We start from the raw sequence: 72,089 nt of genomic DNA, 5'->3' as shown, positions 1-72,089 counted from the left end.
TCTGTCAATCTATAATTTCAAATGTGTGAGTCTATAATTATCTTTAGGGTAGAATATTATAAATACATCTAAACAATCTCTATAATTATCTTTAAGGTAGAATATTATAAATACCTAAACAATCTTCTGTGTTTTGAGTCTTGAACATAAACTACTGAAATTGTGCATTTCATATGTAAAATGTCACTAGTTAGTTTGAAAAACATATCTCAATAATTTATGCAATAGAATCCCGTTTACTTAATAAAATCTTACCACATGAACGAAGCATTATGACTTGATAAAATTAAATTATTATATATATATATATATATCTAACACACACACACACTGTTTTCTAAAAAACAAACTTAAATTTTTATTTTGAGGGCGGAGGGGGGAGTGATAGGAAGTTAGTGGGTCAGGTGCATAAAAAAAATAAAAAATTGAAGTCAGCAAAATATTTTTCAAAATAGGCCTTAGATTTAAGGAAAGTCATTTGAGAAAAATGAGTTGTGATTTGGAAAACGTTTTATCCAACCAAACAAAAAAAAAATTGGAAAACATTTTCCGGCCAAACAGAACCCTACAACTTAAATAGAGACAAGGCAGAGAAAGATTCAATTATTCAAATCCAGAATAGATAAAATTAAAACCATACTCTTCACATTCATGCAGACACAACCTGCTTCATCATTCCAAACACCAACATAACAGGAAAAAAGCTATAAGAGCTGAAAGGAGTACAATGCTTCTGGTACACATACTGAGACACTGGTTGAAACGTCTGATATTAATCTCTATGAGTGCACAAAAATGACTACTCCGTCACTTAACATCTTTAGGTATCACTTCTCCATGACCAATTCTCCCACATCACCATATGCCGCAGATGAATACCATAGAGCAAAACCTTGTACATCTTATCCAACAGACATAAACCGAAAAGGAAACAGCGACAAATGCCAAATACTACATTAACCAGGGGACTCACCAACGGTCAGTCTCTGACTGGACCTATCCATTGTCAGTATGTACTGCTAAAGTCTTTTAGGATTAACTTAAAACTCGTCACTAGAACTAAAGATGAACTCAGTTATCTCGGCAACCATGAAACAGCCAAGTCATCCATTATCTCAGCATCACAGGCATCGCACAACTTCAACATGAGATTTCTGCAAGGAAAAAAATGGCTCAAATAAATATTCCACGTGTTTGCCCTACCCTTATTCTGGGTGAAAGAAAAGTGCTGGCAGCACAATAAAATTGTTTTTTTCATGACACAGCAATAAACATATTATTGCACATTGGATGATGCCTTTATTTCAGGCTTTTCCAATTTATGGGCATTTGAGAAGAAAATGTGAGGTGTCGTTAGGTTGGGACTTGGGGATTGCAATGTGGCGGGTAAAATTTTAATACGCCCCACCCTGCCCTGATTAACATTTTTTTCTATTCCTAACCCGCCCCGCTTATTTTCTGTCAATTTTTTTTCTTTTCTTTATTATGTTATTTGCTAGAACAGTACACAAATTTAACTTTTTATTATATTTTCTTAACTGTGAAGATCTAGTTCAATTATTTTCTTAGTTCTTGTTTTGTTAAAACACACAATTTTGTTAACACAGTACATAAATTCTATTTTCTTTACCAATCATTTCAATTAAATTTTATGAACTAAAACCCATTACATAATTTGGGTACTTCTTTGAAAACTATAAAGAAAGAGCGAAGATGGTACTAGACTAACAGTTAAAGCTGGGAGATTAAGAAAAAATGACAAAAAATTCAACCCGCCACCCGCTCCGCACCGCTTAATTTCTTAAAAAAATTATTCCAACCCGCCACCCGCTCCGCACCGCTTAATTTCTTAAAAAAATTATTCCAACCCGCCCCCCACATAGACTTAGACCTACCCCGCCCTGCAACTGCCTCGCCCCATTGCCATCCCTATTGGGATTAGTGGAAAGAATAATACCAAATAAAATTCAATAATGTCAAAAATATTTGGTTTTTACCTATCCCCTCCAAATAAAACATAGCATTGTTTCATACAATATTCGGTTCCAATGTTCTTTTCCGCATACTAATACCAACATAAGTTAAGCGGGAATTTATGTTAGTTTATGCAGAAGTGAACGGGTTCGGAGCAAAGTGAGGAAATGTGGTGGCTGGGAAATGAGAAAGGGATCTAACAAAGTTGAAGATTGTAATGTGTTGATGAAAGGAGCTCCCAATATGATAAGAGGTATGGCCATAGAAGAATATCTTAAAAGTCAAGAGTCATATACAAAGTGGCTTGTTTTGTTTGGTTGATGGTGAAATAAGTATATTTAACACAAGAAAATCTAATAAAGAGTGTTCCACATGCCATCATTGTGGCAAGGAACCTGAAACTATTTGTCACTACTCCTACACTGTAATGTGACTGTACAAATTCAGAATATCTACGTATGAAAGAGATTTCATGGTTAATGCCAAATCACTCTCCGGATTTACAGAAGTTGGAACAGCGGAGAAGGTTAGCCTAGGCAAAAAAGCAGATGGAAAATGATACCTACCTGTATTTGGTGGACTGTCGAGACAGAGAAATCTGAGATGCTTTGAAGAGATCAGTAGCTCAATCTAGAAAAGTAAAGGTGAAATCACTTTTGTTGTTCTATTTATATGTAAAGAAGAATTTTCTTCAGACACTGAATCTATTTTGGAGATTTTGGAGTCTTTGTAAGATTGCGTAAGATTTTGGAGTCTTTGTAAGATTGCGTAGTATATTTTAGCCTTTTTAGAAGTTTTTGATCTCCTCTTGTATAAATGGTTTACTGCATCTATTGGTGCTATAGTCTGTTGCCACCTCAAAAAAGAAGGCATTTGCCAGCTTAATCCTGATTGTCTTGTCCTAGTAAAACACCATATCAAGAATATCGAAGAGCATGTTTAACACAAAATATCTTTCTAAATCAGATGGATTGAGTGTGTGTGTGTGTCAGAAATCTCCTTACTTCTTTGGGAAGCTACAACTGATACCTAGAGCATGTTCTTTTCACTTTTTGGAGTGGCATGGATCATGATGCAAAGGAAGCATATGAGTGTTGGTGTTCATGAAGAGTTGAAAAATGAGAGTTGGAAAATCCATCATGAATATCTAGACAGATGATGCCGGCTTGTATTTTTTGGTGTATCTGGAATTAAGAGGAATAAAAGATGTTCTGATGGTATCACAACTCCTATGTCCTTAAAGCCAAGAGCCTAATGAACCTATTTACTTGCAAAATCATGCACTTGAATCTAGTTTTGAACTTATAGAAGAATTGGGTTAAGAAGAGGAATGAACATGGACTTTGAGAAGAAAGAATTGAAGCGCTCTAATCAGAAGAAACTAATATGGAAGCTATATGAGTTTTAATCAGACCAATATATAATATATAGGTGGGGTAATAAAATTTATTCATAGGTTACATCTGAACCATTCACACACTGCCATGTAAGCCACTATATTTGAGTGTAGAGAGGTCTGTTAGTTTTTAGCGTCATGTTTAAGCCCAAAGAGAACAATGGGTGGGTGATTGGGGACTGATACTCAAAAAACAAAAAATGTTTGACATTCTTGAAACAAATCCCTTAGGTCAGGGATAGGTTTGGCCCTTCACCATTTATATTATTAAGAATTCTCTCAAATCTTGTCCTGAAAAATAGCAAATATTGTGATCGTTCAGTTGGAACAACTTATTAACACATTTTGTGGATTATTTTTTCTTTTTAAATTTATGTTGTTGAAAATAAATTGGTAGTAAAACAAAGAAAAGGCAGTGTAAAAAAGAGAGATTGTAGAGCAAGGACCCATAAATATTACAGGTCAATAAACTTTGCACCATTTGAAATAATATATTCTTATTCTTATGATGCTCCAAACCCAAATCAAAAATCAAAAATCAAAATAAAAAAAATTAATATGGAAATTCCATACGACATACTCCAGCGGAATCCAACTATGTGGGGTTTATGGAGGGAAGAGTGTATGCAGACCTTACCACTATTTTCTAAATTATTTATTCAAAGATTATATGATAAAAGTCAAACAGAGTATTTGTAGGGAGACATTATCAACAGTCAAAACAAAATATTAAATAATATAGGAAATCAGAAGCAGCTACATAATGATACACATTAGCTAAACTAACATGTGTCTTTAAGGGGGGGGGGGGGGGGGGGATAATCTTGGATATCAAATTGGATTACATACATAGTAAATAATTGTGCCACTCCACTCGACTATCAATCCCCTTGAAATCCCAACACCTCTCTAGCTACCTCCATAATGCAATTCACTGGCCTATCCTGCATACTGCTTGCATCCCTACTAATCCCCCCCAAGCCCTCATGGCCAACAACTTCTCTCCAATCTCCTGAGCTTTGATAAGAGTCAAGCTACCCCATTTGATCCTCGGAAGGTCATACAAAACCCTCTTTAGTTCTCTTCCACTTTCTCTTAATCTCTCAAATCCATTATCAAGAGTTTATGTTGAGTCGTAACATACAAACACTTTTAATACCTTGCATATAAATAACAAAGGGTCGCAAAAGTTACAGATTACAAAAGTCACAATTTTCAAGAGTATGAATATGTGGCTTTTGCAATATGAAATTGAATATGCTCATCTTATGAAAATAAATAAACATGACTTAATAAGCCTATTGACTATTTTGTCCATTTCTTATCAAAAACTTGTTCTGGTTATTTTCTCCATTATGTTTAATTTTAAATAATTATTCCTTCAAAAATTAGCACTAACTTGTTAGTTCATAATCCCAACCATAAAAACCACACTGAAAAAACGTATTTACAAAATACTAAAGCAAAGAGAAGTGTCCTTTCAATAAAAGGTTTGAAAGTTTTTTTCTAGCAGACAAATTGTTTTATACAAAAAATTGTCACCAATAAAGGAGACAACTATTCAGAAAGACGTAATATAATACTCGTCCGATCCCAATTTATGTGAAGGTGTTTGACGGGGCACGGAGTTTAAAAAGGAAAGGAAGACTTTTGAAATATTACTAACTATAAAAAGGTGATGTTCTCTTTGGGACCAACTAAAAAGGAAAGAATGTTACATAAATTGGATCGGAACAAGTACAATTTTTGGTTTCCATTTAATTATTAAAATACAAAATAAATATTAGTAAAGAATTTTGGTCTTCAACTTCTAGGGTTCCTCACTTCTATAAATAGTATAAATACAAATAAAGATAAACAAATGATGTGAAAATTACAGCTAAATCATAAGCTAAAATGAACTCTAGAACAGCCTTACATTCATCATCTCTAGATATCATAACCATTTCCTCATATACTTGGCCAAAACGATCGCCATCTATACCCTCAAATTCCATTTAGATCTCCCCCAATAAAGATTTGCTGGTATCCTGGAATCCCTTGAACAGTGTGTTCATATGCCTCCCAAAATTTAGTTCTAGCTTCTGCGTCTAATCCCTTTTGGGGAGCATAGGAACTAATGGCATTGATCATAAACATATCCCCATATACTCGGGCAAAACAATCGCTATCTTTACCTACAAGTGCATTTAGATCTCCCCAATAAAGATTTGCTGGTATCCTGAAATCCCTTGAACGGTGTGTTCATATCCCTCCCAAAATTTAGTTTTCGCTTCTGCATCTAATCCCTTTTAGGGAGCATAGGAACTAATGGCATTGATTGTCTCCCTCCCCAAGAAAGACTAACACAATAATCATATCTCCAACTCGCTTTACTTCTACAACTTTATCCTGAAGGCTCAAGTATTAGTTCACAATACCTCTATTTCTTAATTTTATCTTATCTAACAATACCATAATTTATCACTCGTGTTACCAATCTCCTTGAGCCTTTTTGCCCTTTCCATTTAGTTTCCACAAAGCATGCAATATCAACTCTTCTCCTATATCTATCCTTTAATTAATTCGAGTTTCCTGTCAAAGAGACTATGTTCCAATTAATGGCCTAAATTTGACCCTCTTGAACAAACCTTTTTACCAAATTTGTCCATGATGCAGGAACCCTTTCTTATTTTGCACCACATCCAGGCACAGATATGGCAGAGCTAGCTTTGTTACCCATAACCATCAGATGTGGAAACCTTTCCATATTTTACACCACAAGGGGCTAATGTGGCAGGATTACAACTTTTTACCCACATTGTCCATAATGTCGGAACCCTTGCTCATACTCCCTCGCACCCACGAGGTGGGGTGATGAAATAAATAATAAACCCCAAGGCAAGATGCAAGTAAAAATAAAGTGGAAAATAATCAGTAATTGACACATTGAGAAGATATCAACTTATAGGACTGCACTTAAATCTGCATACAAAAAAATAAGATTCTCAGGTAGCTCATCTCAGAACTCTAACAACTGCATACCTGTACAAAAGACTCACCATTGGTGCACCATAACCGAGCAGCTAACTGATCAAAGGCAATATATAGCCTGATCTATGTGCGGAGGAATTTGCTTGATCTCTGTTCCTAGTTCTTGTTCAATTCTGTACCTGTTAGATAAGATCCCATATTATTACCAAGTACATAAACTAAATGAACTTCTATGGCAAAAGAGAGATATTATATGCATACAGGTTGAAGCGATCCTCATAAGTAATCAGGTTCACAGCTAAACCAAGATGCCCAAATCTCCCTGATCGCCCAACCTGCAAAAATATATGTAATAAGAAAATAGCACATATAGATATAGAGAGATGATTCACTGGGCAAAGATTTGTAATGTATACCCTGTGTAAATATGTCTCTGAGTTCTTCGGGAAATCAAAATTTATAACAACATTGACTGCTTGAATATCTATCCCTCTAGTAAACAGATCTGCACCCAACATAAAAGAATAAAAGGTTGCACAATCGACCAAGAAAATGAACTAAACATCACATAATATAATTACAAGAAGTTCACTTAGTTATCTATATGGGAAAAAGATGACCCAGTGTTATCAAAGGCTAAAAGCGCAGAAAAGCTCTAAGGTCCGGGGGGGCTTTGAGCTCAAAGCGCAAATAAAGTGTGTGCTTCAATGAAAAAAGGCGTAAAGGTAGAAAAGAACATCAAATATATATTTTAGTCCAAGTCTAACACTTATAAACATAAATGACAAATATATGACCAAAGAAATTGAAAAAAAATTATGATAAAGTGAAATGTCAATTAACTAGTTTCACTTCTTCATAAGAGGCTCATTGGCAAGGAAACGTTTGTCTAAGAACCTTGATGACAATATGAAGCGCACATAAATGAAGGCGAAGCGCTTAACACGTTTTGAGCTTCGCTTCAGGGCTTAAGCGTGCTTAAAGCGCGCCTTTGATAACCCTGAGATGACCCAAAGGAAATCGAGTGTGAATAATTTGTTACCGAGCCAGAATCATCATCTAAGAACAGGCAGAAGGACTAGATCATCATACAATAGTCAAATCAGAATATTTCACCAAACAGGTCAGGGTAGATTGCAGAAATTCCACATGTACATAGACAACAATATTACAGTGAATTGAAAAACACCAAGCATGATGAAGATACGAACGCAACTGCGAAGCTAAAAATGGAAGTTCCTCGCACAAACATTCTCAGTTAACTTCCCTGGAACCCACACATGTAACCCATTATACAGAGGCACCCACACATTATACAACGACCATAATTAACAATGAGCAAATTCCAACTTAGATGACAATCTGCCCCTCAAAAACCAGCAATAACAACAGAAAGGAATAGCAAGTATGAGTACTAGTAGTTTCAAGCAGATGACACGTATCATACCAGTACAAACAAGGTTCCTGCAGGCACCATTACGGAAGTCATGAAATACTCTGTTCCTATGATCTTGAAGCATCTTTGCATGGATGTAGAAGCATGAATAGCCTAATTCTGTGATCTTCTTGGCAAGCAGTTCCACACGGTTTACAGAGTTGCAAAAGATAATTGATTGGTTGATTTGAAGCTGTCAAAAGAGTTTTTTGAATTTATGAATTGCAGCAAACTTCAAAACATTCAAGCTTACTTGAGTTAGGTACTAACCTTTGAGAATAAAGTGTTAAGGCAATGAAGCTTCTGCCTTTCCTCTACGAAGGCATAAAATTGAGTTATACCCTTGAGAGTAAGTTCATCCATAAGGTTGATAACATATGGCTTCTGCAAGTATCTTTCTTTAAAGTCCTTGACTGTGACAGGGAATGTAGCTGAGAACATTAAAACTTGACGATTTGCTGGCAAGAAACGAATCAGCTGCACGATGGAAGGTTGAAACTCCGGAGAAAGAAGCTTATCAGCCTGAAGGACATAAGTATGCACACAGATAGAATTAGTAGTCACGTAAAGTGTTTTCACTCGAAACATAAAGATTACATTTTCTTTTGAACAGGTGATATATAGAAAGATACCATATGGGGAACAGTCCTTAGGTGTGTTCATTTTGAAAAGGTAATAACTTGTACATTTGAAGCATATATCATAGCCGTATGAGTTCTTTAATTTTTGGATAAAGACATATTGAACCAGCTTATGCTACATTCTCCCACATTAATTAGGAAGAAAACTTTGTATGCCAGAGATCTTATGTTGAAAAGTCTTTCTCTAAAATATTAGTAGCCGCGCATGATGAAAAGTACACAAACAATCATTTTATAAGCACGTCATTATTTTAGTCTTCTCTGTATTCTCTCAAGAAAACACAGTGCATACAGATCCGATTAAATAAATGGGTGAGATGGCTTACCTCATCCATGACAAGCATGGAACAATCTTTCAAAACACATATTCCCTTTCTCGCAAGGTCGAGTATTCTTCCAGGGGTTCCAACTAGTAAATGTACCGGTTGATAGAGTCGCATTATATCATCCTTCAAGCTGGTCCCCCCAGTGGTAACCATGACTTCAATTTTTAAGTGCTTCCCAAGTTCTTTGCAAACTTGAGATGTTTGAAGAGCCAATTCTCGCGTAGGAACAAGGATAACAACTGCATTAAGAGACAACAGACAACAGTAAAACACAAGCTAAAACTGAGTGAACCAAATCTCATTTCTATGGAAAACAATAAAGTGGATTTCTTTCGGTATACACACCAGTATAAATAACAACTTTCATGAGCCAATTCAATGTGCAACCAACTGCAATTTCAAATTGCCATCTAAATTTTATCTAAAACTCTAAAGTCATGCCAAGCCAATTTGTGAACTTCAGCTTCATCGTCAAACAAACCAGCCTGAAGTCAATAAATGCTGACCTCAACAGCGACTCGAGCTTAACTAGGTTTAACTCAAACTCTTCATAACGTAGAAGTATTTTTCAAGATTAATTCAGATGTTGGCATTTATGTAATTATGTCAAAAACAATCGTATAAAAAGAGAACTTCTGCATGTTTATTGTTACAAGCTCTGCAAGTTCCTTTACAAAGTCATTTATTGTGCCACAATGTACTAAATTTATTTTTTAGACGATGCACACAAGGTTTACACACAGCTATATAGCAATTTCAATATAAAGAAAAGAAATTAGGGGCCAAAAAGAGCTGATTGCTGGCTGAATTCATAGTAAGCAATATGACATGTACTAGAACAAATAAAGGCTTCAAAATATGACTATGAATTGCTTGTCAGAACCTTGAATGGCATTGACGTCCTGGTCAATTTTTTCCAATGCCGGAATGCAGAAGGCAGCAGTTTTCCCTGTTCCATTTTTGGCCCTCGCCAAAATATCACTCCCAGTAAGAGCAATTGGGATACTCTCTTCCTGGATTGGAGATGGTCTTTCAAAACCCTTTTCATAAATTCCCATAAGCAATTCACGCTTAAGAAAATAGTCTTCAAATTCATTTCCCTTGGTCGCTGTCACATCCTACCAGGAAAATAGACAGTATCCAAGTTAAGTCCAAAGGAGGCAAGGAAGCAAAGGTACAAATGCAGCACATGCATGCAGAACAATGAAAAATGTTTTCCTACAAATATTTTTACTATCATCATCATAGAATGAAACCAAAATTGACAAACAAACCAACCTAATGAACATGAGATTTAAAGCAAGACGTGCAGACCTAGGTTAGGTAGTACTGATTCACATTAACATAATGACCACTTGACTGTGTTAAAAAATAATCAACCTTGTCATAACAACCACCATTGTGTAGACATGGTTTGGTTGCTGCAGTACAGAGAAATTAATCTATTTATAAAATTTAACATAGCATATTACAGTGTTAGTTAGCATTATACTTCTTTAATAGAACTTGAATAAGCTATATTTATGTGGGATTGAATGTGAAATAAGAATACGAGCACTAATAATGCATGGATTAGAATAACAAAAATATCCTAGTCACTTCAAATTTGTATCTTTCCTTTACTAATAAATTAATACTCTCATTGTTAATCTTTAAACTACTAATTCATGTATAACTTGTGTCTTGGAATCAAACGGCCCCTTAGAGTTAAAAGAACATAGAAAGTTGATATTGCAGAATCTTAATCCCCAAAATATTAACTGCTACATATTACATGATATGAAGAATCCTTGCATAAGACCTCAATAAAGAGCAAAAATTGCATGACATTCGAAAAAGCAAATTTCTGACTTCCCACAACTCTACAGAAGCAACTTGTTATTGCTATTCCACTTAAAAGTTCCCATTTCCACTCTTAATCAATGTCCCGCCTCTTCGCACAGGGCACTAACAGTTTTTCGGGAACACTATTACAATGTGGAAAGATGGAGATAGTTTAGTTCAAAGACACCACGCAGAAAAAATAAGACGGCAGAAAGGAAGGAAAAAACTCATAAGTAAATTATTGAAGTGTGACTATCTCATTTAAAACTAATTTTTAGATTAGATCGTCACATAACTCATGGTATTAGAGCAGGGAGAGGTCTTAGGTTCAAGTCTCACCACCCCCATCACCACAAGGAAATTTCACATGCTTGACGCAGAGAGAAAAAAAAGAACCAAACCTGAACGTGAGTGGTAGTGTGGAACACATAATTAAGTAAAGAAAAGGTATTAGAAGTTTGAAGTTTGAAGTTTAGAGATGTGGGAAGTCAGAATTAATATATGAAAAGGATAACTAAAAAAGACTCCTAAAATGTATGATAAGGGGAATTAATCACAAATAGTCAAATATCATACAAAGAAAGAATTCCAGTAAGCTTAACATTGATTGTCCAACTAAATAGAATCAAAATTGATGACTTTTTGGGAGGTCTCAAATTAATTATGCAAACTCCACCCGGATACTTTCAAGTTTTATCTCTAACCAAAAATTCAAAACCTTTTTGTTCTCTCAGAAAAGAACTGATATATATTTTTTTTTGGAGAAGAAGAAATCTTAATATATTTTACTTTATATACTAGAACAACATCATTGATTGATGCTTTATATATTCTTTTTCTTCATCAAAAGAATGTGTTAGTTACTACTAAAAACTAAGTTGCTTGGACTCGGGTGATGGTGCCTGTCGCGGACGCAAATCCAAGGGTTGAATTCGGTAAAATCTAAAATTTAAGATCTGGGGGCACAGATCCAGGTATGGATACAGGTGTTGGAATTCGGCTAAACAATCCAAAATTATAAAATAAAAATATAGCGATATTCTAAATGTTGAAAGACCACCAACTTCTTCTTTCACGCTCTCTAGTTCTCCCCCTCAAAAAAGAAAAAGGAAGTCATTCAAGGTCATCCACCAATTCCCCTTACAGATTGCTCCTACTACCTACCAAAAGTCGGATCACAACCACTTGAATTCTTAGTTTCTCTGAGTTTGGCTTGAAAAAATAAATATTGACCAACAAGAAAAGCTAAAAAAGTAGACAAAGGGACTATAAATTTAGGTATGCCATATCTCATGTCTTAAATCTATCTTATCTTCAATCAAAATCTCAATTTCCCCAAAATTTGTCCATGGACTCGGGTCAAAGTATCCAATGTGGGCTGACCGAATCCCACACGGACCCCGGACCGGTCTCGTGTTGGCGCGGGTGCAGCGGCAAAAATGAACAGATTTTCCCTAAGCTTAAGCCATTTTAATGACAAACTATATAATATTTTGGAGAGCAATTATGACTTGAGGTCGCCCCTTTTCTTATATGCATCCTCTTGCAAGTATATCATGTTAAGATTTCAGATTCATTTGATTATATATGTTTTTTTTAATGATATATGCATTGATTTTGAATAACTAGCAGTGGAATGATACTAATAACTAATGGCAGTTAGCAATATATAATGTTGACTAATTATGGTAATTATCAATAGTGATTAGTGGATGTAATAATGATTGGCGGTGACGAATGCAAATGATGGCTAGTGGTGATATCAAATGATTTTGGTGATTGATGGTGGTGGTGGTTGTGGTGGTTGTGGGTGATGGGTAAAAGTAGATGGAGCAGCGGTGAATTGTCATCTTTGTACAAAATCTTAAATAGACATCTTAATATTATTAAGACTTTGTTATAGATCTTAATTATGCAGATTCATTTTGTGATTGTAAAATAAGAAAAACAATGCACTTAATGATTATGATTCAAACCTTGAAAACAAATAGACTTAATGATTGAGATTTGAATGATTACAACTAAGATATTTATTAAGTGCAATCAAATGAGGGTTAATCCAACATCAGTTATTTTCTACTTCTTTGTATATTGATTAAGATTATGCTTCTTCTCTTTTCTTTTTGGTTCTATAGTTAGTTGGATTTTCGAGGCAATTCTTCTTAACTTGGGTTGAACACATGTTGTGGAGCAACTCTAAAGTTATCAAGACACAATACAACTTTCGCCGAAAGAAAATTTGAAAATTTTACAATACACTATTTAATTATCAAGATCCAATGATTTCAATTAATATCCTTAGTTACAAAAACATTCTTAAATGAACACATTATATTTAAGTCAAAATATCTAATAAATTTTTTTTAAAAAAATATAATCCACTATTGAATTATCAAAGATCCAATGATTTGAATTACTATCCTTTTTTTAAAAAAAAGTGTTTTGAATACTATCCTTACGAAAAAAATTCTTACATGAACACATTATATTTAAGTCAAAATATCAAATAAATATTTTTAAAAATATATCATGTAATTTCTTATTTCTTTGTATAACTTCTATTTTACGACTCCAAAAGAGTAATACAATATTAATGTAGTAACTTTTTAAGATTTTGTTTATGAGATTGGGTAAAAGTACAATGCACATAGTTATATCTATTTTTGATATACAATATTTTTTTAAAACCATTCAAGAAAATATAATATTAATTTTCATGTTAATTGCTACTTTTTAAGAATCTTGTTCTTCTTGCGTATGTAACCTTATTGGTTGACACAAGTCACATGTGCATAGCATGTGCACTAAACTAGTTTACAAAAAAAGGTAAAGTACATTCAGTTTGAGTAATAAAAGAGAAAAAATAAAAAAAACATGATGTCTAAGAAAAACAATAAAGACTTTCGCCTTGACATGCCATCGTCAAGAGAATAAATCAAGACAAATTCAACTAATTGCATAAAGAGTTGACAAAGGCAAGTTTTACCTCTGTCCTGTATCTAGTATCCGCTGGTGGTATCTTCAACCTCGCCTTCCAGTCTTGTGAACTAAAGAAGAGGAAAATGAGATGATTTAGCTTTCTCAATTACGTTTTAAATATTTTCAACAACATAATTTATAAGATAAACAAGACTTATGAAAGACATATAACCCCAAGTGACCTTCCAAACACTACAAACCTAAGTATTATATAGTTAAACTTTGAGGGAAGATCTTTCTTAAGATATTCTAGTTGAAGCTAATAATCAGAACTATACAGCGTACGGAAGCTAAGTTCCCTCAAAAATGACGTCCCTTGGTGTAAGGCTACCCCTTTGCCCCTTAAGGCTCAGCATTAATAACTTGTATCATATGAGTGGACCGCACAAGACTCCCCCCCCCCAATCACCCTTGTTTTTTGCAGGCATCATATCAAGATTCATGACCATCTCTCTATATTTTTGTAATATAGTGACCATACGTTCTTCGATTGTCCCAGAATTCACAAGATACATAGTCATATTGGCCTTAAAATTAGGGAGTTAAGGAGGATCTGAACATTGAAATCACTTGTATTACCATGCTTTAATTTGTTGCATTTAAATAAAATTTTATGAAACAACATTCACGAAAAAGCAGTTCCAACACCATTTGAATAGCTAAAGCATTTTGTCCATGAAAACTAAAACTGACTTTTATATATTTCTAGTCTTATACCGCCCTGTCTCATCACATTTGCATCCAAAAGTGTCAACTAATGAAGTAGTCTTTAAGGCAAGAAATGTATTAACACTTAAGAACTTGCTAACTTGAGTGAAGCCATCAAACATTAACTCAATCAACATTGATCTTGGTAAATGTATGTACTTATGGACCAAGCTTATCTTAACCTAGAAATAGAATGCTCTTACGTTCATCGTAAACCCATTTACTAAGCTCAAGCCCAAAAACAAGGTTTTATGCATCACACATAAATACTATGGGCGTGTTTGGATTGGGGTTTTTTTGAGTAGCTTAAAGCTAAAAGTCATAAACTGGGAATACCCAACTTTTGGCTTTTTGCTTAGTTTTATACTTTTACAGCAGCACTTTTTGCCTTGCCGAAACAGCTCCAAATATAAAAAAAAAAAGAGCTTAAAATTCAAACGCTACTTAAAATAAGTCAATCAAAACACTCAATACGTCAGTATCCATGTCCACTATTATATATAGATCACCTTGACTTCTCCAAACACATGTTTTGGCTTTACTTGTTCTCACTTATCTAACTATATAAACACAGAAATATCTCCAAGCATGCAGTTATGAATTTCCAACAATGCAGCCTTATAAATGACTCAAACTAATCTAAAAAAAAATAATTAAGCACGACTAATTTTAATGACGACAGCCACTAAATCATTAGTTCAACTAACTTCCCGCTATTATCAACAATTTAAAAATTCAAATTCATATACTGTTTTGGTATGAACAACTTCTCTTAACTTAATTTGGTAGAAAGATATCAATCTTACACAAACTAATCTACCTACACTTGATGATAACATCCACGTGTTTCAAAGAGAAGTCAAATTCAACCTAAATTTAAACTACTCCTAACAGATATCATCCATATGTGGTAAGCGGGAGCAGGTATGCTTCCTAACTTTACACATAAAAAAGGACAGCTTGGTGAACCAAAGCTCCAGCATGGCTATGCGCAGGTCCGGAGAAGGGCTGAACCACAAGGATCTATGGTACATAGCCTTAACCTACATTCCTGGAAGAGGCTGTTTCACGGCTTGAACTGTACCAGTTGCTCCACATCTTTTTACTAACTCCACACCCTTCACATAAGTATAATGGGTAAGAGCTGTAGTACTCTGCACTGACAGGCTTAAACATCTCGAATGAATCCGAACTATAGCAAAAAAAAAAACTACCTTTGATCAACTGCTTCAGATTGTACCGTCTTTTCAACCTCATCAACCGTAGAATCAGATGCCAACTGGTTCCTTCTGAGCCATTGCTGTGCCTGTTGGTTCTGAAACTGCTGCTGCTGGTTCACCGGACCTCTCTGCACATACTGCTGTGGATTTCTCGGTTGAAAATTAGGGTTAGCGTTAGGGTACATGTTTCCGCCCCCGCGTCCGCCGCCTCCGCCGCCGCTTCCCATTCCCGGCGGTGGATATCTTCCTCTGGGATTCATAACCAATAAATAAACCGGATCTCAAAACAAAAACCCTAAAGAATAATACTAATTGGAGCAACAAAAACCGTCCACAAAAGTATTATCTGAAGCTTAAAATTCGATCTAACAAAAAAATGTACAAACAAAAAAGTTCTACCAAATTTGAAGAAATTGTATAGAATTTTTGGTAGAAATTTTAGAGAATTTTGAAGATGTTGTGAAGAAAATGTGAGAAATGATTGCAGAAACGGTGGGCCTTAGGGCGCAAAACAAATTTGTTTAAATTGCAGAGAGGTCACTTTAACTTATACCATTTTATGGAACGGGCTGAATATTTGGGTGTTTCGTGTAGGATCTATACTTTTTATATTGCAAAATAATCCTTCCTATTAAAAGTAAAAACAAATCGACCCATCTATGTCGGAAATTTCAGAGACACACTTATATTATATTTAGATCCTATTATCCCGGAACTTATTTTATAAGTAATTTTTTACCCTTTGGGCCTACATGGACTAGCTTATTGGAAAAAATCAATCAGCGTTAGACACACAAGATAGTGCTACGTAAGTCGAAAAGCGGTAGAAAATTATTAATAAGATAAGTTTAAGAGGATAATAAAACTGTGCTATAATATAAGTGTATCTCTGAAATTTTAGGCATATATTAAGAGAATACTTGAGCAATATCCCTATAAAATAATATAATCTTTTTATTATTAGTTTTTGCTAAGGTGGGGAAGGTTGTAGTAGAGAGAACATATAGTGGCTAATTTTTATTTAAAATAAAAGATTATGGTTGAACTACTACTAAATTATTACCAGTGTTTGATAACTAGTTGAGCATATTAAGTACACTTTAATTACATAAAATATAATTATAATGGCAACTTATAATAAATCAAATAAAAATGATATATATCAATAACAATACCCCACCTATTATAATTGCACTGCTTAACATTTTTAGGAATGGACTGATTGCATGAAATTCCAAAAGAAAGAGGAGGATATATTGAACTATGTTGTGAAACAATTGGTTAGTGTGGATGGTCATTGCTTTAAAAATAAAACATCTACTCATCTTTAATATTATCAATTAAGGACTCATTTTAAAAATAAATTATCTACTCATCTTTGATATTATGAATTAAGGACTCGTTTGAATATACGACATACAATTACGATTTGAAATTAGAAGTTTTTATTTAAACATGCAACTATGTATAAGTAAATGTACCTGAAAGAATAAGAAAGTTATTATCTTAATATCTTTGCATTTATTATTTCCTTTTATTTTATAATGAGAGAAGTATCGAGAATATTTTTAAATTGGGCGTGAATTATTAGTTTTATCTTTGAATTATTGACGGTCTTGAAAACATTCTTATACTTGAATAAATAAATTTAAATATACCATTGACCTTACAACATGAGAAAAATAAACCCTTAAATTATCGCTAAGTTTATAGCATCTTCAACATTCCTCCCAGCTTTTTAGTAAGAGTATATGCCCTACAAGAGTTTGAAACCACTTGTTATGCCTTGTTGCATATCAGAGGTATATCTAAGTTTAGTTAATCAAGTAGAGTGTTTTTAAGGTATCAATAGTTTGGAGACGAAACTAGTAATTTGCAGCAAGTTTAAGGATGTTTTAATCACTTCTCTTTTATAATAAAACATATTTTTGGGAGTTGTCTTAGATACTGAGATAGATATGTGATTACTTTTAAGTTAACACTTGATAAGTAAGATTAAATTATTAACACTTGAACAAAAAATATTCAAAAATAATATATACCGTTAATTTCAAGTCCTGTGCAATAACACTAAAAACCTATTTATTCCAAATGTACAAACAAGTGCACGTGGTCACACATAATAGACTGACTAAGCAGATATCAATCTCACATGGACTTGGAGTTATAGTGTATCTAATTCAACTATTATCAATTAATAACACAAATGCACCCCCCCCCCTTTCAAGTTTTAAATTTCTGCTTATAAACTACTAAAGAAAAATAAAATAATTACTACCTCTAGATTATTTATATACTACTGAGATTCGAGTATATAAATCAACAGGATATGACATATCGGGATTATAAATTTATTAGCAATCATGTTGTTAATCACTTGAATTGTATCACGATCTAATTCATAGGACTGTGCCTACACTTACTCTAACACCTAGATAGCAGAACCCTCAACACAAACTTAATTTGGGTCATGGAGAAAATAAATACAACATAACCTAATATCCTATATAAATAGGAAAACATATTTAATTGTTTTAAAACCTCCAAACTACTTACAAAAGACTACTAGCATTACCCTCAAGGAACTAGTCTAAACAAGTACAAGGGCTTCTAAGAGTATAATTTATAAAAGACTACGGTACAACTTCCACCTTAAGAAAAGAGTAATAGAAGTTGTTGGAGATCATTATGATGTTGACATTTAATTGAATCCCTGCAACCAGACTATATCAAGTGGCATAACAAGAATAGTATCGATACAAATAACATGTATTGTTAGACATCATTGATTGACTCATATCTACCACACAATATAAAGTAGACATTCAGAATAAAATATGTAATATGAAAGTTACACCACCTCAAGTCTCATCAACAAGATAGTATAGCTTTCCACCTCATTTTGTTGTTAATTTTGATGCTTTTGTAGCTTATATTTTATATCACCCTAAGGTTTCCTAAGCCTACCCGTGATATCACCTTACGACTTCCCAAGCCTACCTGTGATATCACCTTAATACTATATCAACTTAACCTTATTATCATATTAATATTCATGAATATAAAACCACTGTAATATCAAATCATAGCATAACCTTTCTATCACGTTAAAATTCATAAATACAAAACCATTCTTAATTCAATTAACAAATCTATTGCCCGTGCTCTTCATTATTAGTGCGTAAAATGGTGTTTTAGGTCAACTAGGTTATCTTAACTCAATTTTTCTTATCAAACATGTTTTACACACTAAACAACTATAACCAGCCTCAACACTTAAACTATGCACCATACCCCTGATAATTTGTCTACTTAACTATCACTTATCCAATAAATCAATCACAACATGATAAATATAAACACAATTTATAAACAACTAAAGCATCGAGTCCCCATAAATTCAACTTAATAATTAAAACAATTATGCAGAATAGCCCTTAAGAATTTAGTTGTCAATAAACACTTAATATATCTCAACCATCACAAGTAACACATATCCCGAACTTCAGTCCTCACCTTAGATTTATTGCACAACTTATAACACCATAACCACATGCCAACCACATATAAGTCACACTATCATGAAACAACGACACTAGGGTCAAAAGATGCATAACTACATGTCCCACATGATCACAATGCAAATATGGATCCTCTCACAAAATCATAATCGCATACTTAGTCCTCTCATGAAATTCAAACCCAAGATATTAGTGTCATACCAGGTGTGATATCTGATCCAATCGTATATAATCATATCAGTGGTGGTATCAAAGTCAACCATATATAACTATATTAGACGTAATATCCGAGCCAACCATATATCATATACCAATCACAAACAATTGTGCACAACCACATATCAAAATGAGCAAGACCATTTGAACGCCACAAGTCAGTATCACAAGTTCATTGCATGATATTATCTACATGATGTTATTTCATGTCTCACTATTATACATTGCAAAAAGGATACTATAAAGCAATAGACATGCATATATATACAAATTAGAAACATACAACTATGACTTACATATATACACCCATATATTAATAGCCAAAAATATTGGACTTTATTATGTGCACACATTATTCCAGGAGATATCTCCCTAATCACATGAATTGATACTCTTCATATTTATTTAGTTCCCTTAATTACCACAAATTTCATATATGACTATAACCTAACAATTTCATAAATACATAACTTTGCAATTAATACCAAATCACTCTGATAAGGAAACTCGTGATTAACAATCTAAAATTAGAAAACTGCCAATAGTCCTTATCTTTTCCCATCATAACAACCATAAACAACAACATTTAACCATCCAATTTTTGTAAATGAAGTCATATGCAAGAAAATTTTCCATTAATTTACAATATACCATGTACTAAAAAATAAATTTAACTACTCAATTACGAAAATTTAGTATACCTAAGCGTCAAGCAACTACTGCAGAAGTCTAATCGTGAACCTTGAATTTTTTTTGAAGCTTTAGCTTGTTATTGGTATAAAATAACAAATATAACACAACATTCAAAAAAATAATGGGCTTATAACCATCGTATTACAAATCAATCTTAACCCCCAAATAATATATGATCAACTTCTCCAACTTAATGATTTTCCCTTGTGGAGTCATTATCAAAATCCTCCCCCAATAGGAAGAACCAAGATTCTAAGGCTTAAAAATTCATTTACAATGGTGGGGAGTCCAATTCTTACCCTTATCGGCGAAGTTTGTGAAAAAACAAGTGCATTTAAGAACTCAAAGAACCAAAAATAGGAGTTTTAGGGTTGTTTTTGCATAAAATTTTGGTTTTATCGCTATTGAGACTTACCCCTCTGTAGAGATTTGAGCAACATATGACAAAACATATTCTGACATAACAGGCTTGACAAGGTATCTCCAACTCAACATCCCAAAAGACCCTTTTTACAACACAACTCCTTCCATTAATGACTTTACATTCCAACACTTATCTTTCATGACAAGTGCAACAACTGGACTACTTGAAATTAGTTATCAATGAAACATTGAGATTGCACGCGTCTGTGCCTTTGTTAGTATCAAGAGTAGCTAGAGAAAGATATGAACTTGGCGGATATGAGATACAGGCCAATACAAGGTTAATGGTTGATGCATGGGCAATATGCAGGGATCTGAAATACTGGGACATCGGAATTCAACACTCGATTTCAAAGGGAATAACTTTGAGTTCATACCATTTGGAGCTGGAAGGAGAGCATGTCCTGGTATTTTGTTTGGAATTGCAAATCTTGAACTTCCACTTGCTCAACTTTTGTTGCATTTTGATTAGAAGCTACCAAATGGAATTGAACCAAATAACCTTGACATGACAGAGGCTTTTGGTGAAACAGTAAGGAAGAAGACCAACATGCATGTAATTGGAATTCCTTGTAGGAATACGAGAGATTATTAGAACATGAATTTGTGTCGTTTTCTAGTCTAGAAAAAGAAGGAACTGCTATAATAACTTGTACGTGTGTTATATTTTCTTCGATCTTCTCTTTGATTGTTCTTTGTATCCGTTGTTGGACTTAGGGGCTTATCTCATTTGGGAAATTTTACTAATAAATGGGTGATCACTACCTACTGTTTCTCCCTAATGTTCTTTGCCAAATGCCTCTTGTTTTTGTACAGAAACTTCATGAAAGGCGTAGTTCGACTAATATTTCCAATCTTGCTATGTGGTTTTCAAAACTTTCAGTTTAAACAAGCTCTGGTACCAGATAACATTTAGAACATTCACATTCACCTTTAGAAGAAAAAACATTCAGAAAATGAAGTAAATCAAAGTTCCATATGTTGGATTAAGTTGTAGTCCTACAAACTGCATAATTGGACGAAGAAAACCAGTTAGCCACCAGACTTTTGATGTTTCTCCAAAGAGCTAGGGGCGGTTTCTCAGCCTCGTGTTCTTGAACACCCTTCTTTGGTCCAAAGATTGACTCTTTGAGAGAATGCTCTGCTGACAAGTATTGCATTTTTAATCTGACATTTTAAAAGAAGAAATGACGCCATCAGTGGTGCTTATTGTAAAGCTAACAAATATGCATTTAATGAAGAAAATTCTTGAAAGGTTACTTGATACCAACACTAAGACAGAAAAAAGATAGCACTTCACTCTTACTATAGGAAATGACAATTTCTAATACATGAGACTAGTATTATAAATATCCAGATTCATGTGTCCCAAGGAATGAGCGATAGGAGCTGATGAAGATCGATCAAACTGAGAGCTCATTGACGCCATTACCATGAAGAAGAGCTGTTTTATAGTGTTTCTCCACCAAATACTTGAACATCAATTTAACAATGCTGGCCATTCTTGGTCATATGCTTACCAATGTCCCAGGTCCCTCACTTTAATAGAGTGCCACCAAGCATGCCATGTGGAAATGAAATTGCCACATGGACAGTCCATATCATCACCCACCATCGAAAATCATCCAATTCAATACCCATCAGTCCGCCCCATTTAAAACATACCCCGCGAATCCCCAATTCCCTTGGATTTCACTATGCGCGTTGAGTGTATTGAGGTCGTGTGTGGTTTTAGGTGAGAAAATTGTGTATGTGAGGAATGTTCATGGAAGTTGCTGGGATATGTAAATTTGGTGGAACATTGTATTATTAAGTGTATGGAGAAATTAGAATGAAGGGTGAGAGTGTTGTTGTTGGTGTTGGAAAAAAATGGAGAGGATGATCTTGTTGTTGATCACTGGAAAACGAAAATGGGTGAAGGTCTGAGTTTGTTGTTGTTGCTAGGTTATTCTTGTTATGTTCTTGTGGAATTGTAAAATGGACTGGTTCTTGTTGGTGGTTTACCAGTGAAATTCTCTCCCCAAAAATCAAGAGTGCCTCCAGCATTTGTTGTATTGTGTGCCTTCGGTGTTGTGTATTCCCTCTGTTAGGATTGGTAGAACAGGGGGTCTGGTCTTAGTTTAACATTTGATAAAAGGTTGGTGCGGGTGTTAAACTGGGCAGACTGATGGGTATTAAATTGGGTGATTTTCCATGGTAGATGCTGATGTGGACTGGCCACGTGGCATTTTTCCACGCAGCGTGCTTAGTGGCACTCCATTAAACTGAGGGTATTTGTGAGCCAAAACAAAAACAAATGGAGGGTACTTTTAAACAGAGGGCATTTTTGCTCCATTTCAGATAGTTCAGGGGTAATCTTGGCCCTTCTCTATTTTTCTAAAAAAGTACTAGAAATTTCTGAAAGTAGCAGCAACTCAGAGTGCTGCACAACATTCATTGCTTATTCTTTTGCTTTTCAGTGAGGTTCAAATGGTCTTTTTCAATTTCTTATAAGGATGCATAAAAGGCTTCCTCGAAACCTAAGAAACCAATCAATCACATTACAACTAAAGGGATCTCCCTGATGTCTAACAATGACTTCACTAGGGTAGGGAACAAGACTCCACACTACTAAATTAATTACCCAAAACTGTAAAGCATGGGATGGGACTATTGGAAAGGATACAAATTGTCCAACAAGGCATGTTAAACATAACCATCAATTTCGTATGAAATGAGCTATATAATTGAGAAGTCTGTTAAAAGACTCAAAGGCTCTTCATTTCTACAAATTAAACAGCCAAGTAGTTCAAGCAAAAAAGAAATATGAAACTTTTTGTGGGTTCTATAAGAAACAACAAGAAAAATCTCAAACCTTGGAAATGAGTGTCGAGAACAACATAAAGTTGAGATATTATGCAGACTACATCATGTTTAGTCAACTATAATCACCCAGAAGTTTTATAGCTCCAAAGGCCAAACACAAAGTTTGGTAGCAAGTCTGCCACAAACATTAATTCTGCGCATGTTAAGAGAGGGGAGATGCTCTTCTTTGAAAATTGCGACGATTCAATGAAGACGAGAACAACTCTCTAAGAGTAGTAGGAGTAGTAGCAGCAGCAACATTGCCATGATTTACTTCATTGCTTCTATTGTCACATTGATTATCATCATCATCGTCATCATACTCTAGCATTGAAATATCTATGTGAACATCTTCTAATCCTTCATAACTTTCTCCCAATGCTTCAACATATAACATCTTTTTCTGTCCAAGCCATCAATCCCCAGGTAGAAATCTTGATCTTATTAATGCATATAATTAATAGTTAAATAATAAATATTTATCCAAATTGCTTTCTAATCCAAGCCCTACAATTAGTTTGCTTTTTTTTTTAAAAAAAAAAAAATTATTCAAAAGAGTGTTCTTTTTCTTTTTTTAAAGTCATTTGATATTTAAGATTCCAATACAAAATTTAAATTTAAATTTTAGAAATTTATATTCAAAACTTTTAATTGAAATTGAAGATCTCAATTATTTTACTATAAAAACAAATTTATCTCGTATAATATATATTTCTGATAATTCAATAATTTTTATGCGAATCTCATATTTATATTTTAAAAAAGAGTATATATTAAAAACTCATTAATAGAATATATTATTGATCTAATAGTTGAAAAGGTATTTTAAAATTTTTATTGTCGTTTTGATGATATATATGTCATGAAAACTATGAACTTCAAATCTCAAATCTATTGGTATTATACTATATAATATAATAAAAAAGACATATTTCCAAACTTTTACTTAAGTTTCCCGCTAATTGTATATACACGAGCTTGGCTTCCAGTAGAATATAAAAATTAGGGGTGGGCATTCGGTATTTCGGTTCGATTTTGTTTTTTTTCCGATTTTTTCGGTTTTCGATTTTTGTAAACTGTGCACCGAATACCGAACCGAAATATTTATGTTCCATTCGATTTTTATTATTTCGATTCGGTTTTGTTATTTCGGGTTTTTTTTAATGGGCCTTCTTAGTTGGGCTTTTAAAAATTTACAAATCTTTTTTTTTTTGATTTTCAACTTAATAGGCTAAAAATAGTTATATCAAAAAGTCTTTTACTTTTTAATTTTTTATTTTTAATTATAATATTTATTATTAAATATTAATAATTAATATAATATAAATATATATAATAATATAATATATTTCGGTAAATCGAAATACCGAATTACACAAAATCACATACCGAAAACCAAATAAAAATATCAAAAAATACAAAAACATATACCGAATATCGAATCGAAAACCGAAAAACCGAAACCAAAATACAAAAAAAAATTTGTTCGGTACGGTGTTTCGGTTTTCTGGTGTTTATGCGCAGCCCTAATAAAAATTTCAAACTTTGTTTTTGCACATACATTTAAAATATATTGTCATGCTAATATCAAATCTTCCAAAATTAAACCATTTGAAAATTTCAACGTACATTTAATTATATTTCAAAAAGAGTTGCGAATAGCTTCTTAAACTCAAAAGTTGTTAAAGAATAAATCAAGTAAGTAAATCTATAAAGACTTTTTTCAATAATTTAAGCTTTAATTAGATATCACACAACTTAATTAATATCGTGTCAATAAGCTGAACATGGACGGAGCCAGACTATCGTAAGCTGAATGCCAAGACCGTACCTAATTTTATACATTCAAAAACCAAATATTACATTTCATGATCAACCACTCAGACACAAAATGAATAACTAGAGATTTACCGGTTAGAAAACACTTGGTTCAGTGCCATAATCTGCAGTTAGAAGGAAATAAGAAGCAGTAACAGTAGCCACCATGGTTGTCCTTCTCACCAGTTTATCGATTCTCGGGTCCATTCTTCTTCGCAGATTCTGAGTGAAACTGTTGAGGGTAGAAATGAAGAACAAGAAGAAAAAAGTAATGAAAGCGATTCAAAGTGTGTGAAAAGTATTTGGGTATATTACTGAATGCTCCCTTAAGCTTTTCAAAATGTGTCTGAGGTCTCAAAAGTTCATTCATCACATCACATGCTTGAACCATGTCGCGCTTTTCACATTTTGTCTTTCACCGAAGTCACTCTCACTTTGTCTCAAATATGCTCATTTTAATCATATCTTTTCTAATATATCCACATATACATTGTGATATTCTCATATCCACCGCTTTCAAATTTCTGAATGTGAGAATTCTTGACTGACCAATATTTTGTTTCATACAACATAGTTGGTCTAATCATCAATTTGTAGAACTTGATTGTAAGCTTAAGGGCACTTTTTTTATCACACGAAATTCTGGATACGAGCCTCCATTTCATCCATCATGCACCTATATATGGTGAGTAACATCCTCATCAATTTTCCTATTTCCCTTGATATAATAAGACCCAAATACTTAAAACAACCCATCTTTTGGATGACATGTGTATTAAGTCTTACTTCCGTGTTAGTCTCATGCATCATATCACTGAATTTGCACTTCAAAACTCTTTTCATACTCAACCTGAACCCTTTGGACTCCATCGTTTATCTCCAAACCTCCAAACTTAGCATTTTATTCGTTGTGAGTTTCATCTATCAAAATTATGTCGTCTGCAAATAACATACACCATGAAATCTCACCTTGATTTTTTTGTGTCAATACATTCATCATCAAGAAAATAAAAAGGACAACTCTATCAACCCGATAAGTTCTCTAAGTATTCTATCACTATCTTTAATTGGCGTTGACTTCATTGTACATGTCTTTAATTGACCAAGTATGCCACAGGTTTACCTACAACCTTCAAACACTTCCATAAAACCTAGCTCCTTTGTCATAAACCTTTCTAGGTCAATGAATATCATATGTAAGTCTCTATTCCTCTCTCTATTTTGCTGTGTTAATCTCCTTACAAAATGAATGACCTTTATAGTTAAGAGTACCGGCATAAATCTAAATTGCTCCATCTTCTGCACCACTCTCTCTCATGCCTTCATAGTCAGTGGCGGAGCTAGAGTTTTATTTAAGGGGTGTCACAATATAAAGAATTAAAATCGTGTAGAAGCTAAGAAGTGTCACAATATGAAAAAGTCTTTTACTTTTTAATTATAATATTTATTATTTAATATTAATAATTAATATAATATAAATATATATAATAATATAATATATTTCGGTAAACCGAAATACCAAATTACACAAAATCACATACCGAAAACCGAACCGAAATACCAAAAAATACAAAAACATGTACCAAATATCGAATCGAAAACCGAAAAACCGAAACTGAAATACAAAAAAAATTTGGTTCGGTACGGTGTTTCGGTTTTCAGGTGGTTATGCCCAGCCCTAATAAAAATTTCAAACTTTGTTTTTGCACATACATTTAAAATATATTGTCATGCTAATATCAAATCTTCCAAAATTAAACCATTTGAAAATTTCAACGTACATTCAATTATATTTCAAAAAGAGTTGCGAATAACATCTTAAATCTCAAAAGTTGTTAAAGAATAAATCAAGTAAGTAAATCTGTAAAGACTTTTTTCAATAACTTAAGTTTTAATTAGATATCACTCAACTTAATTAATATCGTGTCAATAAGCTGAACATGGACGGAGCCAGACTATCGTAAGAGATTTATTCAAAACTTTTTCATCGAAAAATTATATATATTCGCCACGAGTGCGTGCGTTTGAATTTTCTTGATCTCTATTCTCTTCACGTGTTAATCCTTTATTATAAAAAAACCCTTAGTAAATTTTGTGATTTCGTGATAACTAACAAATACAATAAAATATTAAGTTAGAACTAAAGAGAAACTCTAACATCTAATTTGAATGTCATTAATTTAGTTGTTGCCTGATGTGATTGAGTGCTTGTAGAAGGATTTGTATTTCTATAACTATATTCTTGTATTTCTTTAGTAAATAGTAATTGTAACTCTATCTTTCAACCTTGGTTCAAGATTTTGAGGTTTGAAACTAAGATTAATTGATATGAATCTTTTTTCATAGTTTAAAATAAATTAAAATTCAAAGTTTAAAAAAATTATTGAGCATTTTTCATAATATTTACCCCTTCATTTAATAAAGTTCATAACTACTAGTGAAAAGACTTGTATAAGTCAAACAGTACACGCTTGTTGTGTTATTATTTGTAACTGACTTCAGAAATGCCAAAAGAGGTTTTCACACACTAGCTTGTATTTTAGGTAATCTTCACATTACCGATGACATCTATGTTCAAACACTATTGATGATATCTTTAAACCATTTTTTAAGGTTAAAAAAACTTAAAAGGTGACTTTACGGAGGGTGGTGGGTGGTTGTTGAGGTTGAGGTGACCCTTATAGAAGAGATCTCATGTAAGGGCATACAAGAATATTTCATATTGACTTCGAACAAAGAAAATCCTTTTAAGTAATCAGAAATTCAGAATATTTATTACTTACTCCCTTTTTAGTTTTCTTTGTATACTTATAAACATAACTTATAACTCATTTCTCTCTTCATCTAAACTTAGCTATCTTCCTAATTTCTCATCTTTTTAACAAAATGATGAAAGGGCTGGAATTCTCCGAAAATTCTCCTTCTTTTATCCATGGAGCTAGGATATAGAAGTAACGATAAATCATCAGAGTTTTGTATAAGAGCATATGTTAAATCCACAATGCCAAGACTCCGATGGACTCATGATCTTCATTGCCGCTTTGTGTATGTTGTTGAGCGTCTTGGTGGAGTTGACCGTAAGCTTAACTCTCTCTTTTTATATATATTATGTAAAGATTTTGCATTCCTTTATTAAAAAAGAAGAGGCTACACTAATTTTTTACAAACAAGGCACAAAAGGAAAGAAATTAGTTGGCCTTAAGAATTAACTAATTCGTCCATACAATTTCCACAGGGCAAGTTGGTACACCAAGAGCTACTACCTAGCACGGACTAAAAATCACTTTATACAAAATATACTTCCAACTGTAAAGCTCCACTTCTCCCAACAGGGTTTCATGCATCTCCGCATAACCCGAGTAGAGGATACAAGTGCAAAGGTGCATATGGTTGTTGAAGATTGATGGGGGTCAACTCCATCGAAACAAAAATGAAGGTTCAGATAATATCGAATGAGAGAGGACGAAGTTATAAGGCATATCCTATAAAGATTTTGAGAAATTGCTGGTTCAGTTTCGTAAAAAGTATAATTCAATTTTCTGAATTAGAAAAGCCATTAAAACACCTATAGTTGTTTGGTTAAAGTAAGTCGTAAGATGCATATAGTACTGTCTTTTCTCAAGTGCAATTGTCAAGCTTTCGATGCATTTCTCAGTCTATTATACTGACCTCGGGTAAAATACCCTTCCAGGTTACGTGGGCAAGTCCTCTTACATCCTAAGATGATATTTGTTTAAGAAGCCTCTTTTCCCTGACTTGTAGTATTAACTAGCTGGAATTAAGTTTTAGTCGCGTTAGTATGTTTTCTTTATGCTTTCTAGGAGTTCTTTAGCCGTGTTAGAAATTTACCTGGTACTAAAAAATATAGATTACTTGCAGTAACTTTTATTTTCTATATTATAGGACTGATATAAGCCTAAATCCACCCTGACTTGCTCAGGATTGAAACGAAGTTGTTGTAGTACTACTACTATATTCTAATTATCTATTTCCTACAGTATGTTCCAGAGAAAACCAACTAATTTGCTCACTCCACTACAATTTTCTGTTCTAACACGCTTAAAGAAGAAAATGGAATTTAAAGGGCAATAGCAGGTTCACTCCACTACAATTGGCAACATTCTTTAAGAGCCAAAGAAGAAAAGAGGATTTAGAGGGCAAGAGCAGGAAAATAATTCTTTAAAACACCAAAATTGGCAAAGATCAAATGAAACCTGTAAGGCTAAAGTCTTCACCAGCAGGAAAGTAGGTCTATGCGGAGGCACCTTATTGGGAGACGTATGATTATTAACACTTGATGATTCCAATTTTTACTAAATGTATTTTTTTTCCGCATAATATACAAATAAAACTCAAACTTAGCCTCTACTAGAAAGTAAGCACTTCAACTTTGGAAGTACACATCGATTCATCTCAACTGACAACTAAACCCTCCAACTCGTCCCTACTATGTCTTGTTGAAACCCGATGCTGAAGTAACACATAAATTTTGGGGTGTCTGGATTAATCATTATATAAGTTGGAGTATTCAATAACATAATAGAGATGAGGTGAGGTTTCTAGATATGCATACTCAAAGTTGGAGTGCTAACTTGCGAGGACAAGTTTAAGTATCTATTTATGTATGATGCCTTTTTTATTTATCGAGCCAAATTGATAGGTTCAATGGTCATACTTGTACCTACTTACTTACCAGTACCATTAACACTATTCTCATAGTTTCTCGTTCTTCAATTTTGGTTATCACCAGTGTTTTTTGTGCTTTGGTTATCACATTATTTGGTTGTTAGTATTGTTCTCTACCACTCTCCAATTAACTTTATTTCATTATTATTACTGTTTTCATTTTAGTATTATCTTTTTCAAACTACTTTGAAATGTTTTATTCAAATGGACGTCCTATAAAAAACATCCTTTGTATCTCTGCTAGGTAGAGATTAGGTTTGTGTACACTATACCTCCCCAGATCCCACTCATAAGATTACGCTGGGTATGTAGTTTTGTTGCAGTATCAAACCAAATTAATCCATTATTTGTTAAAAGTTTTTGATTACTAAACCTTCCACACCAGAGTACCTAATTTTATACATGCAACAACCAAATATTACATTTCACGATCAACCACTCAGACACAAAATGAATAACTAGAGATTAACCGGTTCGAGAACACTTGGTTCAGTGCCATAATCTGCAGTTAGAAGGAAATAAGAAGCAGTAACAGTAGCCACCATGGTTGTCCTTCTCACCAGTTTATCGATTCTCGGGTCCATTCTTCTTCGCAGATTCTGAGTGAAACTGTTGAGGGTAGAAATGAAGAACAAGAAGAAAAAAGTAATGAAAGCGATTCGAAGTGTGTAAAAAGTATTTGAGTATATTACTGAATGCTCCCTTAAGCTTTTCAAAATGTGTCTGAGGTCCCAAAAGTTCATTCATCACATCACATGCTTGAACCATGTCGCGCTTTTCGCATTTTGTCTTTCACCGAAGTCACTCTCACTTTGTCTCAAATATGCTCATTTTAATCATATCTTTTCTAATATATCCACATATACATTGTGTTATTCTCATATCCACCGCTTTCAAATTTCTGAATGTGAGAATTCTTGACTGACCAATATTTTGTTTCTTACAACACAGTTGGTCTAATCATCAATTTGTAGAACTTGATTGTAAGCTTAAGGGCACTTTTTTATCACACGAAATACTGGATACGAGCCTCCATTTCATCCATCATGCACCTATATATGGTGAGTACCATCCTCATCAATTTTCCTATTTCCCTTGATATAATAAGAACCAAATACTTAAAACAACCCATCTTTTGGATGACATGTGTATTAAGTCTTACTTCCATGTTAGTCTCATGCATCATATCACTGAATTTTCACTTCAAAACTCTTTTCATACTCAACCTGAACCCTTTGGACTCCATAGTTTATCTCCAAACCTCCAAACTTAGCATTTTATTAGTTGTGAGTTTCATCTATCAAAATTATGTTGTCTGCAAATAACATATACCATTGAATCTCACCTTGATTTTTTTGTGTCAATACATTCATCATCAAGAAAATAAAAAGGACAACTCTATCAACCCGATAAGTTCTCTAAGTATTCTATCATCATCTTTAATTGGGCGTTGACTTCATTGTACATGTCTTTAATTGACCAGCTATGCCACAGGTTTACCTACAACCTTCAAACACTTCCATAAAACCTAGCTCCTTTGTCATAAACTTTTTCTAGGTCAATGAATATCATATGTAAGTCTTTATTCCTCTCTCTATTTTGCTGTGTTAATCTCCTTACAAAATGAATGACCTTTATAGTTAAGAGTACCGACATAAATCTAAATTGCTCCATCTTCTGCACCACTCTCTCTCATGCCTTCATAGTCAGTGGCGGAGCTAGAGTTTTATCTAAGGGGTGTCACAATATAAAGAAGTAAAATTGTGTAGAAGCTAAGAAGTGTCAATATGTAATATATATATATATATATATATATATATATATATATATATATATATATATATATATATATATATATATATATATTATTTTTATTTCAATTACACAATGTAATTTCTCGACGAAGGGGTGTTGGTCAGAACCCCTTAATCACATGTGTGGCTTAACAACTTGATACCCTATAGTTATTGCAGATTTGAATGTCATCTTGTTCTTGTACATTGGAATCATCATACTCCATGTTTATGCTTCAAGCAACTTTGTTGTCTTAAAAACAATATTAAACAACTCAGTCAACCACTCTATATTTTCCCCCACCTAAGCTTTTCTCTATGTACTCTACCCCTTCACAACCTATGAAGAGCACATCTAACCTCCCCACGTTTGTACGCCTATGGTAACAATCATTGTGACACCTCTCTAAAGTGTTTCGAATCCCTATACAATATCTTTGCCCCCTCTTTATTCAAAAGTTAATGCATACTTAACTCTCCCAACTTGCACATAGTTTTTTTTACTTGTCTTTTTATTGCAGCCATCCTTTTACACTCTTTATATATCAATTTTTAACAGTGTAATCGACTTTTTGTACTACCAATATATAAAAGTTAAACGCAAAGATAGAAGGATGTATACACATAAGTTGAAATTGGTATTATCTAATATGATCAAATTTTTATAGTGCATATTTCTCTTTAACGTGTTTACAAGCTCAAAATTAAAAGAAAGGTAAAGTGAAGAATAAAAGATCCAGGAAAGTAATTTGATTACAATTAAGAGGGTTTATCTATTAATCACAAAAAGAAAAGGAAAAGCTTTATTTACTGACCAGAAACATACAAACAAATTTGGATTATTTTTAATTATAATAAAAAAATTAATTGATCATTAATCCAATATCTTAGGGCTATTCTTGTGACTCTTCCTCATGAGGTTCCTTTTCTGGTTGCTCATCTGTTGTTGTAGCCTCATCTTCAACTACTTCAATAGCTGCTGCTTGATCAGCATTCTTCTTATTATTTGCAGCTTCAAGAACATGTTGATAAGTGCCTTTCTCCATGAAAAGTTGTGCAAAATGATGTTTGCAATAGAGGATTCCATCAAGTGATGCATATGTTGCATGTGTAAGTGGACATCCTCCATGGGCACATTTGAAACATGACTTGTGGAATGATTCTCCCTCCATTGTCACCTATAACATAAATTTCAATATCCATCTTATCACACTATACATCCCCCCCCCCCCCCTCCATAATCTTTGACCATTGGTGTCTGGTACGACGAAAGTCAAAAAACGATATTTTATGTTGAGGTCATTTTTTTGGTGTTTAGTCACCAAAACATATTTTTGAAGGAAAATAATTTTCATCAAAATGGGAAAAATGATTTTTCTGACGTTAAATACAAGCTTTATAATATGGGCTTAATAGGACTCAATAGCTTTTGCCCTTTTCCTGTATATGTAGCTTAAAAATCTACCAAGTGTATATACAAAAATAAAATTCAAAATTAATACATGAGATTACTATCCTATAAATTCACAATCTATAAAATTTAAATTCTTAATCTCTTGCCCTTATTTATAGAAAGAATTATTTTTCCTACAATTATTTAACACTTAACTTTATACTATTTATCCAAACTAACACTTAGACATTTTTATTAATCTTAGTTACTCAAAAGTTTCATAAAAACATTCTTCAATTTTTACTATCATCGACTTTTAATGACGGATAATATTCTTTACTCACCGACAAAACACCAAAATATATTTTACAAAAAAACGTCTTCGCATAAAATGATTTTGGTCATACCAAACACATGGATAACTAGTGAAGGGGCTTATTATTTTTTTTTAAAAAAATAAATAATCTAACCTTTTCAAGTGGATAGACAGTTTTGGTGCATGCTGCACATTTGTCTTGGGTTCCAGAAAACATGGCAGAGAGTTTGCTTGGAGTCCTTGCCTGCACAAAATTTTACAGACTAATTAGGATGGACTAAAGAAACATAAAATATAATTTTTTGAATTTTCAAAGTTCACTAAAGAATATATAAAACTTGATGAAAATGTACTTAATTACAAGCATAACGTACCAATGCATTTTCCTTGTCAGGCTTAGGTGCTGAAATGTTAATTAAAAGGACAAAATAATTAGTAAAAATGAATTTAAAAAATTAATTGGTATGTATTATATAAGTTGTAATATGAAAAGTATGTCTCACAAGTCTGAAAGTTCTTGCTAAAATTTCCACATTCCTTAAAAAGTTGTTCAAAATGTGTCTTGCAATAGAGGACTCCATCCATGGAGGAGTAGTTGCTCATCTACATCACATTATATTAAATGTTATATTATTATCCCATGATCATAATATAAAATTAAAAAAAAAATATTGATAATCTCATGATCTATTAAACAACAATTTGAATTATCTAACGAAAGTATGAATAGACAAGGAGGATTGAGGTACATTGACCCCTAATATAAAACTACTCATAAGTATGACATGCTTAAATGGAGTGACATAGATAGTAAAGATTCGTATAATTAATTTTGATATTTAGTTATATGAAATTGAGGCGTGGAATTCGTTATTGTTGATTTGATATGAGGAAGAACGATATCTGATTAATCATTTGGTGGTTTCTTGAGATGAAAAGGACAAACTTCTTTTTACTTGAAAAGTGGATGTGGCATGTCGCAATAGTAACCACACCTCAATTTCAAGTAAATTACGACTTATTTTAATGAATTCTCACCGTTCATGTTGCAACAATTACATATATATTAAAAGAAAGGACAACAAAAGATGAACCAACCACAAGAGTTCCTTTGCAATGTGTACATTTGAAGCAAGATTTATGATAAGTTATTCCATCAGCAGACAACAAATCAACAAAGTAAACAGTCTTATCACAAGCTTTGCATTTATCCAATGTTCCTGTGAATGACATTTTTTTTTAATTTTTCTTTTATTGTCTTCTTTGCTTTTGTTTCAATCTCAATAACTTTTTTTCTTTTCGGAGTTAGAAATGGCAGAGGGAAAAATAAATTCCACAAAAAATGCTCTTCTGCACAATGTTTTTTGGTTATTGAGATTAAACAAACAAGAAAGAAAAGCTTGTGTAATAGAGAAATTCATTAACTTTTCCAATGGAAAATAATTAGTTGAATTTTGCTATATCAACCGATAATTTTCGGACACGTGATTGGGAGATCAAAATATTAGGAGATACAATTTACCTCTCATTCTCTTGAATTTGAGTGAAATTAGGACCTTTCTTTGAATCTTTCCCTTTGTTACAACATCGTAATTTAATCTATTTTAGGTAGTTAGCTAGGTTAGTTCAAACTTGGTAATTCTCTGTCCTTTCGTTAAAAAAATAATTAAAAAGAGGACTATATGTCATTTTTCTAATAAATAATGAGCCTGTTTGACTTAACTGAATTAAATAACTGAAGAATCGAAACTTAAGATTGAAAAGTTACCAATATGAAACCTTACCTTGACTTCCTGGCTCGTCCAACCTAGCAACATTCATGAGTAACATTTGGGGTAATATTTTCTCATTTTTATGAAATAAATCAAGATTTTGAAATATATCCTCCACATAGATATTAATTAGATCAATTTTCACCATTTGAATATATGATACACTAACAATTAAACAAAAACTAGAGGTATTTGGCAAAGAACATTAGGGAGAAACAGTAGGTAGTGCTCCCCTTTATTAGTAAAATTTCCCAAATGAGATAAGCCCCTAAGTCTAACGGCGGATACAAAGAGCAATCAAAGAGAAGATTGAAGAAAATGTAACGCACATACAAGTTATTATAGCAGTTCCTTCTTTTCCTAGATTAGAAAATGATTCAATTCATATTCTGATAATCACTCGTATTCCCACAAGGAATTCCAATTACATGCAAGTTGGTCTTCTTCCTTACTGTTTCACCAAAAGCCTCTGTCATGTCAAGGTTATTTGGTTCAATTCCATTTGGTAGTTTCCAATCAAAATGCAACAAAAGCTGAGCAAGTGGAAGTTCAAGATTTGAAATTCCAAACAAAATACCAGGACATGCTCTCCTTCCCGCACCAAATGGTATGAACTCAAAGTTATTCCCTTTGAAATCGAGTGTTGAATTCCGATGTCTTTCTGGTTCAAAGCATTCAGCATTTTCCCAGTATTTCGGATCCCTGCATATTGCCCATGCATTAACCATTAACCTTGTATTGGCCTGTATCTCATATCCGCCAAGTTCACATCTTTCTCTAGCTACTCTTGGTACTAACAAAGGCACAGGCGCGTGCAATCTCAATGTTTCTTTGATAACTAATTTCAAGTAGTCCAGTTGCTGCACTTCAGACTCTGTCATCATACTTTTTCCTTTGAATGCTTTTCTCACTTCGGCCTGCGCTTGCTCCATTACATGTGGATTCTTCATCAGTTCTGCCATTGCCCACTCTAAGGCTGTCGATGATGTGTCAGTCCCCGCAATAAATGTTTCCTGACAATGCAATTATAGTTAGATTAGTTGATCGCGTAAATAGTTCTTTTGTATATAAAAGTTAAACTCAAGTCCTACGCTTTCTAAAACATACCAGAATGACAGCTTTGATTGTGTCAGTTGTGATAGGAACATCAAGGTCACTACTTTCTTGAACTCTCAATAGTACATCTACAAGATCTTCCTTGTGCATCTTGTCCTTATGATTGATTGTTACTTTCCTTGCAGCTTTATGCTCTTGGAGAACGCTTTCTAAAATCTTGTCGATTTGGTGATGTATTTTCTCCATTGCAGCCTTTGCACCAGTTAGGGGATGGAGAAATTTGAGTGAAGGGAATGTGTCTGGCAAGTCAAATCCACCTGCAAGATCAACTATTTTCCTCAAGGTACCGATAAATTCATCTTGATTCTCGAGTTTCCTACCAAATGCCGCTCTGGCAATTATGTTGTTTGTCAAAGTAAATATCATTTGACTTAGATTGATGGTAGTACCAGAAGGATTCGAGGAAATCGTCTTGATGAGATCCTCCACTTCCTCTTGTCTTATCGACTCAAATGACTGTACGCGTTTGACATTTAGCAGCTCTGCAACACATATTTTTCTAAGTTGTCTCCAATGATCACCATAAGGAGAAAATGTAATCTGAGTGCTATTGTATCCAATTATATCTGCAACAAGTATTTTCGGCCTATCTGCAAAAACAAGATCATGTGTTTTCATAACTTCTTTCGCTGCTTCAGCTGAGGATACAATAACAGTAGGAACTTCACCAAATCTTAGGTGCATAATCGGTCCGTATTCATTAGCCATGTCTCTCAAAGTATGATGAGGGAGTGATCCCATTAACTGATGCAAGTTCCCAATAAGAGGAAGTTTTCGCGGACCGGGGGGTAAATTTGACCCTTTTCCTCTCTTGGATTCACTCATAAGCTTAATAGCTATGAGTAGAAAGAGTAGAAAGCTAAGAAATATAGAGAATTGGGAGAATAGAAGCTCCATTTAGTTATGTGAATTACAACTTTTACAATGTTTAAGCTTTATAGAAAAGTTTCAAGAATTAAATAATATCTCAATTTCTTGTTCCCTAGTGTGCAAGTTGTTATTGTTATCATCATTGAAATTGTTAGTGCAGATCTCTATTCCTTTATCTTGATGAGAGTATCAAATTGATCAATCAATCACACAATTTTGGACTTTACCTTCTTAAATCTTAAAAAATATATATCTTCATGTAACATTATTTCTCTTTATATCAATCATATATAATCTTAGTCATGCCTCTATAGACAGGATCAAACTCTGGATGAGTCTTGTAACATAGTAAGACATGTGATATGCATTTACCATACATAACCATAGTTTCTACAACTGTATTTTTATATTTGTGTTCTGTCAATTGATTCCATCAAATATTTAAAATATTTTTGAAAATACCTTTTTTTTTTTTTTTTTGAGTTTATATGTTATATATAGTCATAATAAAGAAATTGTTTTATTAGGTACTAAAAGCTTACAAAATAACAAATAAAATTATTGAAACTTAGTAAAAATCGAACATGATCGTTACCTAATCCGTTTTGACTGACTCAACTTATTTTAATCCAAATAGATTTGGATTATATTAATTTGAATTGAATCTCGATCTATTTTAACCCGCCTAAATTTAACTCAACCCGCTAAATTGTCACCCTTATTTATACATTTCTAACAATGTTATCAAACATGATGATGGGTCATATGCTCTCCTCCTCATCCTTCCCAAAGCAATGAATGATGGAAATGTGATAACGATAGAGTATGTTCGAATTGCGTTCTCAAAATTAAAAAAAAACATATGTTCCATCCGTGTCTGTAGCAATAATTATCATGGAGGCCCCTTTCTACTAAAATAAAATAATTAAACATTGTCATATTGTAAAGAGAAAGACAAAAATAATAAAGTAACAAATTTATTTTTGATTTTAATAATTTGTTGGGGTTATAATTCTTTTGCTATTTTAAATAAATTGGGGGCTATTCAAAATTGAATTAAAATAGATAATTTAAATTGAAAAAAATTATTGGTTCTTCGGTAATTAATTATTGATTTGATAATTTTGATAATGGTTTTGATTTTTTTTATAATCGAATTATTTTTTCTAAGTTCTTAAGGTTAAATGATAGCCCAATAGTAATTAATAAATTTATATCATTCGGTATATAAATTTCTTGACTTAGGATTAGTTTCATATTTTTATTTATGTCAGTCTTAAATTTTCGGTTATTCTACAATGTTTAATGTTGTTTATCATCAAGATACAATCTATCAACTCATGTGCATGGTTAATTTGGTTTGTCACCATGTTTCTAAGTGATTTTCAATCATTTATTTTTGTGTCAAATCTTAACGATCAAACTGATAAGTTAGTTTCTTAATGATTCTTAATACTTTAGCACTAGAAAGACGAAATAAAACAAGACATGAGTTATAAAAATATTATCCGAAGAAACAAATAAACAACTAACAAAAGAGAAAAGGGTTCAAAATATATCCAAACTTTGATCGAAATTGTTGAACAATCTCAAACTTTATATAATAGTGTATTTTAAAGATATATAGGTGTCATGTGGACATCATAAATATTGCATCATTACAAATAGTAACTTGTCCAATTGGACACTTATATATCTTTAAAATAGACTATTAAATAGTGCATGAGGGGTAATAGGTCTTGCCCGAAGTTTGGGATTGTTACAACAATTTCAGTCAAACTTCCAATATATTTCAGCTATTTGTACTCCCTCTGTCTGTCAATTATACTATTTTGTTATGTCCAATAATATTCGTCCACTTAATGAAATTAATGGATAATTTTATACCTATTTCCTAATTTACCCTTATCAAAATTATAGTATTTTCTATATTACATTTTTCAATACATTATATTTATTATATTTAAAGGATGATATAGTAAAATTACCCTTCTGTTTATAGATTCTTAAGAAATATACAAAGTCAATAGTGGACAAGTATTATTGGACAAATGGAGTATTAACTTGCCATATTATTTGAGAAGTAATAAATAATTATTGATTTTAATGTATTATTTCTCAAATGGATTGAGTAATAAATATGAAAATCTTTTCTAAAAAATACATAAGATACTAAAACAACAATTTAAATATTTGAAAGTCATATAAAACTTGATTAACTTTCCAATCTTTATGTGTGTCACATAAACTGAAACAAAGGAAATAGTATATTATTTAAAATTATGAAAATATTATAAGTAACAATAATCAACAATTGTAAAAAATTGATTGGCTCTCCAAATTTTATCAATATTACATAAATTAGGACACGAAAATAATATATATTTGGATATGTGTAGGCACAGTCTCATATATCTTGTATTCATAATAATACACTACATATAGAAGTTCAACTTTAGTCACTTGTATACGTATATAAATGAGATAAATATTGAAAACACTCTTAAGCTTGTAGTAAATTATTAATTTAATCCTCCAACTTTTAATAACCTTAAAAACACTCCACTACTTAATTAAGTGAATTTAAAAACACTTTTTTTTATGTAGAATTTTATATTGTCGTGGTGAGTACACATAGATATATGTAATAGAGTTTTTTTTAAGAACATTAAAATAATTAAATGTTTAGAATTTAGCAATTTAAGAAGATAAAAAACTTTTATTTTTCCTTTTTAAAATACATATTTTTTCTTATCACCCTACTTTATCCTCTATTTTGTACCCCTAGAGCCTCACACCTCACTACTCAGCACTCACTCACTCAGTAAAAAAAATTATTAAACCTTTTTTTGGACGTAAAGAGGAGTGAGATAAGAAAAAAAATATTTTATTTTAAAAGTAACTTTTTAGGGAGGGTGTTGAGATACACGATGGTATTGTATAAAATTTCTTTTGAAAAAGAAAACTTTTTTAAAAACTTGAGGTGTGACTGGGTAGGGGTGGGTGGTAGGTTTGGGGTACCTAGGTAGAGGATGAGGTGATGTAAGAAAAAAATTATTAATGGATATTTGTGCTTAGAATATGAAAATAAAAATAGTTATATTGTTGAAATATATACCTTATAAGAGTTTTCATGTTGATTGTGTGTTACAAATACAGTATATTAAATTAAATAACAAAGAAATGTAGAGAAAGAGCAGTAATGTTTTTCTTCCAATCTTTCAATGCATGTATACAACTTCATACGATAAGTAGAATATGTATAAGGTAGGAGTGTGTTTGTCATCTTTCAAAGTCATGAAAGAAATTTTTTAAAGTCATGCTTAAATCTGTAAAAGTCATGAAGTATGGATTTGCTACGTGACATTCACATTTCATTATTTACAACATAACACTATTTAATGTCATAACATGTGTAACAAATTACTGATAGAAGATAAAAGAATTCAAAAATAGTTTGCGCTTAAAAGAATTATTTTAAGACTAATTTGTTTTTTAAATCTGTAACGACTCTCTTAGTTGTTTTATGAATTTTACTCATTTTTCTAAGTTTAATCCTTTTAGTAATTTTTATAAATAATTTATGACTGGTGGAAATGAATATTATAACTTTTGTAAATAAATTAAGAGATACTTAAGTTTTATTAAATAAATAAAGGAAATTAAATTTGCTAAGTCCAAAAGGATTTTTAAGAAAAAGAAAAGAAAAGGAAATAATAAAAAAATAATAACAAAAATAAAAAATTAAAAAGGGCTACACCCAATTGAAAAAAAAGGGTTAAAGGCTGCTGCTAATAGCAGCAGTCACGCAGACTTTTGTTTAAAAGAAATAATCAAAAGAGAAAGAAAAGGTCATATATTGTTGGCTGTTGTGAACAACAGCAGTTCGCAGAGGAGAAAAAGAATAGAAAAAAGAAGAAGAAGAAAGGGTTTAGGCGAGAATGACGACAACTACTTCAGGTAATACCAATTATGATTGACGTGAATGTTAGAAAGTGGGGAGCAAATTGAGTTAGTGTAGTGAATATATTTTTATTTTTATATATCTATATATTTAGAGTGCTATAGATTGAAATATTATGATGTTTATGTTGTTGGGTTAGAAGGAAAGTGAATTGCTAATTTCAATTTGAAATATCAGTAAGTCGTTGGGGTCTTTTGGATCTAAGGGAGAACAATTCCTTGAGTGGTCAATTATTAGCCAATAATTAGAAATTTATGAGTAGTTAATCATTAATAATAATAGATGACTTTGATGTAAATATGAGTCAAAAATTTCGGTAAGGTTATTGTATTCATTGGTTGCAAATTTTAGAATTTTATTGTTCAATTATGATACAAGTTTAATGAAATTAATATTAGGTGTAAGATATTATGAGAATATCATTATTAGATTTAGGATATTGAAAAAAAATTGGAACTTAACTCTAAGATTGAAACTTAAGAACTTGATTTTAGACTTTGTGGCTTTTTGGGTCAAGGCTAGACACATAATTATATGAATGTTGTTAGTTTCGAAATCTTATCGTGATCATTTGTATGAATAGATTGCTTGAGTTGGAAGTTCAACGAAAATTAAAGGCTCAAGTCATGGAGTGAGTTTTCGATAAATTGAGGCAAGTGGATTTCTAAATTCTTGTTAAGTGTATGAAATGCGTGTATGTCCTTGTGGTATATGTTGGGAGTAACGGGATTGGTGATGGGTTGACTTGTCCACATTGATTTATTTTAATAATGAAAAGAATGGGGATAACAAAAGACAATGTGATTAATTGTTTATGTCTGTTGTGTTGAGAAAGGGTTGAAGGCTTGTTGAATCATTGTTGATGTAACTTCATGTTTGTGTGGTTGTGAACTGTGTGATGTTATGAAAATGGTCATCTCCTCATTATATGTGTGAACTTGTCATCTGCATTATTCTGAGGCATTTGTTGTGACAAGTGTTATGTGCATTAAGAAAGAATGGGTACTTAAGAGGATGTACCATTTCGAGGGACGTATCGCGCGCCGCGATGGATACTATATTTCGAGGGACATATCGTGCGCCGCGATGGTTACTATTATCGAGGGTCGTGTCGTGCGCCGCGACAGATGCATGGACAGATATGTCCCCATGGGTCCCGGACTAAGAGACAGCGGGTGTGTATCACTAGGTCAGACATGCATCATTATACTTGACATTGCATTCCATTGCATTGCACATACTTATCATTAGTGAACTTAATATCGTATTTTACCGATCTTCTGATTGCCTTTCTGCGGAACTTGTGATTGATTAATATTGAGCTTCTTATTGCGGATATGTAATTTGTTGAAGTATTCTTGTTGAGGATATGTAATTTGTTGAAGTGTTGTTGTTGAGGATATGTAATTTGTCTAAGTGTTGTTATTGAGCTACGTGCTATGTAAACTGTGAGCTGTTAGGTTTGGTTGATTTTAATGCAGGTTGTAGTTGTGGAGGTTTTGTTGGGGGTGTTAGGAGTACTCGTATTTTTATCCTCTTAGCTTGTGTTTAGACGTTTTACTTGCTGAGTACCGTGTGGTTTGATACTCACCCCTTGCTTCTACAAATTTTTGTAGGTTACTAGCCCGGACTTTTATGATATATTCTCTTCTTTTCCGAGGCTTCCTGGAGATTTTGTGAGGTAGTTATTGGTCATCTCAGCATCCCTCCTTACTCTTGTTTATGATTTTGTTCTACTCTAGAAACAATATCATATGAGACTTATATTTTCTTTTGATCCGATTGTAATACTTTAGAGGCTTGTACACGTGACAACCAGGTTTTGGGGTATAATGTAAGTTGATAGTAAATTTTCCGCATTTTTATTGTAATAGTTGAGTTCTAGGCTTACTTGTCTTGGTGGGATAAGACGAGTGTCATCACGTCCATTTTCGGATCGTGACAAAATGGTATCAGAGCCCCAGGTTCATAGGCCTAACGTGTATACAAGTCGAGTCTAAATAGAGTCTCGATGATCAGTACGGAGACGTCTGTACCTATTTTCGAGAGGCTGTAGTGGCTTCTAGGAAATATCTTCACTTCTTGGATCTCTATTGTGCATACTTGGTCCCATTTTGATTCTTATCGCTTCACTCCATTCGCTTTCATTTATGTGATGACTCGTGCGTAGTTTCTTTTGTGAATCATTGACATGTCGTGTATTGGTTTGATGTTAGATCTGGTATTAAAGTGGAAGTGATATACTTATAAAAAGGATTTGTGGTTATATTTTGAATATTAAAATAAATAATTAAAAAAAATTAAGGGGCTATGTAAGTTTAGTTATCATAGTAAAATGATTAGTACTTGTGTGGTATATACGATATTAGAGTGGTTAGCAAATGGAAGTGGCGTGATTAAAGGGATGACTGGATAATGAACATGTAATTTTGGAAACTACAATTAGTAAAGTTATCATAACATGAACGGGTTGCTTAGAAAATGATGGAATAATGATTCACCAATTAAGGTTAAAACTGCTACGATTTTATAGAGTGTGTATTAAATAAGGTCATGATACGACTAACCCAATGGTATTGATAGATACTTGGTTAGAATTATGGAGTGTGTTACTCTTGTTATCGATCTGACGTATGAAAGAATACATATAGCTTGGGCTAGATATGGTAAGAATTTAGTAATATTCTAGAGTTATTCGATAGTTTGGAATTTGCGGGCTATTTGGGTATGATCTTCTCGATAGGTATGATGTATTATAGTGGAGGCTCTAACAATAGGTAATGATGTGGTACTTCATTTATATGAAAATGAATACATCGATTATAAGCGTGAATATGTACTGGTTACGGAGTTATCAGTTGTATCACATTCTCGTATAATGAGATTCGATGTTAAATTCATATTTGAGAGACCAAATAGTTTGTTACTATGGATGCTTGAGTTAAGCATTATTTATAAGAAAATCCTTAGTGGTGGATCTTTGGTACAATATTAACGTGTTTAGGTTAAAAAGTGTATCTTGAGGATTTAAAAATGAGTGGTGATTTCGTTGTAAGCTCCATGGAAGTGGATTGAAATTAGGATGACCAATTTATAGGTAAAAGAAGTTCCAACGAGTATACTTTTTAGAATTTAATTGGAAATTTCAGTAAGAAAGTGCATATAAATTGAGTGAGTCCATTAAATGATCGGCAGAACTAGGTTTGAAAGTCATGTTGATGGTGAGGTTTAATTTGTGGTGATGGCAAGACATAACTAAACATGATGATAATAAGGTTTTATGATAAATTATGCTTGGAATAAAACTATATGATAAAGTTTGTTGGTTAAAAGGACTCTGTATGGTAATGATGACTTTTGAGTATCTAAGGATATGGTTGGATATTATTTGGTAAGTAGTGTGATTTTTATGAAAAATTGTATGAGAGGTTGGGACACCACTTAAATAGAATTGAAAGGAGCTAGAACCATAATGGAAAGAATTAGTGGTATGTAGTTTAACTTTTTAGAGCGAGGAGAGAGCTAGGATATTTACTCTTATCACAAGGATTAGAGATGTATTTACAGTGAAAATTTGGGGAATTGAGTTCAGGGACTCGTGACTCTGTCTGTTTTGCTTTAGTTTGGTGATAATGTTATGTGGCATTCATATATGTTAAAGACTATTTGATAAAATATACATACATTCATCTACATTTGAATTTTAGCGAAGGATATTATAAGGTCGTTAGAGAGGCAATTTATGATAAGCTGTCATACATAAATTCATTAAAATTTCAAGGTGTGAGTTAATGTTGATAGATAATGGATTTGTATTACACGGTTGGGATCGAAAGAATTGAAAAAAAAATCAAGTTTTTATTGTAAGTGTAGGTTGTGGCAGTTTGTTTTGTCAAGGTATGAATTGGTTTGGTAATAAGTGATCGATCACATTGGGTATGAAGCATTGGGAAAGAGAAAAAAAATAAAAAAAATTGAGTAGTAAATTGCTTACTTTTGATTGTTATACCTAAGGAATGGTTTTAGTTAAAGTTTTTATTTAGAGGATAAGGTAAAAATGTCATGTGTAGTTGGACAAAGAATAAGACTTGTAAGTGAGTTAGAAAATAATAAATAAATAAAACAAAATTTTGATGTATTGAAGAGTTCAAGATTTTTTTAAATTTCTGTCATGTGAAGAATTTAAGAGTTTAAGAAAAATGAAGGAATAAGAACTCTCGTATAAGGTCTTGATTTGTACTTGAATTATTTATTGATTTTTATCTATGAGTATAGATATGAATGTGGGATCTGAACTAGTTCGGTATAGACTTATAAGAAAGTTATCATCGCCTTTTCTAAAGATTGAATTTTTGGTTGGGTGACAAGCAATTAGGTGTGAAAGATTTATGTGGTTATATGGAGGTAGATTGTCCCAATTATGATAGGTAACTTAATAATACGTAACAATATGGACCTATAGTTAAACAAGGTTATTAAGGATTTTGAGGGGATTGAGATTACTATTTTTATGAGACAACATAGACTGTCATGATATGACATTTGATGGTGAGTAGAGGTTAGAGCTTATAGTATACAAAATTATTGAGGTGACCACGGATTTCGTCGAGTTTTGGCGTGAGGTACATGATGGTATGAATGGTAGTGGGAATGTATGTAAAATTTTGTGTGAAGTTGACATTGTATGTGATTCGATTAGCTTACCTCGATGGAAAAGTATTTTGAAAATAGTGCTATCAGTCTTAAGTGTGACTCATGTATGTCATGTAATTCTTAAATGGAAAGAGAGAGAGAGAGCCAAATTTTGAAATTTGTAGAGGCTACAATGTGTTTTATATGGAGATTTTGATACTAGGGACAGTTTGAGAGTAAGGTGAATGGTTGGTGTAGTTATGATTTTTGTTTGTTTTTAGAGTGTTGGCTTCAATAGAGTACTATGATAAGTATGTATGATTTGATGAATCGAGTATTTGTAATGTTGCAATTGGGATTAGACTGGGTGGCTAAAAATCGAGAGGTGGAGTTAAATAAATGGAATTACTTTTATATGGGTCCTACGGAAGGAGTTTCTTGTGTTATTCAACCTTGAATTTGTATATTTTTATGTAACCACTTTCTTCGTATTGGACACTATTTGGAGTATGATTCCTTACTTATATTACCTATGTTTCCACATTTATGGGCGAATTCTTAGTGGTGGATCGGATGTACCGATCTTCTTATGTCCCTTTATATGATGAGATCCTTGGGCATAATTGATCACTTCAGTTATGATAGGTTTGGTTTTGCTTGGAAGTTGAAGTATATAAGTAGTTCTACATGCACAACCTTGCTTATGAAACCTATATAAGAGGTATGAAAAGTTACAATTGTCTAAGAGTGTTGTTAGAGGTTCTGTTAGCTTGGGTGTATCGCTAGCTATGTGGTTACTTGATCTTGATGAGCAGGTCTTAAGGAGGGGCTCACGAGAGAAGAACATTGACTAGTTGGTCATAACTTAGACTTTTCGTAACTCGGTTATTCTTCCTTCTTCTTCTTTATGTTCGAGGACGAACATGATTTTTAGTGTTGGATAATGTAACGACCCTCTTAGTTGTTTTATGAATTTTACTCATTTTTCTAAGTTTAATCCTTTTAGTAATTTTTATAAATAATTTATGACTGGTGGAAATGAATATTATAATTTTTGTAAATAAATTAAGAGTTACTTAAGTTTTATTAAATAAATAAAGGAAATTAAATTTGCTAAGTCCAAAAGGATTTTTAAGAAAAAGAAAAGAAAAGGAAATAATAAAAAAATAATAACAAAAATAAAAAATTAAAAAGGGCTACACCCAATTGAAAAAAAAGGGTTAAAGGCTGCTGCTAATAGCAGCAGTCACGCAGACTTTTGTTTAAAAGAAATAATCAAAAGAGAAAGAAAAGGTCATATATTGTTGGCTGTTGTGAACAACAGCAGTTCGCAGAGGAGAAAAAGAATAGAAAAAAGAAGAAGAAGAAAGGGTTTAGGCGAGAATGACGACAACTACTTCAGGTAATACCAATTATGATTGACGTGAATGTTAGAAAGTGGGGAGCAAATTGAGTTAGTGTAGTGAATATATTTTTATTTTTATATATCTATATATTTAGAGTGCTATAGATTGAAATATTATGATGTTTATGTTGTTGGGTTAGAAGGAAAGTGAATTGCTAATTTCAATTTGAAATATCAGTAAGTCGTTGGGGTCTTTTGGATCTAAGGGAGAACAATTCCTTGAGTGGTCAATTATTAGCCAATAATTAGAAATTTATGAGTAGTTAATCATTAATAATAATAGATGACTTTGATGTAAATATGAGTCAAAAGTTTCGGTAAGGTTATTGTATTCATTGGTTGCAAATATTAGAATTTTACTGTTCAATTATGATACAAGTTTAATGAAATTAATATTAGGTGTAAGGTATTATGAGAATATCATTATTAGATTTAGGATATTGAAAAAAAATTGGAACTTAACTCTAAGATTGAAACTTAAGAACTTGATTTTAGACTTTGTAGCTTTTTGGGTAAAGGCTAGACACATAATTATATGAATGTTGTTAGTTTCTAAATCTTATCGTCATCATTTGTATGAATAGATTGCTTGAGTTGGAAGTTCAACAAAAATTAAAGGCTCAAGTCATGGAGTGAGTTTTCGATAAATTGAGGCAAGTGGATTTCTAAACTCTTGTTAAGTGTATCAAATGCGTGTATGTCCTTGTGGTATATGTTGGGAGTAACGGGATTGGTGATGGGTTGACTTGTCCATATTGATTTATTTTAATGATAAAAAGAATGGGGATAACAAAAGGTAATGTGATTACTTGTTTATGTCTGTTGTGTTGAGAAAGGGTTGAAGGCTTGTTGAATCATTGTTGATGTAACTTCATGTTTGTGTGGTTGTGAACTGTGCGATGTTATGAAAATGGTCATCTCCTTATTATATGTGTGAACTTGTCATCTGCATTATTCTGAGGCATTTGTTGTGACAAGTGTTATGTGCATTAAGAAAGAATGGGTACTTAAGAGGATGTACCATTTCGAGGGACGTATCGCGCGCCGCGATGGATACTATATTTCGAGGGACGTATCGCGCGCCGCGATGGTTACTTTTATCGAGCATCGTATCGTGCGCCGCGACAGATGCATGGACAGATATGTCCCCCATGGGTCCCGAACTGAGAGACAGCGGGTGTGTATCACTAGGTCAGACATGCATCATTATACTTGACATTGCATTCCATTGCATTGCACATACTTCTCATTAGTGAACTTGATATCGTATTTTGCTGATCTTCTGATTGCCTTTCTGCGGAACTTGTGATTGATTAATATTGAGCTTCTTATTGCGGATATGAAATTTGTTGAAGTATTCTTGTTGAGGATATGTAATTTGTTGAAGTGTTGTTGTTGAGGATATGTAATTTGTCTAAGTGTTGTTGTTGAGCTACGTGCTATGTAAACTGTGAGCTGTTAGGTTGGGTTGATTTTAATGCAGGTTGTAGTTGTGGAGGTTTTGTTGGGGGTGGTAGGAGTACCCGTATTTTATCCCCTTAGCTTGTGTTTAGACGTTTTACTTGCTGAGTACCGTGTGGTTTGGTACTCACCCCTTGCTTCTACAAATTTTTGTAGGTTACTAGCCCGGACTTTTATGATATATTCTCTTCTTTTTCCGAGGCTTCCTGGAGATTTTGTGAGGTAGTTGTTGGTCATCTCAGCATCCCTCCTTACTCTTGTTTATGATTTTGTTCTACTCTAGAAACAATATCATAAGAGACTTATATTTTCTTTTGATCCGATTGTAATACTTTAGAGGCTTGTACACGTGACAACCAGGTTTTGGGGTATAATGTAAGTTGATAGTAAATTTTCCGCATTTTTATTGTAATAGTTGAGTTTTAGGCTTACTTGTCTTGGTGGGATAAGACGAGTGTCATCACGTCCATTTGTGGGTCGTGACAAAATCATAATATATGTACACTGTTATAAAATACTGCCTCCGTTTTAAAAAGAATAACCTCCTTTCCTTTTTAGTCCACTTTAAAATAACTTTTTTTTTTGTAACATTTTAAAATAAGTTTTTCACGTGGCATGTTTAAGGCCACAAGATCAAAGGACAATTTTGTACATTTAACATAACTTTAATTTAGGACCATAAGATACAAGAATCTTCTTTATACTCTTAAACTCCGTGCCAAGACTAATCAGGTCATTCTTTGTGAAACAGAGGGAGTAACTAGCAGAACAAACTAAAATTAATTATAAGAAGAATAAATAAAGAGAGCATAATATACATTAAATTTTTCTTACCTCTTGCTTTGTGAATGAAAACAATAATTATTTATAGCTAAATGGGAAATATATAAACTAACATTTTGACCATTGAGAAGTTATCTACTCGGCCAAGTGATGACACCTCAAAAGTTGGTGGCTCCACATGGCATCATTTTAGTATGGTGAGTGATGACACTTAAAGGGTGACCCACATGACATCCATTTAGTTTTACAATACTCCAATTTGGATGTCCATGTTAAAGAAAAGTTGAAAAAACAAGAATTTACATAGATATTCAAAATACTCATTGTTTGCTGCTTCACTAAAAACCTTTGTAGAAAAACCAAGTGGGACGAAACCTAGATTAAAGGAAAAAAGAGTGCAATATGTATTTAACTCCCCCCGATTAAGATTACGATTCAGATGCTTAAGTCTGCACATTTCAATATTTTGCACCATCTTCTCGAGAGTTGAGACTGATAAAACTTTGATGAATAAATCTGCTGGATTATCACTCGAACAAATTTGTTGTATATCAATATCATCATTTTTCTGAACTTTCTAAAACATACAAGAATGAATAGAAAAAATCATAGAACAAAAAATTTCAAAAATGGAAAAACGATTTGAATTAACAGTCAGTTACGTTTTAGAGAGCAAATGTTGTCATTTTTTCTCCTTTTTTCTTTCGAGCATTTTTTTGCCCTCTATTCTTAAGAATTCCAGAAAAAAGAATTGCAAAAAATAATTTTGTCTTCCGAATAATTCAATTGATAATCTTCACAAGTTCACCAAGTTGAATTCGGCATATTCTTGAAACCAATGTTTTCAAATTCACGACTATAATTTCATCAGTTCAATTGAATTCAAGAAATTTTGACATCAAGTTTTTTTTATTTTTGTTGATCATTTTATTTGTTTGGATAATATATTCGTAATCATGTCGTTGTGTTTTTGTTGATTGTTTTGAATCAGTGAAATCTTTGTATGATTTTATATTTTAGTTCTTTTTGGATGTTTTAAACCAGTGAAATCTTTGATGCAGAACGATTAAAAATTGTTTGATTATCTATAGTTTCGTAGTTGTTTTTTTTTTTTTCAATGCATACAATATTTTATATCACATAAGTTTAATGTAAGTTGTAACAATATGAGATATTCGTGTCCAATCAGTTCCTCATTGAAAGTGTATATTTTTTTAAGTTTGGCAGTTGTTCTTTCTTTTTAAATATAGACACTGTTTTGTATACCAGTAAATTCAACTATTGATTAAAATTCATAAAGAAATTTAGAATTGTATGCTAAATATATGTTGCCTTGTAGTAAATTTTGGATACAATTAAATATTGGATTTAATTTAGTTGTTGTAGTTGAGCTAAAAGTTTGAAATAGTTTTATGTTAATACAGATCATTATTCCTTGATACTAAAAATATATTTTTGGTGAAAGCGTAAAACATATAATAAGTTGTATTCAAACTAAATTCAAGATTTATCTCAATATTAGAGTTCGGAATCAAAAGAGTAAAAAAAATTATCAAAAATTCCAAAAGAGCATATCAGTTTCTTTTTTAATCAAAACGGTAAAATCGCTCGCTCACAAAGTAGCGATTTTGTCCGCTAGAAAAAGCAAAATTGCTGCTGTAGCAATGATTTTTTAAATTTATTTTTTTTTGTTTAAAAAAAATAATTTAAAACAACTCGCTCCAGATGAAGGGATTTTCAAAATTAATTTTTTTAAAAAGTCGCTGCAAAGGCAGCGACTTACATTATTATTTTGTTTTTTTGCAAATAACCATAGTATAAGCTCTGCCTCCCTCTTAGATATGAGTAATAAATAACAAGATCATTAGACTCGCATTTAATCTTCTTGTGTTTGGTTACATTAATCTTTAACTCTACGAATGATAAATTTTGAAATCAAAGATACTTGAAGAACAAAATGAAATTAATGGATGCTAAAACTAATCATAATACCTAGCGAAACCTATTGATGAGAATCTATTAGACAGGGAACCAGCTCTCAGATGGGGAGATTTGGGATTTGATTTTAAATTATTTTTTTTAAATAAAGCAAAAAAAAAGAATTAATGTAAGTCGCTGCCTTTGCAGCGACTTATTAAAAAAAATGATTAACAAAAATTTTAATTTTGAAAATCGCTCCATCTGGAGCGACTTGTTTTAAATTATTTTTTTAAAAAAAAAATAAATTTAAGAAATCGGTGCTACAGCAGCGATTTTGCTTTTTTGGGCGGACAAAATCGCTACTTCGTGAGCGATTTTGCCGTTTTAGTTAAAAAAAAATTGATATGCCCTTTTGAATTTTTTGATAATTTTTTTTTTTACCTTTTTATCTCCGGACTCCTCAATATTAGTTAGTATTCCAAACATTAGGAGGTATTTCAATATCGTTTAGTATTTCAAATGCTAAATGAATACCAAATTAGTTTTTATTTCTCTTCTTATAATGTATTCATCACAATGTTATATATTAGTAGCAAAATACAATTTTGGTGAAAACATAAAACATATAATAAGATGTAATCAAACTAAATTTTGAATGTATTTCAATTTTAGTAGTATCCCAAACATCAGGATGTATTTCAATATCATATTGTATTCCAAACGCCAAATGAATATCAAATTAGTTTGTATTTTCTTTCTTATAATGTATTCATCACAATTTTATATATTAGTAGTAGAATACATTATTGGTGAAACATAAAACATATAATAAGTTATATTTAAACTAAATTTGACATGTATTTCAATATGATATTGTAAAAATGAATACCAAATTAGTTTGTGTTTCCCTTGTTATAATGTATTAATCACAATTTTATATATTAGTAAGGGAAAAGGGTCTGATATACCCCTCAACTTTGTCATTTAGAGGTGATATACCCCTTGTTATGAAAGTGGCTCATATATACCCCTACTTGTAAATAAATGGCTCACATATACCCTTTTCCTCTAACGGAAATGAAAAAAATAATAATTTTAATCTAAATTTTTATTATTTTTTTCTAAAAAATATAATCTCATATGAGTAAATTTAATCCTTGTCAAAAATATTTTTTTTGACTTTTTTTTGTTTCAATGACTAATTTATTATTATTATTTTGATAATTAAATTTATTTATGTTTCACTAATATTCTTGTAAAACTTATTGTAGATGATCAAAAATTTTCTTCGAATACCAAATTAAATTACAATACACGCAAAAAAATAGTTTAATTTTTTATTCTTTAAACTAACGAATGAAAGAAAAAACAAAATAAGAATAAGAAATTCAAATAATTATAATAAAAGAAGTCCAAAAATAGATTATGTATGAAAAAAATTAAAATATACCTTGAACTTTGATAGAAGAATCATATATACCCCTAAATAATTTTTTTTTTAAAAAAATTAGAAGTAAATATAAATTTAAAACTAATTTTTTAAAATCCGTTAAATGAAGGGTATATGTGAGCCATTTTGTAACGGCAGAGGTATATGTGAGCTGTTTGTATAACGGTAAGGGCATATATGAGCCACTTTTATAACGAGGGGTGTATCAGCTTCAAATGACAAAGTTGAGGGGTATATCAGACCCTTTTCCCTATTAGTAATAAAATACATTTTTGGTGAAAACATAAAACATATAATAAGTTGTATTCAAACTAAATTCAGGATGTATCTGAATATTAGAGTTCGGAGCCACAAGAGTAAAAAAAATTATCAAAAATTTCAAAAGGGCATATCAATTTTTTTTAACCAAAACGGCAAAAACGTTCACGAAGTAGCGATTTTATCTGCCAGAAAAAGCAAAATTGCTGTTGTAGCAGCGATTTCTTAAATTTGATTTTTTTAAAAAAAAAAAATATTTTAAACAAGTCGCTTCACATGGAGCGATTTTCAAAATTAATTTTTTAAAATCATTTTTTAATAAGTCGCTGCAAAGGCAGCAACTTACATTAATTATTTTTTTTGCAAATAACCATAGTATAAGCTCTACCTCCCTCTCAAATATGAGTGATAAATAACAAGATCATTAGACTCTGCATTTAATCTTCTGGTGTTTGGTAACATTAATCTTTAACTCTACGAATAATAAATTTTTAAATCAAAGATACTTGAAGAACAAAATGAAATTAATGAATGCTAAAACTAATCAGAATGCCTAGCGGAACCTGTTGATGAGAATCTATTAGGCAGGTAATCATCTCTCAGATGGAGAGATTTGGGATTTGATTTTAAATTATTTTTTAAATAAAGCAAAAATAAATAAAAAAATTAATGTAAGTCGCTGCCTTTGCATCAACTTATAAAAAAAATGATTAACAAAAATTTTAATTTTTAAAAATCGCTCCATCTGGAGCGACTTGTTTTAATTTTTTTTTTAAAAAAAGCAAATTTAAGAAATCGGTGCTACAACAGCGATTTTGCTTTTTCTGGCGGACAAAGGTGCTATAATTCGCTACCTATTTCGCTGTAATATTTTTATAAAATTTGTTTTGCATACAATTGAATAGAATTAAAATGTATGTATATTGCATAATTATAAGTGTATAGCAATAAGATATATGTTTTTCTCTCGCTTTATACAAAAACAGAAACACAATATATACACTTCTGTTGTATAAAGCTAGAGGAAAATTGTATTTCACTGCAATTGTATAATTCTCAATTGTATGATTCGTTGACCTTTTTCTCTGCAATATTTGTATAAAATTTGCTATCCTATTTCATTGCAATTGTATAATGCACAATTGTATAATTCGCTGCAATTTTTTTATAAAATTTGTTTTGCATACAATTGAATCGAATTAAAATGTATGTATATTGCATAATTATAAGTGTATAGCAAGAAGATATATGTTTTTCTCTCGCTTTATACAAAAACATAAACACAATATATACACTTCTGTTGTATAAAGCTAGAGAAAATTGTATTTCACTGCAATTGTATAATTCGCAATTGTATGATTCGTTGGCCTTTTTCTCTGCAATATTTGTATAAAATTTGCTATCCTATTTCACTGCAATTGTATAATGTACAATTGTATAATTCACTGCCTATTTCGCTGCAATATTTTATAAAATTTGTTTTGCATACAATTGAATCGAATTAAAATGTATGTATATTGCATAATTATAAGTGTATAGCAAGAAGATATATGTTTTTCTCTCGCTTTATACAAAATAGAAACAAAATATATACACTTCTGTTGTATAAAGCTAGAGAAAATTGTATTTCACTGCAATTGTATAATTCGCAATTGTATTATTCGTTGGCCTTTTTCTCTGCAATATTTGTATAAAATTTGCATTTGTCTATGATTGAATTGAAGTAAAATATTTGTAAATTGTATAATTAAGTGTATAACACGAAGATATATGTTTTTGCATGTGTATATACAATTTTCTCTCGCTTTATACAAAACAGAAACAAAATTTATACACTTCTGTGTATAAAGCGAGAGAGGCGAGCAGAGGGAGAGTGGCGAGCGAGAATAGGAGAGTGGTGAGCGAGATTTTTGGGAGAGAGGCGCCTGACAAACTTTGGCTAACGTTTACTTTGGAGCACAATTAAATCAACCCTAACTACTTCATTTATTTTAGGTTATTAGTTTGTTATTATATACAATTTTCCCAAAAATGAATACCAAGATAACAATTCCTAAATAACTTGTGATTCCTACTTTAATTTTGAATTATTATTTCGATAGCAAATATATAGAAGTGAGAGATGTGTTATATGGAAACTAAAGTATTCTGTCCGTGCTTTATTGGGACTAGAAAGGGGTTCAATCCCGAATTATATTTTTTTATTTGATAAATATTTAATCATATTATCAATAATTTTATTTATATTGAATCTAATATATTTGACAAAAAGTGTATAAAGATGAACTCATCATTTTAAAGGTAATATTAGGGTATTACAAAGTCTTCCTCATATTTATTAAACTCTATACTTAGATAAATTGCATCATATATATTGGAATGGATAGAATATATAAAAATAATTTAACCAGTTAGTATCTATATAATTCTTACACTATTAGGTTATTTTTATTTGGGTTGATAGTTAACAAATTTATTTTCAAGTAAAAATATAAAGCTTAAATCTTAAATATGGATTTAAAACTGCTTAAGTTCAAGTTAGTTTGTCTGAACATGGAGTTGGGGAAGCAAATATGCGTATAACAATCTCAAATTCACTACAACTTCCTCTCCATTGTTCTTCGACGCTTTGAAACTCATGCAAAAATCGAATTTGACCAACTTTGGGTGTGGATGTTTAAAGCTTAAAGACGGAGTCAAAATGTAAAACTAATGAGTTCTTAAAACAAATACAGTGTTTAAACCAAAATGTTCATTTGATCAACAAATTACATTTTGTGGCAAAAACATGAATATACTACAAAATATGTCAAATATCTTACTGTGTTAAAGAATATGTTAAAGGCCAAAAACAAAGTATAAAAATTTGCAGAAAATCAATTTTAAATGGAAAATAGAAAAATGATGTCTGAGCCCGGGTTCGAACCGGGGACCTCTAGTGTGTGAGACTAGCGTGATAACCGACTACACCACCCAGACTTACTTGTCGATTAAATGTTATTCAAATATCATATTCAATTGTTTTTAATTTTATGTTGCACCTGCTTTTAGAAAAAAGATATGGCCGAGCTCCTTTTAGGCCACTTCCGTTCTCTTATCCATCAGTACAATGCACTGGGCTCACCTCGTGAAGGTAAAAGCCAAAATACGTAGTTGTCTTGCTCACCTCCTTGACACATTTCCTTCTCTCCCCGTTATGGAAAGAAAGACCGTAGAGTCCCGACCTGACTTGTAGGTCCGCTAACGTAAAGTGAGGAGTAGAGTCTGATAAACCAAAGTCAACACTTTTAAAATTTATGTTCTAAGATAATTCTTTCATATTTTTATGATTGTAAATAATTTCATTTAAGATAAAATGGAGATTTTGAAGTTAAACTATTTCATAATCTTATGACATAACAAGATAATCTTAGTTGTACACTACTAGATCAGTTAAAAATAATTTACATGTAACTTTTCATATCAAGCATTGGTTGGTAACCGGCAAAACATGGTAAATAAGTTATCTTAAAGTTAAAATTATATTAGTGTAATTTTTGTAGCAATGCCGGTGTATATAAGTTAAACTCTTAACAAAATTTGCTGCAAAACTCACTTTATTTATGTATTTTTCAAATCTGAAAGGGCTATATGATAAAGCTCCTTTGTAACCAGAGAAATGAAATGAAATGAAATATGTGATTACATGAGATCAGCTTCAGATGATTCAACTTATAATATCATACAGCTACAACATGTTCCCAAGACTATCTTTTCTTGCAAAGTCACATGGATTTTCTCAAGACGATCAATTATTTCTTGAAACGAGGGTCTACGATCAGGGTTCTTGTGCCAGCATTCACGAAGCAACCTGCACACAATGTCACTGTCAGTTTTCGCTATGTTTCTATGCATGTTTCTAGTTTTCGATGATTCAGCCTGTGTCAGTGCATATAACTTGAGCTCAATTTTCGATATGCTGAAGGTGAAATTTTATTCTGCTCACAAAATGGTCTCTTTCACCTTTCAAAATCAGGTAACATTTCCAAGATTTTGCGATCCAAACTAGTTCAATATTAGCACACATTTTGGCAGCAAGTAATAAAAAACACACAAAATTCAGTAAAAACCACACAAAATATACTATATTTTTACTTTCCCCAAACCTTCAAACTCAAAATGCACCCTGCATAATTTAGACACACATGGAATACAAACTATAACAGTTAAGACTTTGATGATCACCACATAGGCATAGTTCTTGTCAGCAGAAAAGGAAAAATGATAAGGATTGGAAATACAGCAATAATTGAATAACGTACGTCTTGATTTGCTCAGGAAAGATGTATGACGCGAGATGTGGCCGATAATCTTCGTATGCTGTCTTATCTGCCACTTTCTCTGCAGCTTCCTCCCTATTTGATGGTCCTCCTAGGAACATCTGCAGTGCAGAAGCATATGCCTACTTTATACTTGAAAGAAATTAATGTTGCAAGACCAAGAATATGCCAATATTAAAGATGATCAAAATGTGTGCGTATTGTTTCCCTAGCTATACTACTCTTTTGATTCAGGGCCTAAATTCCACGGCAATATTTGAGAACACAGTACCAAGTCAGCATCTAATAAGTGCAAGGGAATTTTTTCAAAATAAACTATGATGATAGGTAGGGGAAAGCTGTGTAGTCCTGTATTTGAGTAAATGTAAGCACGTAAGTTCAACTCACCTCATGGACGATTAGAGCGAATGAAAAAACATCAACACTCTTCCCATATGATTCTCGACGGTAAACTTCTGGAGCCATATATCGATCTAAATAAACATGGATATAATTACGTTTCAGGAGTCGACTGACGGAGGAAAAGGAAAATACAGATTAGCTTAGTAATACTCTGTACATGATCCAGTCCCTCCAGTCATTTTGTAACCATAAGAATCCTTCTGTTGTGCAATTTTACTGAGTCCAAAGTCTGTGACTTTAAGATGCCCTGCTTCATCCTGCAATACATTTCTGCAGGAGTAGAAAGTTGATATGATAGCTGCACAGAAATACTAAATCTGAATGATACAAGTATTTTGTTAAGTTGCTTGGACTCTCCAAAAATGTTGCCGCACCCATATTGGATCCTTCAAATATACACTGTTTTTGAGGATTCGGCACGCAACCGTTGACATTTTTGAAGAGTCCGAGCAACATCGGTATTTTGTACTCCCTGGATTGACAAGTGCCGATTGGTTTGATGCGAATGAGCGGAGTTAAATGTAGCTAGTGAAACTGGCAGTACCTAGGAGTCAAATCCCTATGGATGATAGAATGAGGTTTGTGCTGATGTAGATAATTCATTCCTCTGCAAATGCAAACAAAGAACTTAGGATATAGCTGCTTTAAAGACTATATATATTATGACATAACCACAAATTGCTGCTTTCAATTTATAAGAAAGATATTTTCATAGTGAAAAGCCACAATCTGAAAATAAATCACCAAGAATTACTTCCTCCATTAAGTAAATAAATCAGCAAGGATGTCTACAAATTTTCATCCTTCTATCCATCTTTTTGGCAGTTGACACTAGCATTAAGAACTTTGAGGATTGAACTTAGTTGTCTACACAATTCAACATCAGAGCAACTTTCTAACTATGGTCATGGCCGAATAATTTAAATTTGGTCGTTGCTTGGTTCTGCTCAGATATAGTACAAACTCTATAATAAGCACATATTACAATTATCAATTTAGAACTATGACTATAAAAAATCTGATCCATATCAAACATATCTTGACATAAGATGCATAGTAAGGTTAAAAGCACATTAATGCATGAAAGAGTGCTTTTCCAGCTTAATAATTGCAGATAGTAGATGGAAACTTAATGTTTTGCATTTATGGAAAAGAAATTACAAAATAATAAACTGAAAAAAGGTGCAAAGTTGAGTGAAAAATAAAGAAACAGAAATGCTGGTAAATTGTGCCAAAAAGTGTATGTAACACTTGAATTGGAGGCTAAGTTATCATTGAACCTTATACCTTGCAATATCTAGTGCATAAGCAACTGCTGTCAGTGGATCAAGTCTTCCTTTCTTTCTCAATTGGTCATACAAGCTTCCCTAGATTTCCAATTTGTAGAAATATCAGTGCAGCCGTGACTAAATAATTGCTCAGTACTCGTATAATAACACCTATATCTCAAAGCTGAGGAGGATGTCACAGCATCAGAGTGCTCCTGAACATAGACTTACATTTCGAAGATACTCGGTGAGAAATATCAATCGATCAGATTGCTTTAGAACGCCGAGAAACTGCACAATATTGGGATGGCGCAACTTTTGCCACAATGCTAATTCCTTCATAAAAGCATTCCTGTGAAGCTCTCAATTATGGATTTTATGAGTCCAAATATTAAAGCAAGTTGACCGAGTTATGTTTCCTTTTTTTAAAAAATAGAAGTTGACCGAGTTACGTTATTGTTACTCTACATCATATTAATCCAAAATCTGGAAGAAAAAAGTATTGCTTATGTGATTTTAAAATTACAGCTCTGCAAAAAATCAGTTAACTTACTTCACCATTGGGTTTGATGCAATGGAAGCACGAATGGTTTTTGCGGCAACTTCTGTACCGCGCCACTTTACCAAATAAACTTCACCATATGCACCCTGCGAATTGTACTCACAGTCATTAATAGCCAAAACAAATATAAAGTGAATTGAAACATTAAAAGAACATAGTCAAGTTGATATTTGCCTTGGCTTCTGGGTAAGAAAAATTACTTCTCCAATAAGAGTTGCATCCTTCATGTCCACTTCTCCGTGACCAATCATAAAACATGGTGTATCAGAGTCACCCAACTACGTCAAGCAAAAGGAATTGAAGGTAAAAAGAAATGTTCATATGATACAACATTTCGCCGAAATTCATATTATATAACACTGCCACCAAAATAAAGATAATATTGTGGTAAAGAACATGCAGTTCTGACAAGGATCCTATCTACATCAACTCATCCAGAAAGCATACTTATGACTTAGCCTATCCTCTTTCCCTGCTGGGGATTATAGTTACTTAGCTTCCTTTATTTTTTGCTCAAACTAACAAGCGAGCTGATCACAAGATTATGTCACATGAATTAGTTTAAATGAGTTGGAATTCAACTATAATCATTCTCACAGACAAAGGATGGTCATAGAATGGCATGGTTCAGAATAATACTCATAAAATCACCTAGATTCAAACACTAAGGCAACCTTGAAACATATCTCGTGTTTCATTAAAGGAGCTCTTGGCCTTGGCATATTATATAACAACCATAGGCATACTCGTGTTAAGTGTTTCGTAGATGTTGTTTGACATTGGATCTAGAATTGACAGAAGATTCACCAAAGGCTATTGTGTCTTTGTAGGTGGACAAAGTATTGTATTTCATTTCTGCGCAGAGTAGCTATGGTTCAGTTCACATGTGAAATAGTATGGACACATCACATTTTAGCTGAAATTGGTTTTGAAGCCCTAGTCACCAGCAAAACTCTGTTGCAATAATTAGGCAGTGCTACACAATGCCACAAATCAAGTGAAGAAAAGATTTGGAGGAGCACTCCAGTATGCATATCTCGAATGTTTGGCTCGAGGGGAAACAAAAGATGTTTTGAGGAGAAAGAAGAGGAATTCTTCGCTGTTGAAGTATAGATGCATTCATAGTTTCAATAGCTGGTGTAATGTTATTCTCGAATGATCTTGAAGTAATGCTAGATTTTATGGATTCCTACATCCTTGGGGGAATCTTATCTAGTTTTGTTGTACTTTCTCCCAGTACTTTCTTGGTGCTGAGTTTATTATCAATAATACCTTGACTTATGAAAACAAAAACCCTCTTATACTTGCAATAGGACTATAAGGAAATTCTACATATTCTTGTTTACTTAAACCAGTAAAGTCACTACTAAAAAGTATTCTGTCCTGAAAAAGACCGAAGATGCTTAGACTCTGAGTGACTGTCCAATAATATAAATATGTTACTCTTGCATCAGCTTTCAAGTCAATCTTAATACGACAGTTTCTTTTTGAATCGTGTATAGCAAGAAATGCAAACTACCATTATGTTTCAGAGTAATGTTGTGCGACAATATTACCATTCAGAGTATACTACAGCCGCGATCATATAAATGAGAAAAAAGGTTAAGACATATACCGGATCATAACCATCATGGGCCTCTAGAATCTTGCAGACATTCTCGTGACCAAAGTTACGGGCATCGGAGAGTGGCTGCACAGATTTTGATCAAAGCATACACTAATCAATTTGTTGAGAAACAAGCTATAGTGTCCTACACTATAACCTTAATAAGATTGTTGGAATAAAAGAGAAGCAAAAGGGAACCATATGTCTTCAAGTAAATTTTAGTTATAGCATGGAGGCAATCAATACTACTACTCCATGCCACTAGATTCAGGTACTCTCCTTCTAGACACCATACTATCTCATATGTAATCATCTTTTTTTCGATTTTCGAATTGCTGATAAAACCAATATCTACAGCTCATTAGTTGTTGTATAGAAGTATCATAGAGTCGAATAAAATATGAAAAATGTTTTTGAATAGCAAAAAGCAATATAGTTTACATAAATATCATTTCAACTAAAAAAGTACAGTACAATAAAAACGCTAGAAAGAATAATCCAATCAGGAAATAAAGGTACGTAATTCATTTTATACATCAATAAGTGCAACTTACAGTTCGACCCCAACGATCTGTGGAGTTCACATCAGCTCCTTTCTCAAGAAGTAGGACAACAATCTCTTCACAACCTTCAGAGGCAGCTAAATGAAGTGCTGTTCTCTTATCATAGTCAACCAGATTGGGTTCCACTCCTTTCTCAAGCTCTTGCATCACTCCCTCTTTGTCACCAAGACCTGAACAGTGCAGAAGACGATAAGGACCTCCTGATTCCATTCTTTGAGGTAGCATCTGCTGCTCAAAACGTACCACTAACCAAAGTTAGTCTGTAGTGTCAGAAAAAACTTCACTAGATAATCGAAAAGAATCAAACGCGACATGGAGACAACATCCTGGTATGGCAAGCAGCGGGAAACATACTGGATGACTTCACCAAGAAATTTAATTAAATATATAAGGTTAAATATATTTTTTGTTAGAATCATATGTACGTTACACTATTTTAAAAAAATAATGCAAGTCAATAACAATATGAATTGAAAGTAAAGCCTTGGAACAAGACTAATTGTGACAATAAGTTCATACTACTCAGAAATTCTTGTGTATGCCCCTAGACAAGTGTTCCGTAAAAAACGGTTCTATTTGCATTGTAAAGATGACATATGAGCCTAAAACTCAACCCCAAAAGCTAGTTCAAGTGGGGAGGATTGTCCAAGTCTATCTAAGCAGACCGTCCGTCAATATCCCAACCAATGTGGGACTTTTACATTCATGCCTAAGTTTAACTAGAGCGTGGACCGGAGCCCAAATGGGTCCATGGAGCCCAAACGGGGATGAACCAGGTTTTGATACCCATGTGAAAATCTAGCACATAACTCAACCCGAAAAGCTAGGTCATAAGGAGAGGATTGCTCAACTCAAGTCCATATAAACAAATCGTCAATCATTCCCCAACCAATGTGGGACTTTCAACCACTCTAACATGCAACTAATAACTTGCTACCTAGACAGTCTTAGCAAACTTACAAGTCCGGTATATGGGATGGTGATGCGTTTTTCCATTTTTGCCTCAAACACAATGGGGCATTGAGTGGCTGGAGGCTCCTAATATCTCCACAAAATCACCTTATCATTACATGCTAAGCAAAATAGAAATGGAAAAATTGCAAAGCAAGCTATGCATACTGAAGTTTGATGAAAACTTGAGAAGTTGATTATTTGATTCATATGATTATAGCATAGTTTTGACTATTTAATTCACATGGTCATTGAACCATACATGACTTTTCAAGCTCATTATATTTACTTCAATATAGTTTAATTTACTTACTTGCAAGTTGCAAATAAAATCCTTTTTCAACGTATAAAATCAATATTCGTGAAGGATCTATAAAATGTTGACAAGTTAAACGTTTCATTCAACATATAAAATTTGGTTCGTTTGTAAGGAGAATTAATCAACATATAAAATTCATTTGGAAAGGGATAAAGCACTATTCCATGTCCTAGAGGTCTTCCTAACAAAATCAGTGAATGAATAAAGGTAACCATGAAGTTCTTACCTTATTTGGTTACCATTTCACCTTTTCTCATTATGCACATAAGCTACGCGAAAATATATGTATTATTTTATTACGAGATTAAATGCAGAATAAGGATGTGAGTATTGACAATACATGGATTGGAACAACTCAAATGACAAAAATGTGGTCATCTCTTCAAACTCATATTATTCATTTTCCTTGGATACTAAAACTTCTAGATTAATCCCCACATTCAATCTCTGTGTTAATAATCTTTGCATTACAATGGTAGAGATTGTAATCCAATCAAAACAGAACAAAACAATCAAAACGTAGAACAAAATCTCACAACAATCCCAAGCCAAAACTGAAAAAAAAAATTTACTCGTACCGTTTCAATTTGTTTATCTAATTTTTAACTTGCACCTTATCAAAATAGAAAAAATAAAAAATGTACTTTGAACTATGTGAAATTGAACAAAAAATGCGTTTAGTTAAAAGATACGTCTGCAGTCCAAAATACATTACTTACAGCGGGAGGAGACAAATGAAGCTCGTTATCGTCCATGGGTGAAGAACCCTAGAATCAGAAATTAAATAAAAAAATTGTTCTAAAGTAGCTGAGAAGTGTGGAAAGGAAACAGAGGAGCTTATATAGAGATTTCATGGTGATGATGATGCAGTTAATTTTGGGAACAAGGTCATCATCGAAGACGGAGATGACGAGGAAATTTTGGGAACACATAGTGTTCTTCGTCTAGGCTGATCGATGGAGGCGCAAATGGTTTTGGAATTCTTCGATTTTGGGCATAAGGTGTTTGTCGTAATGCCCTTTTACACAACTGTTTGATTCCTTTAAAGCACTCATTGTCTTACTATGTCCACTATTAATAACAAGAAGAAATTTAAAATTTTCTCTTTTGGCGCTATATGTCTCTCCATCCGATTTCGGTCCATAGGTCAGCCTGGTAATGACCCGCATTAGGTAAGCCTTGAACATAGATTGAGTCGGTTCAGATTTATTTTGGACCTCCGCCGTTACGGTCTAGTAAGAAAGTATTAGGCAAACATACATAAATAAATTAAAATAATAAAATATTTATTATTTATAGTAATAATATCTTTTTTCACTTGATCACTTTTAATTTATTTATAATACAAGTTTAATATATATTACAAAAAATAATTTATTGTTCATATATAATACAAATTTTAATGATGGATAATACATTTATCACACATTTTAATACATTTATAATATAATGTGTCAAATTTTTACCAAACAAACATAATATATTTCAAAAATAATTATAATTTATATATACATAATTCACTTTTAGTTCATATTGCATTAGCACAGTATTGTTATAAATGATAATAAATAAAAAATATTGTTAAAATCAGTAATTATTTATTAAAATGTACTAATTTATATATTTTTTTCCAAAGTATATAGTGTAAGTATATATATAATAATGTAAGTATCCTATTATAATATAACGTAAGTATTTTACTATAATAGATAATAGAAAAAATTGTATATAATAGCAAACTATTAATTCAAATTAAATGTTATGAATACATTTTGATTTAATTGTACCTTATAGCAAACTATTGCTATTTTTGTCTCTCTCCGTGGTGGAATTTCGCTCGCCACTCTCGTTTGGTGGCAGTTTCGCTCGCCTCTCGCTTTTATACAAACACAAATGTATAAAACATGTTTGTGTTTTTATAAAGTGAGAGAAATTTTTTTTTGTGTGTGTGTGTATATATATATATTATTTTTTTCGTTTGACTCTCTCTCCTCTCCCAGATTTTTCTCGTCACTCTACCATTTCCCGCTCGCCTCTCTTGTTTATACAAACAGAAACGAAATGTATAAATTGCATTTCTGTTTGTATAAAGAGATAGAAAATTATATATCCGCATGTAAATGCATATATCTTCGTCATATACACTTATAATTATATAATACAAATATTGCCCTGTCTAATTTTTTTTTGTCTTTCTTTCTTTCTCATTTTATACATACATATATTATACAATTGATTTTTTGTATACAACTGTTTTCTTTTGTATATGTATAGCGAATTATAAAATTGTTCTCTTTGTATAGCGTTTATACATCTGCTTTTTTATATGTACAATATATATATATATATATATATATATATATATATATATATATATGTATGTATGTATGTATGTATGTATGTATGTATGTATGTATATATATGTATGTATATGTAGCGCAATTATGCAAACTATAGGTATAACATACAAATATGATTTTTATATTTGCTACATGTAAAGTTATAGTGTATATTTAGTGTATATTAGAAGTATATATATATATATATATATAAGTATTCTATTATATTAAGTAGTATACTTGGTGTATATAAGTGTATATATACATATATGATATAACGTAGTTTATCTAGTCTACATTATAAATTGATAATTAATAAACGATGATTTTTCTTTTTTTAAATAGAGGTTGATACAGTCCGTCCCACCGCGCTCCGTAGAAAACTTTCGTCGAGTACGGTCCATTATTGGGGAACCAGATCCGGCTTAATCTAGTGTATGAATAAGTATTTATTTGACCCAGTTAACAAGCTTATACCAGTTACCTTCCCCGTTCTAATATTACAGATTTCCCTTATGTATTAAAGGGATATGGCATAGTAATTAGGACAACTACTATCAAAGGACGAGAGTTGTTTTTTTTCTAATTAGAGGTCTTGATTTTAAGTAGAAGTGTCTTTTACGTGATCATCCAAGTTAGTAAGATTTCGATATAAATATCGAATATCAAATAAAAAAAAACTGATTTTGTAAGCTCCTCAAAGAAAAAGAAATGAACAAATCACCATTAATACTTTTAGGTCGTATAGTATTATAAAAGCAAATAAAATAATCTAGCTTATTATATATAGCTATAATTTTAAAATACCTACCAAATATAACTATAGTTAAGCTTTTTATAGCAATTTTTTTTCTCTATTTTATCATATGATAAAAAAAAATTCTAGGCCGTGAGGCCACCTATCATTTTGGTGAACTCAATGATCAACCATTAAGATGAGAGAAAGCGAAATTCTACAAAAACTTGAGTATCAATTGAAAATTCTAAAATCTAAATCATAACTTAAATATATGTCACTGTAATAAAAATAATTTTTAGCAACATTAAATATTTATATTAATAAAAAGTGCTAAAGTTTTTATCGACATTAGTTAAGTGTCATTAAAATCAATGTCGCTGAAGGCTTTAGAGACATATACAAAGAGTGACAATTGCGGCTAAAAAACATATTTAGCGGCAATTGAGAATTAATTATCGGTAATAATCATTTTTGTTATAACGCGTATAACTCTCCAATCATATATAATATTGTGCATACGTGTAACTTCGATCCATAGATGATATAATATATAGTGTACATGTATGCAACTACTATACCAATAAAATACAATGCATAATGTGCAAGTGTGCAGCACCAATCCCAAATTAATAATTATTTCAACACATTAATCCCATATAGTAACTCAACTCAATTCTATTTTCATTTCAATTTCTTGGCCATACAAAAGTTCCATTTCAAACTCATCTTTGTTATCTGTTTTCCTTATGAATTATTATTGGCTTTTAAATTATTATTAATCCTTGCTTATGCTTTATACTTTAAAGTTCATAGTGTTCATTAAATTTTTGTTTTAAATATCTGAATATTCGTTTATAGTGAGAGTTGGTTCTAGTTGACTATTTTTATGTAAAAAAATAACATAAGAATATAAAACTCATTGAGGATAGTTATAGCTAAATGATATATTTATTTTGATATTAGAAATAATATTTGAATTGTTTTATTCTTTATTCAGAATATCATAATTATTGAACTATTTTCTTTAAGCGATTTGTCTTAATATAAATTGAAAAAATTAATAATTTGATCGGAACTCAAAATAAATTAAGTCAAAGCTCAAAATATTGTGGCAATCAGTTTGTCAATATTAATTGAAAGATGACTAACTTGAATCGAAACTCAAAATAAATTAAACTGAAATTCAAAATAGTGTGACAATTAATTTATCTAAATAAAAAAAAAAATTTAAACAGACACTCTATTGAACTTAAAATCTCAAAATTCTAAATTTACCTCTTCAAACAAAATCAATCTTTGGTCAGTTCACTTGTAGTCATCATTTTGAATTTTAGTATTGTTGTAATAGTTGCCCTTAAATCAAGTTATTTGACAAATCAGAGGTTCTAGTAAATAATTAGCATAAAATTCTCAAATATTTTTTCTTTCCCTTTTCATTTGTGGATAATTAATATTTTCTTAAATTTTCAATAAATACTTTTTTCGATAAAGTTGATATTATTGGAAGAGTTTAGATTTGGATTTCCATAAGTAAAAACAAGAGAGTAACATAACTTGTTCATTATTAATTGTTTCCCCTTTAATTTAAAGAAGTTAATTAAGTGCATAATTTAATTCTTGATAAATGTCTATTGTCATTTATTTATAGTGTATGTATATGTATATAATGCATACGTATACATGCTCTAGTAACGTATTATTTAATAGATGTTTCTGTAATTGCATTAATTATTTAGAAGATTAAAAACTTTCATAATCCTTAAATTTATAAAAAGGGAATTAGAGATGACAAAAATAAAATAAATTGTTGTGATATAATGAAGGGAGGACTCCTTGAAGTTTATGTTGTAAGTGCTCGAGGCATTAGCCACTCCAACATTATTGGTAAGTATTTTATTTATATATATCGATAATTCAAAAGATTATTTTTTATTATATTGAGTATATTCTATTTCTTTGATCTATTTATTTTTACTTTTTTATTATATTTGAAATATATGTTGTTGTTTTTTATCTTCACTTAAGTACTATTCATTTTTTAATATTAAATAACTCATAAAGTTATAATAAAAGTACATTTTCTTAAAAATTGTTTTTAAGGGATATGACAGGTTAGACATGGGAGTAATATGTTATAGTAGCCAAACTTTTACTTGTATTACTTTCATCTCAAAGGTGTTCCTTTTTTTTTTTTTTGAGTTAATTTGATTAAGAAAAAATGGCCAAAAGCCCCTAACTACACACTCATTTTTGACGATCATTCTGTGAATTTTATAAAATTGAAATTATTACCTCTCTGAAAAGCCACAACTATATCTATATTGATCAATGAATTTCACGCGTTCGACACATGAAAGTTTAATTATTTTTTTTTTCAATTTTCTTATAATTTCTCTCTCTTTTTCTTATACTCTTCCAATTTCTTCAAATCCTAAAACAATTTCTATCTCAATTTCTTCAAATTTCTAAAGTAACTTCACCATTACTTTGAACACCAAAGTCCATTAAAATTGAATTATGAGGAACAAAAGAGAGATGAGAGGAGGTGTGGGAGGGTTTTTTTCTGGTGTTTTGAGTTTCGCTGGAGGCGATAACAACGGTGACGTTTCACCGGAGGCAGCAGTGGTGTTTCGCCGGAGGTAGCAATGACGTTTCGTCAGAGACAGTGACAATGGTGGTGTTTCGTCGGAGGCAGCCACAATAGTGATGTTTCATCGAAGGAAGCAACAATGGTAGCCTTTCACTGGTAGCAATGGAGAGAAGAAAACTAAAAAAGTGGGGGAGCGAAATAGAGAGGAAAAACAAGTGCAAATTCTCTTCCGAAAAATGAGGAAGAAATTTGTAATTGGTTGCTTGAGATTTGAGATTGTTAAAATAAAAAAAAATCTTATTTGAGAGTTTAATTGGGTTTGATGTAAACCTAAATTGATTTTTTTCCAAATATGATCCAAATCCCACTTTTAGGTGATATAAATAGATTTCATTTTACTTTTAATTGATTTAAACGATTTATAAAAATTTCTTACATGAGATTTTAAAAGGTTGTGTTAAATCAACCACGGTGAATCCGGTGAAGATGGTGGTGACAATGATGGTTTAGAGATGGTGAATGATGGAAGAATTTGATTTTTATTGCTATAGAGAAGAAGACAATAAATAAATAAAAAGACACATATTCTTAAAAATAAAGTTTTAATATTAATTTTTTGTGCTCACTCTCTTTGAGAGAGTGAGATAGACTCACTTTGCCACCTAAGCGTTCAGGGAGGTAATAATTCTAGTTTTATAAAATTCAGGGGTAATAGGACCCCCATAAAATATGAATGTGTAATTGAGAATCCGGCTATAGTTTGGGGGGACTTTTGACCATTTTCTCTTTGATTAATTAATAATTTAAATTATATAAGATCAATCAACTCACTATTTTAAAATTAAAATTGAATGCTCAAAAACTATTTTGAAGTACTTTTTTATGCTTATGCCTTCACGTTTTCTTACTTATATTTGTATAGGAAATCCATCGTACTATGTGATTGTTGAATGTGGATCTCAGTCCTACACAACAAAAGCTTCCTCAGGTTTTTTTTTGGTCTAAATACTCCCATTCTTGTAGTATATTTTTTCTTCTTCTTATTATTTTTCATATAATATTTGGTATTCATATTAGAGTCCGACTAATTCAAATTCTCGTTAGATAGGGGTTATTTGGGCTAGTACCAACTCCTTGCCAAAGACTTTTCATATTTAAAGTTCAAACATGAGATCTTTAGTTAAGATAGAAACAACTTTATTCACTGCACCACATCTTTTGATGATAGTGGTGTTGTGTTGATGGAAAGTATATGAACGATATCTTGTAAAATAAATTGAGTGCCTGTAAATTAGTTCTCCACTATTTCAACATGTATTGCATCTTTTCTCTTTTGGATAATTTACAAAAATTTTTGACAATTTTTATGTAACTTTTAGAACTTGTAAATATCAAATTTATTCATGTGATATCAAACAAATTTACCAACACTTGATATTTACAAAGCTTAATACATAGATTACTTCTCCACTTATATTATTTAAAAAACATCTTACACACTTAGAATTTGTTTTAAGTGTAACCTTTTATCCGCTATTTTTTTGTGTTTTACCACTTTGAGGAAAAAACAATTTATGTCATACATAAAAAATAACATTAGTAAAAAAAAATTAAGAAAATAAGTATCTAAATTACAAATATATTCATGACATTAAAAAGTTTAGTGTCTAGAAAGTTTAATGCTGTCAAAAAGTGTATATATAAAGGAGATTTGGGTACAAACTTAGGAAAATTAAATAATCTTTGTATAATTGGTAATATGATTTAATTGTAATAATGCAGCAGGTAATCATAAGGAAATTTTGTGGAATGAAAAATTTAAGTTTGAATTGGCAACTAACAAAATAGAAGAATGTGAGCACCTTAAATTAAAAATTATGGATGAAGAATTCTTCACAGCTGGTGGATTTGCTGGTGAAACCATGTAAGTAATTTGTTTTAGTCTGTTTCACAAAATTAATAGTATTATTTTAGATTAATTTTTTAATTTTTGAACTTTTAGATAATAGTTTTAAAATCACAAATCTCCAGAATATTTCGACATATTTTATTAATTTTTAGTTAAGATAACAAAATTCAAAAATTTTATTTGCTTTCTTAAATTCTACGTCAAGTTAAAATTAGAAATTAATTGATTATATTTTTCTTCAGAATTAATCTGAAAGGAATAATTATGGAGGGGAACGAAAAGAGATTTATTGAAGTGATACCAGTTGCTTATAATGTGGTACTTGAAGATGACACATACAAAGGCCAAATAAAAGTTGGACTCAGATTCACTCCTAGTAATGTATGTATATTTAATTAATATACTATTCTTGCCTCAAATTATGTGCCATAATTCAATTTCATTGAAACAGTTTTTTTAATTTTTATCATAAATTTCAATATAAAATCTTTAGGTTTTTGAAATAAATTATATATATTCTTTAAAAAAAGTTGAGGTAAGAAAAATGGGTGAGGAAATTATAAGGTGGAAGATCAAACCCTGTTAACCATCAAGGTGAATGTTCATGTACTTAATCAACTGTAACTATTAAAATTTCACAAAAATTACATATTTGAAAATTACGAAGGTAATATAAAAAGTTATTTAACTCTCGAGATTTAAAATGTGTCACATAAATTGCAGAATAATTACTTTTATTATTATATATATTATTCACTTTCCCCTAGTTTATAAAATGATTTAATTCCTTTTTTTTTTTTGCAGAAAGTTGTACAAACAGTGGGGGAAAAAAATGCTCCAAAGGAAAATGAAAATGGAATTGGGCAAATTATATATAGCAAAATTATTAATCTCTGGCCAAACACATGGAGAAGCTTCTTTCCTTGTGAGAATGCTAATAATATTATTGACAAAAATAAGCCAAATTAGAGTTATTTCTTTTTCTTAAATTTATAATAATGTTTAGATAAAAATGATTTCCTTCATATTCTTGACATGGTTTAGTTAGGTGTCAGCATGGTGCTTGTGGCAACCAACTCATTTTATTTGGTAGTTTTTTTTTAGATGTTGCTAAATATACTATCTAAATAAGACTGAATAAAACATAAATTTACAAACAATTTAATATGTTAAGTGAAAGAGGGTCGATTTATTTTTATCGCACACCACTCTAGGCAGTCTTACAAACGTCTGTAACACTCAGCCTACTTACACCCACGAAATTGACTAAGTATAGAAATACTTAAACAGCAAAGTCAAACAACAAGCAGAATTTACAGGAACCTGTCCCAACCTTTATTAATCTGTAATTAATACAAAGGAAGGCTTCACGAATTAGTCTAAGGCTAAAAACACTCTGTCTAAGCCTTAGACGAATTTCCACCTTTAAACAAAAATTCTGCACAATGACAGTTACATGCGGCAGTTACAAATGACACCTATCCGACACTTGTCATCACAGGGTTCAAAACTAACTTTCCAACAGCTATATTTCTAACAAATATAATCTAATTCAAATTACATTCTTATCTACACGAAATACTAATATTCTAACACTTAGAATATTTCAGGCTTCATTCCAACACTTAGAATATTTCTGCCAGTTTCCAACACTTAGAATATTTTAGTTGTCTTCCAACACTTAGTTTTATTTCACCAATTCGGGTGAACTG

General features: G+C 31.9%; 5 protein-coding genes, 1 long non-coding RNA gene and 1 other non-coding gene across 12 annotated transcripts; 2 read left to right on the top strand and 5 right to left on the bottom strand.

Annotated features, from left to right (window-relative positions):
• Positions 1-603: 603 nt before the first annotated feature.
• Positions 604-16,049, bottom strand: LOC101251630 (DEAD-box ATP-dependent RNA helicase 8-like). Of its 2 annotated transcripts, none has more exons than XM_004248532.5 (10): positions 15,471-16,049; positions 13,556-13,616; positions 9,629-9,863; positions 8,746-8,984; positions 8,049-8,300; positions 7,791-7,971; positions 6,760-6,848; positions 6,605-6,678; positions 6,395-6,522; positions 604-1,154 (listed from the first exon to the last, which is right to left on the bottom strand). In XM_004248532.5, exons 1-9 carry the CDS (start codon positions 15,734-15,736, stop codon positions 6,444-6,446), a joined length of 1,476 nt encoding a protein of 491 aa, XP_004248580.1. In that variant the 5' UTR covers positions 15,737-16,049; the 3' UTR covers positions 604-1,154; positions 6,395-6,443. The 2 variants fall into 2 exon arrangements, with proteins under 2 accessions (XP_004248580.1, XP_010327321.1); XM_010329019.4 differs by having other exon boundaries at positions 6,412-6,522.
• A 16,156-nt stretch (positions 16,050-32,205) lies between these two features.
• On the bottom strand, positions 32,206-34,565 carry LOC101251934 (LIM domain-containing protein PLIM2b-like). Its single transcript, XM_004248533.5, has 5 exons — positions 34,278-34,565; positions 33,683-33,782; positions 33,554-33,582; positions 33,334-33,423; positions 32,206-32,648 (listed from the first exon to the last, which is right to left on the bottom strand). Exons 1-5 carry the CDS (start codon positions 34,410-34,412, stop codon positions 32,364-32,366), a joined length of 639 nt encoding a protein of 212 aa, XP_004248581.1. The 5' UTR covers positions 34,413-34,565; the 3' UTR covers positions 32,206-32,363.
• Positions 34,566-35,142: 577 nt separating this feature from the next.
• CYP71BE8 (cytochrome P450 71BE8) lies at positions 35,143-37,078 on the bottom strand. Of its 2 annotated transcripts, XM_004248535.5 has the most exons (3): positions 36,457-37,078; positions 36,059-36,324; positions 35,143-35,964 (listed from the first exon to the last, which is right to left on the bottom strand). In XM_004248535.5, exons 1-3 carry the CDS (start codon positions 36,962-36,964, stop codon positions 35,329-35,331), a joined length of 1,410 nt encoding a protein of 469 aa, XP_004248583.1. In that variant the 5' UTR covers positions 36,965-37,078; the 3' UTR covers positions 35,143-35,328. The 2 variants fall into 2 exon arrangements, with proteins under 2 accessions (XP_004248583.1, XP_004248582.1); XM_004248534.5 differs by having other exon boundaries at positions 36,059-37,075.
• A 3,634-nt stretch (positions 37,079-40,712) lies between these two features.
• Positions 40,713-48,956, top strand: LOC138339036 (uncharacterized). Its single transcript, XR_011212051.1, has 5 exons — positions 40,713-40,897; positions 41,485-41,553; positions 42,518-42,582; positions 47,523-47,591; positions 48,556-48,956. It is a non-coding gene; the product is annotated as an uncharacterized lncRNA (long non-coding RNA).
• Positions 48,957-55,715: 6,759 nt separating this feature from the next.
• On the bottom strand, positions 55,716-55,789 carry TRNAV-CAC (transfer RNA valine (anticodon CAC)). Its single transcript has one exon. It is a non-coding gene; the product is annotated as a tRNA-Val (tRNA).
• A 599-nt stretch (positions 55,790-56,388) lies between these two features.
• Positions 56,389-63,843, bottom strand: LOC101260382 (serine/threonine-protein kinase VIK-like). Of its 4 annotated transcripts, none has more exons than XM_026027899.2 (12): positions 63,520-63,812; positions 61,522-61,755; positions 60,977-61,051; positions 59,562-59,639; positions 59,353-59,447; positions 59,031-59,151; positions 58,819-58,898; positions 58,076-58,138; positions 57,689-57,801; positions 57,517-57,602; positions 57,112-57,230; positions 56,389-56,660 (listed from the first exon to the last, which is right to left on the bottom strand). In XM_026027899.2, the coding sequence occupies exons 1-12, from the start codon at positions 63,553-63,555 to the stop codon at positions 56,522-56,524; spliced, it is 1,239 nt and encodes a 412-aa protein (XP_025883684.1). In that variant the 5' UTR covers positions 63,556-63,812; the 3' UTR covers positions 56,389-56,521. The 4 variants fall into 4 exon arrangements, with proteins under 4 accessions (XP_025883684.1, XP_010327322.1, XP_010327323.1 ...); XM_010329020.4 differs by having other exon boundaries at positions 61,522-61,758; positions 63,520-63,707; XM_010329021.4 differs by having other exon boundaries at positions 61,522-61,700; positions 63,520-63,654.
• Positions 63,844-70,179: 6,336 nt separating this feature from the next.
• LOC104649606 (elicitor-responsive protein 1) lies at positions 70,180-71,487 on the top strand. The gene is made up of 3 exons (XM_010329080.2): positions 70,180-70,392; positions 70,620-70,758; positions 71,182-71,487. Exons 1-3 carry the CDS (start codon positions 70,346-70,348, stop codon positions 71,344-71,346), a joined length of 351 nt encoding a protein of 116 aa, XP_010327382.2. The 5' UTR covers positions 70,180-70,345; the 3' UTR covers positions 71,347-71,487.
• Positions 71,488-72,089: the final 602 nt, after the last annotated feature.

The sequence above is a fragment of the Solanum lycopersicum genome, chromosome 10, assembly GCF_036512215.1.
Source record: "Solanum lycopersicum chromosome 10, SLM_r2.1".
NCBI classification, from domain to species: domain Eukaryota; kingdom Viridiplantae; phylum Streptophyta; class Magnoliopsida; order Solanales; family Solanaceae; genus Solanum; species Solanum lycopersicum.
This window is presented reverse-complemented; position numbering and strand designations above follow the sequence as displayed.

What these genes read in the sequence shown, in the direction of transcription:
- LOC101251630 (XM_004248532.5), bottom strand. Translation starts at nt 15,736, where the DNA reads ATGAATCCCAGAGGAAGATATCCACCGCCGGGAATGGGAAGCGGCGGC. An exon ending in ATACTAGATACAGGACAGAG is followed by an intron (nt 9,864 to 13,555) that starts GTAAAACTTGCC and finishes TTTTCCTGGTAG; the next exon opens with GATGTGACAGCGACCAAGGG. An exon ending in GGACGTCAATGCCATTCAAG is followed by an intron (nt 8,985 to 9,628) that starts GTTCTGACAAGC and finishes CTCTTAATGCAG; the next exon opens with TTGTTATCCTTGTTCCTACG.
- LOC101251934 (XM_004248533.5), bottom strand. Translation starts at nt 34,412, where the DNA reads ATGTCATTCACAGGAACATTGGATAAATGCAAAGCTTGTGATAAGACT. An exon ending in CTGACAAGGAAAATGCATTG is followed by an intron (nt 33,424 to 33,553) that starts GTACGTTATGCT and finishes AATTTTGTGCAG; the next exon opens with GCAAGGACTCCAAGCAAACT. An exon ending in CTGTCTATCCACTTGAAAAG is followed by an intron (nt 32,649 to 33,333) that starts GTTAGATTATTT and finishes TTTATGTTATAG; the next exon opens with GTGACAATGGAGGGAGAATC.
- CYP71BE8 (XM_004248534.5), bottom strand. Translation starts at nt 36,964, where the DNA reads ATGGAGCTTCTATTCTCCCAATTCTCTATATTTCTTAGCTTTCTACTC. An exon ending in CAATCAAAGCTGTCATTCTG is followed by an intron (nt 35,965 to 36,058) that starts GTATGTTTTAGA and finishes TTGCATTGTCAG; the next exon opens with GAAACATTTATTGCGGGGAC.
- LOC101260382 (XM_010329020.4), bottom strand. Translation starts at nt 63,555, where the DNA reads ATGGACGATAACGAGCTTCATTTGTCTCCTCCCGCT. An exon ending in CAGATCGTTGGGGTCGAACT is followed by an intron (nt 61,052 to 61,521) that starts GTAAGTTGCACT and finishes AAATCTGTGCAG; the next exon opens with CCACTCTCCGATGCCCGTAA. An exon ending in TATGCACTAGATATTGCAAG is followed by an intron (nt 58,139 to 58,818) that starts GTATAAGGTTCA and finishes TTGCATTTGCAG; the next exon opens with AGGAATGAATTATCTACATC.
- LOC104649606 (XM_010329080.2), top strand. Translation starts at nt 70,346, where the DNA reads ATGGATGAAGAATTCTTCACAGCTGGTGGATTTGCTGGTGAAACCAT. An exon ending in GGATTTGCTGGTGAAACCAT is followed by an intron (nt 70,393 to 70,619) that starts GTAAGTAATTTG and finishes ATTTTTCTTCAG; the next exon opens with AATTAATCTGAAAGGAATAA. An exon ending in TCAGATTCACTCCTAGTAAT is followed by an intron (nt 70,759 to 71,181) that starts GTATGTATATTT and finishes TTTTTTTTGCAG; the next exon opens with AAAGTTGTACAAACAGTGGG.